Source organism: Lagenorhynchus albirostris, chromosome X (genome assembly GCF_949774975.1).
Source record: "Lagenorhynchus albirostris chromosome X, mLagAlb1.1, whole genome shotgun sequence".
NCBI classification, from domain to species: Eukaryota; Metazoa; Chordata; class Mammalia; order Artiodactyla; family Delphinidae; genus Lagenorhynchus; species Lagenorhynchus albirostris.
In genome coordinates this window covers 31,561,240-31,633,328 of record NC_083116.1, presented here as the reverse complement: position 1 = coordinate 31,633,328, position 72,089 = coordinate 31,561,240, and the positions used below count along the sequence as shown (strand labels likewise).

Sequence of the window (72,089 nt, the reverse complement as noted above, 5' to 3'; positions counted from 1 at the left end):
GTGCTTTTGGTGTCATATCCAAGGAATCGTTGTCAAATGCAATGTCATAAAGCATTTCCCTATGTTTTTATCCAAGAGTTCTATAGTTTTAGCTGTTACATTTAGGTCTTTGATCCATTGTGAGTTAATTTTTGTATATAGTATTGTTACCGAAAGTGGGTGTCCGGCTGCTCGCCACCCAAAAGCCAATAAAGAAGCAAGGTTGGTGGAAAGGAAAGTTTGCTTTTTTTTTGGATGCTGGCAACTGGTGTGTGTGGGGGGAGGGCAAACTCCTGTCCAGAGCCCGACTACCCCCGACTGACAATCAGTGGGCAAGGGCTTTTATAGATGGAGGGAGGGGGCTACATGTAGAATCAGCAGAGTCAGCTCTGACAGTCATCTTGAAATCGGTCATGTGGTGGTCTGACCAGCGTCATCTTGATTGTTTTAGTTACAGTTAATCTTCAGTTCCAGGGTCGGTTTGTTCCCATTTCTTTGAGGCCAATTCTTGGAATTGTGGCAGCTTATGTTATGGCTATAGCCTGGTCATCATGTAGTTATCTTCTTCCACCTGGTGTGGGCTTCAGTATCTATAAGACAGCTCACAGGATGCGGCTCAGAATATTATCTATAGCCCATGAAGAGGAACTAAAAGTCCTTGACTATGCTTAATGACTAAACTATTATTATTTAGTCTTGTTGAACTGTTTTCCTTTGTTTCTGCATTTTCTCACTTCAAAGATTAAACTTATTCTTTGGCTAAGATTTTTCACAGACAAAAGGCAGGTGGAGGACATGGCAGGTGGGTGGGGAAGTACCATAGGGTCCTGCTTCATTTCAGCATAAGGTAAGGGTCCAAATTAGTTCTTTTTCATGTGGATACCCAGTTTTCCCATCACCATTTGTTGAAAAGATTGTCCTTTCCCCATTGAATGGTATTGGAATTTTTGTCAAATGTCATTTTACCATATATGTGAGGCATTATTTCTGAGCTTTTTATTCTATTCCACTGGTCTGTATGTCCGTCTTTATACCATATCACACTGTTTTTATTATTGTAGCTATGTAGTACATTTTGAAACCAGGAAGTATGAGACTTCCAACTTTGTTCTTTTTTGATTGTTTTGGCTATTTGTGTTCCCTTGAGATGCCATATAAATTTTGAGATAGATTTTTTTCCATTTCTGCAGAAAAACATTGTTGTGATTTTAACAGGGATTACGTTGTAGAGTACTTTGGGTACTACTGACGTCTTAATAATACGTCTTCCAATCCATGAACACAGGATGTCTTTCCACCTGTTTATGTCTTCTTTAATTTCTTTCAACAACATTTGGTACATTTCAGTGTGCAATCTTTTACCTCCTTGGTTAAGTTTATTCCTAAGGATTTGATTTTTTGGACGCTATTGTAAATGGAATTGTTTTCTAAATTTCCTTTATGAATTACTCACTGTTAGTGCATAGATACACAACTGATTTTTGCATGTTGGTTTTGTATCCTCAGTTTTTCTGAAATTGTTTAGTAGGTCTAAATTATTTTTTATGTGGAATCTTAAAGGGTTTTCTACGTATAAGATCATGTTATATACAAACAAAGATAATTTTACTTCTTCATTGCCAATTTGGATATCTTTTATTTCTTTTTCTTTGTCTGGCTAGAAATTCCAATACAATGTTGAAAGGAAGTTGTGGAAGTAAGCATCCTTGCCTTGTTCCTGATCTTAGAGGAAAAGCTTTCAGTCTTTTGCCATTGAGTATGATGTTAGCTGCGGGTTTTTTTTTTTTTAAATATTTATTTATTTATTTGGCTGCACTGGGTCTTAGTTGCAGCATGTGGGATCTAGTTCCCCGACCAGGGATCGAACCTGGGCCTCCTGCATTGGGAGCGTGGAGTCTTAACCACAGGGAAGTCCCCAGGTTTTTGTTTTTGATTTTTGTTTGTTTTACATATGGCCCTTATTATGTTATGTTCCATCTATTCTTTGTTAAGTTGAAAATTTTTTTTATTATGAAAGGGTGTTGAAGTTTGTCAAATGCTTTTCTGCATTCATTGAGGTGATCATGTGGTTTTTTTCTTCATTTTGTTAACGTGGCATATCACACTGATTTATTTTTTTAGTTTTTTGCGGTACGTGGGCCTCTCACTGTTGTGGCCACTCCCGTTGCGGAGCACAGGCTCCAGATGCACAGGCTCAGCGGCCAGGGCTTACGGGCCTAGCTGCTCCGCAGCATGTGAGATCTTCCCGGACCGGGGCACGAACCCATGTCCTCTGCATCGGCAGGCGGACTCTCAACCGCTGTGCCACCAGGGAAGCCCACACTGACTGATTTTTGTATGTTGAACCATCCTTTCAGTCTAGGAATAAATACCACTTGGTCATGGTGTATAATCCTCTAAATGTGCTGTTGAATTTGGTTTGCTAGTATTTTGTTAAGGATTTTTGCATCAATATTCATAATGGATAGTGGTCTGTAGTTTTCTTGTAGTATCTTTTTCTGGTTTTGATATCATGATAATGCTAGCCTCATAGAATGAGTTAGGAAGTGTTTCCTCTGCTTCAAGTTTTTGAAATCTTTGGGGAAGGATTGGCATGAATTCTTCCTAAATATTTGGTAGAATTCACTTGTGAAGCCACTAGTACAGAGCTTTTCCTTTTGGGATGCTTTTGAACCTGATTCATCTCTTTACTATTATAGATCTATTCAGATTTTCTATTTCCTCATGGTTCAGTCTTGGTAGGTTGTGTGTTTCTAAAAATTTGTTCATTTCATCCAGGTTATCCAATTTGTTGGCATATATTTGTTTATAGTACTCTTTTATAATACTTTTTCTTTCTGTAAAAAATTATAGTACTAATGTTATTTTCATTTTTGATTTTAGTTGATTGAGTTTTTTCTCTTTTGTTCTATGTCATTTTTTGCTAAAAGTTTGTGAATTTTGTTGATTTTTTTCAAAGAACCTACCCTTAGTTTTATTTATTTTCACATTGTTTTTCTATTTTATTTATCTCTGCTCTAAATTTTATCATTTGCTTCCTTCTGCTAGATTTTGGTTTACTTTGTTCTCCTTTCTCTAGTTCCTTGAGGTATAAAATTAGGTTGCTGATTTGAGATTTTTCTTCTTTTAATGTTAATATATAATTTATAATTATAAATTTTCTTCTGAAAGCTTCTTTCACTACATCCCATGAGTTTGGGTATGTTGTATTTTCGTTTTTCTCAATATATTTTCTAATTTCCTTTGGGATTTTTTCTTGGAGCCATTGGTTGTTTAAGAGTTAAATTGATTATTTTTTTCAATGAAAACCAATCTAGAATTCCTGGAGTAAATTCCACTTGAGTATGATATATTATGCTTTTTTTTTTTTTAAAGTTTTATTTGTTTATTTATTTATTTATTTTTGGCTCTGTTGGGTCTTCATTGCTGCACGCGGGCTTTCTCTAGTTGCAGCGAGCAGGGGCTACTCTTCTTTGCGGTGTGCGGGCTTCTCATTGTGGTGGCTTCTCTTGTTGTGGAGGATGGGCTCTAGGCACGCAGGCTTCAGTAGTTGCAGCACTTGGGCTCAGTAGTTGTGGCTCTCAGGTAGAGCACAGGCTCAGTAGTTGTGATGCATGGGCTTAGTTGCTCTGTGGCATGTGGGATCTTCCTGGACCAGGGATCGAACCTGTGTCCACTGCATTGGCAGGCAGATTCTTAACCACTGTGCCACGAGGGAAGCCCCGATATATTATCCTTATATATAGCTAGTTGCTATTTGATAACATTTTGTAAGAATTTTTGCACTTATATTTATGAGGTATATTGTTCTAAGGTTTCATTTATTCTACTGTCTTTTTTTCCTTTGTTACTTTTGTGGCTTTTCAATTGAGGTGTAGTTGACATAAGTGACCATATTTAAATTATACAAATTGCTACATTTTGATGTAAATATATGTTTGCAAAACTGTCACCACAGTCATGACAGTGAATAGATCTACTACCTGCAAATGTTTCCTTGTTTGCTTCTGTGATCTCACCTTCTTGCTTTTCCCTGGTCCCTGTCATCTTACCACTGATCTGTTCTCCATTACTATAGTTTAGTTTTAATTTTCTATAAATGGAATTATACAAAATGTACTTCTTCATCTGGCTTCTTTTACTCAGCATACGTATTTATATATTCATCCATATTATTGCATATGTTGATAATGTATTCTTTTTTATGGCCAAATAATATTCGACTCTATTGATATACCACAAACTGTTTGTTCATTCCCTGTTCATGGACAATTGGGTTGTTTCCAGCTTCTGGCTATTAAAAATAACACTGCTATAAACATTAGTCTACACGTGTTTGTGTGGATATGTATATTTGTTTCTGTTGGATTGGAGTGGCTGGATCATATGGTAGGTTCATGATTAGCTTTTTAAGGAACTGTCAAACAGTTTTTGAAAGTGGTTGTACCATTTTACATTCCCACAAGCTGTATTTGAGAATTCCGGTTTCTCTGTATCTTCACCACTTGGTATGGTTGACCATGTTAATAGTTGTGCAGTGATAACTCATTCTGGTTTTAATTTGCATTTCATCAATGAATAATGATGTTGAGCATCTTTCCATGTACTTATCATCTGTGTATCTTCTCTAATGATGTGTCTATTCAAATGTTTGACTCTTTTTAAAATTGGATTGCTCAGTTTCTTATTATTACATTTGGAGGTTCTTTATATATCCTGAAAGTAATTATTCAGCCAAAGACTCTAGGAGATCACCAATGAAGATCTTGAGAGCTCATTCTCTATGTGGCTGTCTCTTCTCTAGTATGCTGCCTTGCAAATTATAGTCACATAGCATTCCCAAACTTCAATCTGTCTCTTGAAATCAGCAAGATGCCCTGTTGTGTTTGGGAGCCCTTCCACACATGGAGTGCAGAGAGTACCTCCAAGCAGAAAGTCAGGGAAATAGTAAGGCTCCCTTTGTTCAGTTTTCTTTTCTCAATGTTCACTGACCTGTACGGCATATTTCCCAATATATGAAAATGATTAATTCATATATTTCGTTTAGTTTTCTAATTGTTTATAGTGGAAGGATAAGTCTGGTACCAGAGTCTGTGTCATAGCCAGAAGTATAAATTTGTTCTACTTATTTTCTTTTATTCCTTTTTTCTATTACCACTTTATCTTCAAGGTAAAAATTTCAGCTACTGCTTTAAGCTTCTATAGTTCCTGAATTTCCATTAGTCCATGAGGTCTTTGTATGATACCTAAGAATTTTCACTCTTACCTCCTCATCTCCCCCTCCTTCACCCCATCCCCTTTAGAATTATTTTCCCACTTTTGTAGGTAAATACATTTTCCCAATGCATTCATATAGTATGCATTTTCTGCAATTGTACAGTTAGAGATTAGGTGTCTCTTTTCTTCCCCTTTGCCTCACTTTTGTCTTAAACAAGTGAGTGACTTAAATATTATAGCTTTTATTTTGGTTTCAACTAATAATTTACTATGCATTTCATTATAGTTTATAATTGTGAACTTTCAGTTATTCCTAATCTTCTCTTGAAATATTTGTTTATATATACATTATTTGTTTATATATAGGTTTATATATACTGTTATTTTTCAAGAATTCTTTTTTAAAGGTTGTTTTTCTCATAAGAAATTCCACATCGCTTGTTGATATCACTTATTTTGAGACCCTCATTTTAGAACCATTTACCAAGTACAGTAAGTATTTATGATTTCTAAACCCTGTCTTTCAGTGGGTAAGTACTTCACTTACCTTCTGCTTATAAAATCTCAATGGATTCCCTAATAAACAGTGGCATTGATAACAATATGCAGTCTGCTGTTGGAGACCGGAAATAACAAATAGAAAGGAAATAACTTTCTTCAGTCTCATTTCTTAGAACATGGCTTAGCTCATAGTAAGCACTCAATAAATGTTATCAAATAGTTTAGTATTATTACTAATAATATGCTAATCCATAATGTTTCACCTATTATTTATTTTTATTTCCAATTCACTTTTGTGTAATGCCATGGAAAATGTCAAACAGATCTGTATTTGAAACTACATTTGCTGCTTACTTTTTCTCACTGAACTTTAAAATGGGATTAAAACATTCATTGCAAGATTTTTGTGTGTCTGGTGCAAAGCTCAGCACATAGTGGGCATTCAAAAAATATTTGTCCATTTTTTTAAATGTCAGCTTTCCCTCCAAGAGTCAAATTTTCTTATTTCTTACCTTCCATCTTTCCTTCAAAATAAGTAAACATATACTCCACCAAGTTGTCCTCATTCTTTTTTGCCCCCAAATTTTGACTTCCTCAGTGCTTAATTTTTCTTTCTTTGTATCTTCAATCCCTAATATTAAGTAGGAGCATAGGGGATGGGTAAACTAAATTGATACCTATGATTTTATTTCTTTTCAAAATTGTTACTGTAGTATATGCAGTAATAATGAAGATAATGATAATCTTCAGTATGTAGAAATGGTAAAAGGTTTGATGTAGTTAGAGCGAGAATGGAGGAATGGAGTAATAAGTGGTTTAAAAATGTCTGTAACAATGCGTGGGGCTCAAACTTCATGTGGTCTCATATTCCAAGCTATTTTATATTTTAACCCATAGGTGAGCATTTCCCAAAATGTATTTCAGCTAACACTAACTTGAGAGGGTTTGGATAAAGTTTCTGTGAAAAAATTCTATGGCCAAATATATGTGGAAAATGCTGGATCGAAGGGCAGGAATTGTCAGAGCCTTGAATATAATAATATGTTATATGCATCTCTTAGAAGAAAACATAGCTTGTAGAATTTCTAGTTATTTAACCTCAGAAGGTGGATCATGCAGTACTGACTTTCTTCAGAACAACAGACCTTTTGTAAATCAACTATACGTTAATAAAAAGAATAAAAATTAAAATTAAAAAAAAATCTACAAAAAAAGAACAACAGACTTTTTATGTGATGAAATGACATAAATTAACTTTAAGAAGATAACTGGCTGTTATGGTGAGGCTGACCTGTAGGGGAGAGAGTTTGATTTCTAGGAGATCAGTGAGGGGGCTATTGCAACAGCCTGGACTGATGATGGCCTGAACTAAAGTAATGGCACAAGTATAGAGCAACTAATGATCCTTCAAATGTGGTACAAGTAGATAATAATTGAAGAGAAAGTGTTAAAATACTCCCATGTTTTTAGTTTGGGCCAATAGGTAGTGATACCATTAACAAGGACAGGAAAATATGAAGGATAAATGGCTAACTGGGAAAAGATAATTAGATAATGAGTGACTCACAAAACTATGTATCCAACCCCAACCTGTATTCCAAGTTTTGGATTCATATTTTCAACTGTCCTTCTGAGACTCTACAAGTATTGTACTATAATACTTTAATCTTAACATGTCATAAACCAACTTCATCCAAAAAGGGAGTATCTATTCCTTCAGGGATCCTACATATTAAAGCTTTTATCCTTATTCTACTTTCTTATGTATCTGTGGGATATTCTTTCCTGAAATAAGAGGTTACAGATTCTGTTTGTTCTAGGAAGTACTAGGCCCTATATACCTTTTGGAAGAAGCCCACCTCTCCTGGTGACTGTCCAACATGCATACAGGGAGTCTATTACCTTATAGTCACCACAGAAGTTCCTCTAAGGAATTTCTCAGTATATCAAAATTCTTGAATATGAGTTGAAATCTAGTTGGAACAATTTGTGGGTCCCTGCTTACCATCTTAGAAGACATACCTCACTAATCAAAGTTTATGTTTCTGAGCTTAAGGCTGCTTGGAAATCAGCAAGTTATATCCTCCTGTTAAGATTAAAAGAGCTCTCTGTCCATGCAAGAACTTCCAAGTGAACAGATTTCCCCAATTCCCAGAACTAATATCTGCACACCATGAGCTCTGGAATATCTTCTGATAAAGTAGATCTTCTCTTAAGAAGTTCAAATACTCTTATAAGTTCCATGGGTGGACTGAAAAACAGTCTTGAAATTCCTGAAATTACTATACAAATTAAAATATGTGTAGATAATGTACAATTTTCTTGGGAGAAAGTCCATAGTTTTTATCAAATTTTCATCAGGGACTATGATTCTTATAAGACTGATATTTATGAAAGTCAGGAAGCTAAGAGCTTTGCTCTGTCTTGAAATATCACAGCTTTGGATCAATTTGCTTTCAACATAAAGCTTGATGAACCTTAGCTAAGAGATTACAGATATTCGTTGTTCTTATGTGTGAGATGTAGGAGATGCACTACAAAGATCTCAAATTTTACTTTCAGTTTACATCTCTCCGATATTTTAAAATTGAAGTTTAGTTGATTTACAATATTGTGTTAGTTTCAGGTGATTAGTTTCAAAGTGATTCAGTCACACATTCGATTATATATATATTCTTTTTCAGATTCTTTTCCATTATAGGTTTTTACAAGATATTGACTGTAGCTCCCTGTGCTGTACAGCAAATCTTTGTCGTTTTTGTATTTTACATATGGTAGTGTGATTCTGTTAATCCCCATACTCCTAATTTATTCCTTCCCTCCATTCCCTTTGGTAACCATACGTTTGTTTTCTGTGTCTGTGTGTCTGTTTCTGTTTTGTAAATAAGTTCATTTGTATTACTTTTTAGCTTCAATATTTTCTTAAATAGAAACCAGGACCAACTTTCCAGATATACTTCAAGGCACTACTCTTCCTTTGTTTTTAGATCCTTTCAATCTAAAATTGGCATTGGGCAAGCTCCATATCACAATGTCCTCTGATTACTCTCCTGAAATTGAGTTTTTACCCCCTTATTTCTAGTGCAATGCTATGCCAAGTCAAGTACTCAATACATATTTGTTGAATGATTAACAGTTTATAAACTTCTTACTGTTTTCCTATTATTTTGGATCTTTTTCTTTTTTGCACTTGTGATTCTCATCATATTTCTACCCTAAAATACTCTCAAATATGACCTGCTTCTATAATTAACAACAGCTTATTATAGCAGGGGTCTAGATTCATGGATCAACACATATATCAATTATGGGAAGTTAGAATTTCAAAAAGTTTATGTGTAATCCTCAGTGGCTTTTTTATGCTGCCTAGAGGCTCATGTCTTCCCACAACACATCTTACTGAGAACATCCTCAGTTTTCTTTAATAAGATTCTTGTTCTTATAACAGATTATTCCAAAGGCTTGAGATTCAGTTTACCTTTTGAGATATTATAGGAATTAGAAACATGACCTACATTCTTATATTTTCATTTATGAGAAGCATGTAGTCTTTCCCTGTTGCTCACTAAGAAAAGTTGTGCTTTACCTTATGCCTCTTTCTAGGCCCTCTTAGACTCAAAACTAGATTAAAACCATTGTTTTGGAAGAGGTGCATCATTTCTTATAGCTGTTCAGGAGACTTACTCTCTTTTTCTATTGTTTCCCATTCAGCCAACTCTCTTGTCTCCTCTATAAAGGTAATTCCTGAATGCTCAGCTAAAATAGAGTAATGCCATCCTCTCAGCTATACTGAGGTGAATTTCCATTTGCTTCGTAGTGAAATATCATTATTATTATTACTAATACTACTGTTGTTAATCTCATCACATAATGCAACAGTCAAAATGTTTTAAGCTTCAAGAGACCTATTTGTGATGGAGAGAAGAGCAAGCCAGAAGAACAGCTACCCTACCAGAGGCCTAGGCTGGAAGTGCCAAGGTCTTTTAGCTGCAGTTTACAATGACCCTTTCAAATTCTCAAGTGTTCCACAAGTGACATATATTTCTTTTCCTCTCTGAGATAAACAGTGTGTTTCAAAGTGGGATCCTCTAGCCCCCACATTCATCTTTGAAGGATATAGTAATCAAATGTGGAGAAAAGAAAGAAAGAACTAGGGGAATTGCTTGTTACTGTATTAATTGCCTCTCTGAGCACAACTGGAAATTTTCATGGCTTTGTGTTGGCTTCTATATGTCTCCTACGGCAGAAGTGGGAAGAAAAGACAAAATTCTTGAGTGCAGTTATTGGTTGGCTGGATGCCATGCCAATAGCATATGCCCCAGTTATTGAAGATGAACAGATGGGGTATTCATGACCATCCAGGGTAGGCTCCACATCTTCGACATGGGAACATTAAAACCTACAGGAAGCAAAACATAAGCTGTCTTTGGAAGACCAAGATAGAATTTTACTCTGCTTCTAATTACTGCTTAAATCTAAGGGACTGAAACAAAATTAGACCCATGAAATAAGTATCTATTTAGACACCAGTCCTCTTTTCACAAATCATCTCTTTCAATGAGTATCATCTATGAAGTGTGACATTTAGTTATTGGGATTCAAATGAGATGTAACATTTGTCACTTACTGTTTATTCCTAATGAAATTAAACATATGCCAGGCATATGGTCATTTATTCACCACTTATATTTGCATTATGATGGCAATGCATTGTGTTGACCTCCACACCTAACCTAATACAATGTAGTCATGTATCCACAGGTAATACACTGTAACTTCACTCTAATGTAGTCTTGTAGGTTCTAACATAGCAGATCTACCTGGGATCACATTCAATAAAGTCTACTTAATATTGTCCTGAAATAGCCTCTTCTATGAAAGCTTGGATACCTAAACACCTTCATAGAAAGTACCAATGCAGCACAGTAAATAGCTGGATATTTGGGGAGGCAGAATGGTAGAGTTTGTAAGAGTTATGGTATCAGAGTGAAGGGTTTGGGCATGTTAACAAATCTCCCTGAACCTTAGTTACCTCATCCATTGAAAAATAATACCAATCTTGTAAGAATAAACTGAAATAATGTATGTAAAGCACCTAGCACCATATCTTGCCCACAGCAGAAGCAAAAGGGGGGTACCTGTAACAAGTTATAGGTACAAAAGTCTATTTTAAGTTGACAACAACTTAAGTTGGCCCCATTTTAAAGCTGAACATTTTTATTTCCCCCCTGATGTTTTATGGATTTGATGTCACATTTTACATTTTTTATCTTGTATATCCATTAACTAATTATTGTAACAATAGTTTTTTTTTTTACTACTCTTGTATTTTAACCTTAATACTAGCTTTATAACTGATTAATCCACTATCTCACTATATATCTACCTTTCCAGTGAGATTTATTCTTTCATATGTTTTCTTGTTATTATTTAGTGCTCTTTCTTTTCAGCTTAAAGAAGTCACTTTAGCATGTCTTCTAAGGCTAGTTTAGTGGTGATGAAATTCTTTAGGTTTTACTTGTCTGGAAAACTCTTTATCTGTTCTTCATTCTGAATGATAACTTTGCTGGGTAGGGAATTCTTGGTTGGAAGTATTTTTCTTTCAGAACTTTGAAAATATGATGCCACTTTCTTCTAGACTGAAAAGTTTCTGCTGAAAAATCTGCTGATAGTCTTATGGGGGGGTGTTCCCTTGTACATAAACTGTTTTTGTCTTCTGCTTTTAATATTTTCTCCTTGTCTTTAAATTTTGACATTTTAATTATAATGTGTCAGTGTGGGTCTCTTTGGGTTCATCTTTTTGGAATTCTCTAGGCTTCCTAGATCTGGATGTCCATTTCCTTGCCCAGTTAGGCAAGTTTTCAGCCATTATATCTTCAAACAAGATTTTTGCTCCTTCTTCTCTCTCTTCTCCTTCTGGGATCCCTATAATATGAATGTTAGTCTGTTTGATGTAGTCCCATAAGCCCCTGAAGCTATCTTTACTTTTTAAATTCTTTTTCTGTTTTGCTGCTCTGATTGGGTGAGTTCCACTGCCTTGTCTTTGAGTTGACTTATTCTTTCTTCTGCTTCATCTAGTCTTCTGTTGAACTTCTCCAGTGTATTTTTCAGTTAAGTTAAGGTATTCTTCAGCTCTGTGACTTCTACTTGGTACTTTCTATACTTTCCATCTCTTTGCTGAAGTTCTCACTATATTCATCCATTATTCTCCTCAGTTCAGTAAGCATCTTTATGACCACTGTTGTGAGCTCTTTATCCGGTAAATTACTTATCTCCATTTCATTAAGGTTTTCTTTTCTTTTTTTCTGAGGTTTTATCTTGTTCTTTCATTTGGAACATATTACTGTTTCTTCATTTTGCTTGACTCACTTTGTTGGTTTCTATATAGTAGAAAAAACACTTCTCCCAGTCTTGAGGGCGTGGTCTCATGTAGGAGGTGAACGTTGTTGTTCAGCCCAGCTCTTTGTTTTGTCTCAAGTCTCTGTGCTTGTCCAAGAAGCCTATTATATTTTTAACAGTACCTAATAGTTGAGGATGTGCCAAGACCTGTCAATATCTCTAAGGGGAGAATCTTAGCACCTAGATTTAGGTTGTTTGGAAGCCAGACCCTCAGGTAGCAGCTTTTAATAATATGCAAATCTATTCAGTCATGTGGGACCACGAGCATAAACCCTGCTGGCCAGGTGATCAGGCAGTATCTCCTGAGTGGCAGTCACAAAAATTGGGGCTCCAGATAAGTGTATAAGCTCTTTCCTGGGAGATTCTGGTGAGTTGGAGCAAGGCAGAGGGTGAATGCCATGGTGGTGTCCACAGCCTATGTTTCTTGAGAGCAGCTCCATAGTCCGCTAGATGTGTGCCAAACCTGAAACCTGTCCTTCAGGCTGATGTTCCTTGACAAGCAAAGGTGCATCTTTCACAGAAAGACTGGGAAGTGTGCCTCAGTCTAATGTCTGTGCACTATGCTGGGAGTGGCAGCCTACCAAGAACCATGTCTTGGACTGCCACAGTGCTGTGGCACCCAGGAATCCAAGCCCTCTGGCCACTAGAGCCAGGCGATCAAGGGGCATCTTCTGGGTGGCAGCTGCAAAAACTGAGGCACCAGATATAAAAACCAGGGCACTAGCCATATATAAATCTCCCCTTCAGGAGACACTAGTGCTCTGGAGCATGACAGAGAGAAATTGTGAAGATAGAGCCTGCCTTCCAAGGTTTCTGGAAAGGATTACAGTTAGCCCCTAGATGTGTGTGTAATTGGAAGCCTGCCCTTTGGTCTGCAGCCATGATGATTAACTAATAGGCCTCACCACAGAAACACTGAACTCCTGGGCCTGTTGCCCCTTGCTTGATCCTTGGGTGTGGTAGCTGTTTAAGAACTCTCTGTTAGTTACAGTTCTGTGGGACCCAGGAGTATAAGCCCACTGGCCACCAGAGTCAGGGGATGTAGAGGTGTTCCCTGGAAGCAATTGTAAAAATCAGGGCACCAGACAAGGATATGGGCTTCTTTCTGGGTGACAGTGATTATTAAAGTCCCATGGGATGAGGAATGCAAGCTCCCCTGTCCTCCACAGCCAGGCAGTCAAGTGGCATCCCTGGGCATCAGCCACAAAGATTGGGGCACCAGACACATGTAAAATAAAAATTTAAAAAAGGAAGGTGCAAGACAGCATATATCATATGCTACATTTGTGTAAGAAAGAAGGAGAAATAAGAAAATAAACATTTATATGTTGTGATACTGTGATTCATAATGAGAAATATTTACATTTGGTCTTTACTCCTAGTCCTGACACAGAGTTCCTAAAACCCCTGTAAATTCCTGAGTAATAAGAGCACTTAGAGCATCTTTTATTCTAATGAGGTGACTCTAGGAGGGCTTCTGGATGCCTTCAGGATGGGGGCTGGCCACAAGGAAGACCAAGCCATGATTAGAAGCTTGACATTTTCAGCCCTGCCCCCACTTCTCTAGATGGGGAGAGGGCTGGAAATGGAGTTAATAATTGATCATTAAAAAATATGTGTTGACTGAATACATTTATGGGTAATTGGCTCATGAAATCATGCATGTGGGTGAAAGAATGGGTTCAGAGGAGTCAGGAACACATCCTACATGTCTGAACTGGGGAGCACCAAAGAAATAATGGCTGGATTCCCATTTCTGACCTCTATTACTGTACTTTCTTGGCACTCTCAAAAATGATATTTAGGTTTGGTTCACCAGAGATTATTTGATAGTCTTCTCTTTTAAAAGTCATACCAAGTTTTTAGATCATTATTGTCCAGAGGTGATTCTGGCACATACCACATAAGTGCATCTTCTTCAGAGTATTTGGTAAAATTCTGAGCTACAAGTAATTTCCAATGGTAGCTTATTAAGTCAGAAAGCATTTGAAGACCAGCATGTTCTCTAAATCCTGGAATGTTAGAGGTAGAGGAAACCAGACTCTTGAAACCTCTTAAAATTTGATGCCAGTAAATAGTTTATCTCCCCTGATAAGCTGTTATTCTTCCTTTTTGCAACAATGAAAAACAGAGCTTATTTTTATTTTTTTTTTTGCAATTTACCACTCACCTATACAATACTGACATATTATTTTCTTCCTATTCTATTTCCACCAAATGGACTTTGATCTTTAATTTGTGTAGAGCCATGTGGTATGTGGAGAGCAGCATAGTAGTAAAGAGAGACAGACCTTGGAACAAGACACCTATGGATTCAAATTCTGACTCTACCATTCACTAGCTATGTGACTTGGGAAAATTTTGTAACCTCCCTGAGCCTCTTTTGTCATCAATAATACTTAAAATATCTCACAGTATTGTTATGAAGAATATAGTTTATAAAGAATGTGTTCAGTAAGGTGCCTGAAGCAGCATAAGTTTAATTTACCTCTTACAGCTTCTATTGTCTATCCTTAATGGCAAGTCACCTTAAATGTTTTGGAAACATTGGAAGGCATATACAAATAAATTTTTAAAATAAGAAATAGAAGCTTGTAAATATAAAATGTATAAAATATAAATGTAGAAAAATATTATACAAATCCTAACACCTTTGAAATGCCAAATGTTGTAAATAAAATTATAGATATCATTAATTTAAGAGATTTCAAGTTGAAAAACTGACAATTTGTATTAATTCATAGAATAATATGATAATAAATTTCATGTGGAAAAATAAATGTGCAAAAATACTGAGGAATATATTGGAAAAAAGTTTAATAATGAAGGAATAGATATAATTACTAAACAATGTTGTTTTGGCCCAGGAATTGATAAGCAGATTACTGGAACAAATTAGAGTGTATATAAAAAGTCAAATAAATACAGGAATGTAATACATTAAAATTTGTGATTCATAACATTGGAGAAAATTGGATTATTTTATAAATGGTTTTGGAACAAATGGATAACCTTCAGGAAGAAAATCACATTAGATTGCTTAGAATAGAATATATTCTCTAGAATAAAATACATTCTAGGGCTTCCCTGGTGGCACAGTGGTTGAGAGTCTGCCTGCTGATGCAGGGGACGCGGGTTCGTGCCCCGGTCCGGGAAGATCCCACATGCCACAGAGTGGCTGTGCCTGTGAGCCATGGACACTGAGCCTGCGCGTCCGGAGCCTGTGCTCTGCAGTGGGAGAGGCCACAACAGTGAGAGGCCCATGTACCGCAAAAAAAAAACATTCTAAAAGAATAAAAGATTTAAAAATAAAAATCTAAGAGTATTAGAAGATAACATCAAAATTTATTCTTATAATCTTCATGTGGGAATGACATTTTCTAAGCATGTCTTAACGTCCAGACCTATTTTTTTTAAGAAAGACAAATTTCACTATATAAATTTTACAGAAGTATGCATGGCCAGAAAAACCTACCAAAATAAAATAAAAGACAACTTACAATTTGAATAAAAATGTTAAAATATTAAACTATGGCAGTCAAAGGGCTAATTTTTGTGAATACATAAAATGTCTTTAAAAATAAATCTGTAAAAGATGGACAACACAATAGGAAAATTGGAAGACTTGGGCAGGTATTTGGGAAAAGGAAATACAAATGTCTTAAACATATTCAAAGATGTTCATTCTTCCCATATAGGTTGTTACAGAATATAGAGTAGAATTCCCTGTGCTATACAGTAGGTCCTTTTTGGTTATCTATTAACAGATGTTACTGGATCATTTGGATGTCCATACAAAAATAGTGTACTTTGAGTCCTATTCCTACCTCACATCATACATAAATATCAAATATCAATTATGGATAGGTTGCAGATCTATTAGTGAGAGGTTCTAAAATAATTTTCTGTAGAGGAAGACATAGGACATATTTTTGACCTTGGAGTTTTCAAAGATTTCTTAAACAAGGCACAAAAAGTGATAACTATAAAAGAAAAAAAAATGAGAATAACAAATTGGACCTTATTTTAATTGTGAAAATTTGTTCATCAAAAAAACACAATTGGAAGGGGAAAAACAAGCCAGTGTGAGAGACAATATTTTTAATACTTTGCAATTTATGTATATGTCTTAATATATAAATATCCAGAATATATAAAGAACTCCTAGAAATCAATAAGAATAAAGACACTGATCTCAAGTTAAAAATGTGCAAAGTACTTTAAACAGACACTTCACAATAGAAGATAGCCAAAAGGCGAATCAATATATGAAAAGGTTCTCAAGTTTATTAGCCAACAGAAAAACACAAATTAAATGGCATTGTGAAACAATTATATATCCACCAGAATGGGTAAAATAAAAAAGGACACAAAAAAAGTTTTGTCAAAGATTTGGAGCAACTGGAACTCTCATATTCTTCTGCTGGGAGTATACATTTGTACAACTGCTTTGGAAAAGTTTGGCAATAGCTGCATACAACAATATGAATGCACTTAATAAACATAATGTTATGTGAAAGAAGCCAGATACAAAAGAGTATAAATCGTATGATTCTATTAATATAAAGTGCAATAAACTATGGGGTTAGAAGTCAGACTGATCCTTACTGTTGGTAGAGGGACTCAGAGGGGCCATGAATGGTGCTTCTGGGCCACATGTAACCATAGCATGATTCTTGAGCTAGGGACTAGTTACATAGATGTGTTTAGTTTGTTAAAAATTACTGTGTTGTACACTTATGTGTTCTTTCTGGAAATATATTCACTTTAATATCCTGTTAAAAGTGATGGAGGAAGCTTTGATGTAGTGAGAATGGTGGTATACAGAGAGAATATATATTGTTTAAAAAAAATTGAATCCTCACTCCTATGAGAATACAAATTTAAAATACAGTATACAGTTTAACCCACCAAATTGGCCAAGATGAATATTTTGTTGGTAAAGTATGTATAAATAGAGATTGTTATACGTTGGAGTCTGGATGGTCAATTGGTGCAACTCTTAGGGAGGACAATTTGGCAATAATGTACATAACCTTTCTCATAGTAATTTCAGTTCTAGGAACTTATCCAAGTTTATGTTGGCATATGTGAGCAATGAAATTTATGAAAAGACAGCTATTTAAGTATTGTTTATAATAGCAAAAGACTGAAGATATGCCTATTTAAATGGAATTTTGTAGCAAATTATGTTATATTCATACAATATAAGACATTAGAGCTGTTAGAAAGAATAAGGCAGTTTTGTTAGCTTATATATGACAATCTTTGGGATAAACTGATAAAAAATAAACAAAATCCTCACTAACTTAAGCTGATTAATAGTATGTATAGTTTGTTACCATTTGTTTATAAATTGTGTATATATATATTTGAATGCATACATATATATAAGCATTCTATATATAGAGAATATCTCTGGAAATTGATGCAAGGAACTGGTCATAGTATTTGCCCTGTGATGAGTAACTGGATATCTCAGACAAATGAGTGATTGAGCACCTTAGTTTTTCAGTGTACCCTTTAATTTTTTAAATTTTGTATTTTTAACCTTATTTGTATACTATATATTCAAAATATTAAGTAGTTATTAAGCAAACTACTAAAAATAACTCCACAGTTGATAAACGGAATCACAGAATTGATACAGCTGAAAATTAATTACTGGATTGGAAGAACTAATATTTGGATTCTTTCAGAAGAGAGTGCAAAAAAATGGTCAAGGAGAAGAAAAAGTTTTACAAAAAGTTAAAATACATAGAGATTAGAATTGGAAGTTCCAACATCTATTTAAAAGTAATGCCAGAATGGAAGAAAATGATTAAAGAAATAATAGAAGACACTCCAAACTTAGTGGTGTAAACAACCATTTCATTATGCTGGTAGAAGTTAGAAATACTCCAGAATAAACTTTCACTGATGAAATCCATGCAGATCCTGATCTTTAAGAATCACATTCATGTGTTCCCCCAAAGTGATAGGACGTCATTATCAGAGGAAGACTACTGGGCTGGGAAGACCAGTGGTCTCACAAGCTTGAAATATATTTTTGGCTGTAGCTTGTATGTATGCATCTATATCGCTTTTATCCTTAGAAAACAGAATTTAATGATCAGCAAGAAAAACTGAAATCTGCATTGCTAGCAGGTAGAATGTGTTCCTACTACAACAATCCTGCTTTTTTACTATGGTTAATTTTCTGCTTAATCTCTTTAAATTATTTTATAGTTCAAAGTTACACACAGTTGTAATTAAAATCCAATAAAAACATCCATCATTCTTTAAAAAAAAAAGAAATAATAGAAGATAAATTTTATGAGATGAATGAAGCCTGAAAGATTTACCTTGAAAGGGTCCACAAAATGCAGAGTAACAATAACTAAAGAAGATCTATATCAAAACATACCTTAGTGAAATTTCTGAATGTCATCATTATAAAGATATTTCCAAAGAGAAACAAATAGGATACCTAGAAAGGAACAAAATAGAGTTGACCCCTGCAACATTAAATCTAGAAAACAGTGAAGCAGGGTCTTCAAAATTTCAAAGGAAATAACTTGAAACCTATAATTTGATATGTAGACAAATAATAAGAATATGAATTTTGCACACAGTTATTGTTATATGTTATAACTTTGGCATGGTGAAGTGCCTCCCAACAGGACAGAAGTCCTCCAAATCATAAAACTTCCCATATGGCAAGAAACACCAATAATAAACTGACAAAAATATGACAAAATATTTATAATGCATATAAAAGAAAATGATTAATATCTATAATATCTCAAGAACATCTACAAATCAAGAAACAGTCAATAATCCAATGGAAAAACAATCAGGCATTTCATAGAACAACTAGTACAAATGACCAATGAATACATTAAAAGTTAATGCTTAACTTAATTAGTAATCAGGAAAATACAAATTAAATCAATAATGAGTATTATTACTCATTCATTGGATTTAAAAATTTAAAAGATTGTGAACATAAAAATGGGTGTGGATGAATGTGTGGGGGAAAGAAGTCTTCATATATTTTTTGTGGGGAGCAGAGATGATACTTAATAAATTAATAATTGGTATGGCACTGGCTCTGACCAAAAATGGACACTAGTCAATGTACTCCACAAGTATACACCAGTGCAATATCAGCCCTCTGTGGCAGAGTAAATTAGTAAAACTCTTTGGAGAGCTTTTTGGGACACATCGACACAAAATTTCACTTAGAAATGAATCTATCCTATAGAAATACTCACATGTAATACACACACACAGAAGAATGTTCCTTGCAGAATCAAAAAAAAATTATTTTTGTTCAGTGATTGTTCTTTTTTTTGTTAACATCTTTATTGGAGTATAATTGCTTTACAATGGTGTGTTAGTTTCTGCTTTATAACAAAGTGAATCAGCTATACATATACATATATCCCCAAATCTCCTCCCTCTTGTGTCTCCCTCCCATCCTCCCTATCCCACCCCTCTAGGTGGTCACAAAGCACTGAGCTGATCTCCCTGTGCTATGCAGCTGCTTCCCACTAGCTATCTATTTTACATTTGGTAGTGTATATATGTCCATGTCACTCTCTTACTTCGTCCCAGCTTACCCTTCCCCCTCCCCATATCCTCAAGTCCATTCTCTACATCTGCATCTTTATTCCTGTCCTGCCCCTAGGTTCTTCAGAGCCATTTTTTTTTTAGATTCCATATATATGTGTTGGCATACGGTATTTGTTTTTCTCTTTCTGACTTACTTCACTCTGTATGACAGACTCTAGGTCCATCCACCTCACTACAAATAACTCAATTTTGTTTCTTTTTATGGTTGAGTAATATTCCATTGTATATATGTGCCACATCTTCTTTATCTATTCATCTGTTGATGGACACTTAGGTTGCTTCCATGTCCTGGCTATTGTAAATAGAGCCCTTGCAGAATTTTTAAATAACAAAACATTATGGGGGAAATTTATGTCAATAGGGAATGGTTAAGTGAATAATGATCCATGTCCACTATGGAGTACTATGCAGCTCTTAGAAGAATAATGTAGATCACAATTTAGTGAAAAGATGTTCAAGTTATAATGTTATGGAGAAAATATTAAATTGTAAAACAATTTGTTTAGTATGATGATTTAAAAGTGAGAGGAAAATGTATACATACACATAGCTATGTAAAGTAGGAAAAAAAGCAAACTGTAACTGTGCTTAAATATTTATTATTTCATTCATTTGTTAAAGTATTCAACAGATGTTGATGGAGCAGCTATTTAAATGCCAGACACTTTTCTAGGTACTTGGGATACATTAACAAAACAAAACAGAAAAAAATCCTGACCATAGAGCTTATTTTCTAGTGGGGAAAAAGTGAGTTTGGGAGGCTGGTGATTCATTTCTACTTTTTCCCTATATCCCTCCCTTTATGCTTGATTTTTATTTTTAAATAAGCTTATATTCATGTATTACTATTGAATTAAAAATTAAAACATTTAGATAGATGAAGATAAGTATCAGGTTAATCTTTTGAGGTGAGAAGAGAGCAGACAAAAATACTCTTAGTCAATTATAAATGTCCCCAAAATTTAGAGACAACTTGTATCTTTGGGGAGAAAAAATGACAGTGATGATCATCAGTCCAACAGTGTGGTAGTAATAACTTATCACTCTCTGTGAGGCTTTTTTTTTCCAGCCAGAAATAAAATATTTTGAATAATAATAAATTGTTTAAATTATAAAAAGCTACATGTAGACAAATGGGAAATAAAGAGTACCAGGATTGTGCAAATTTGTACCTGGAGACTTTATAAGAAATTATTTGGCATTCCAGAGTAATTTTAATTTATTGTTAAATCCTAGAAGCAAAAATTTTTAAACTGAAAAGAAGTATTTTTACATGTATAAGATAAATTTTTAAAATATATAGTTAGTACTAGTTTCAAGACAATTAGAAAAAGATTAATCTTCCAATACATCAAAATAGGCTCCTCTGAAAGGGAAAATGAATATAGCAAAAAGTTTTTTGAAAGATCAGGACCATTAATAAAGGAATGAAAAATAAAGAGATAATAAAATAATCACTTTTATTATCATATGGTAAAGAGTATAATAATGATACCATACAATGTTGATAAAGTTTGGGGGTATCAGGTAGTTTAACATGCTGTTGGTAGAATTATAAATTGCTACAAATTTTATGGAGTGACACTGAGTAATGTAAATAAAAGTGTTAAAATTATAATACATTCTAATCCAGAAATTTCAATCCTACTGTTACCGAGTCCAAACTCGCTCTGCTAGCTGCACGACAGGCCAATGAATCGGAGAGGAGATGTTAAGGCAGGGAATACGACTTTATTTGGAAAGTCAGCAGACCGAGAAGATGGAGACTAGTGTCTCCGAAAAACCATCTTATCAGGGTTTGGATGCCAGTTTCTTTTATAGCACAGAGAGGGGGAGGAGATGAGGAAGTAAAGTAAAAAGGCCATAAATTTTGCAAATATCCCCTGGAATGGTCAGCCTCAGTGAGGGGATATGTTAATTTCTTCTTTTCTGCAGCCATTCACAGGTGGACAGGGTCAGATTGTCTCCCTGTGAGCTAAACAGAGGCACTTTAACATTCAGGCAGAGGGGCAGGGTTCCCTGAGGCTGGCCATTATGTATGATTAGAATAACAAAAGCAACAAAAAGCAAAGATTAAAGTCAAAGAAACAGATTGAACATGGAGTTCCGATTTTGTTCTTTCTTGTTACACTACAAACTTATCAGAAGGAAATGATTTATCTAGGGTACAAATTTTGCATATAAGCTTTTCATTGCAATGTTAGTTTTAAAGGTAAAGACTGAAAACAAATTGAATAACAAAAGATAAGCAAAATGAATCATTATGTATCCATGTGCTGTTATAAAGAGAAGCTTTAAAAATGCAGATATAGATATTTATTGACACAAATGATCACATATATTAGTAGGTGAAAAAGAAGGTATGTGAAAAAAGAAGGTAACAAAATAACATATATATAATAATATTTCATGATTGTGGGTAAAATTATTATGTGTTCACATAGGACAAATAATTGAAAAATATTTGCCAATGATAACAAATGTGTAGTGTGCTTTCTTCCACTTCTCCTTTTACATTTATGGCAAACATAACTAATTAAGCAGTTCATACAAGCCTAGGTACAGTCTCAGAAACCTTGTCAATGCTATTTTCAATGTAGTTATTATAAATCAACCAAAATTGGCACTTGAGAGGAAATATTTTTGACATCTCATATACATCAAAATATTAATAATAGAAGGTAATACTTTGGTGATTTAAAATTTTTTCCACTTTATTTATTTATTTTTTTGTGGTACGTGGGCCTCTCATTGCTGTGGCCTCTCCCGTTGCGGAGCACAGGCTCCGGACGCGCAGGCTCAGCGGCCATGGCTCACGGGCCCAGCCGCTCCGCGGCATGTGGGATCTTCCCAGACCGGGGCACGAACCCGTGTCCCCTGCATCGGCAGGCGGACTCTCAACCACTGCGCCACCAGGGAAGCCCTCCACTTTATTTTTTAATAGTATTTCATGAATACTTCTGTATTTCTTTAAATAAAATTTAAGTTAAGGATTGTTCTCTCAAAAAGTAAATCAAGTAGAATGATGTCAGTGGGAATGGCAGATAAAGGACCTCTGAAAATCCTCTCCACCAAGATAAAATAAGAACACTGACAAAAATTGTCAGAAACAACTTTTTCAGGATGGTGGATATAAATCACATGTGGACCATTCTGTAGTGTGTTTATTCAAGAAAAATGGCTGAATCTTGGTAAGAACAGTAAGCCTTGTGGCATACTAACATGCCCTGTTCTTAAGTCCCTCTCCCAATTTCCATCCTTAGCCTTGAAATCCCAAAGCCCACAATCGTGAAAACCAACAGCTTAGCAGCCATTGAAACAGTTAGAATGGGGCTGGAACTTTTTCAAACCACCCCCCTTTCAGCAAATTGCTATTGTTTGACTTGTCTGTCAGTTCCATAGATAACCCCAGTTTTAAGACTTATCTTTACTTGACCTGACCCAGAGCTAACCCAGTGTGAAAAGCCTTTTCCTCAGGGATAATTGCTGAAACCAATTACAGGGAAGTAATTAACTTTGCAGCTGCCTGAGGTTGTGGATAACAGTTGAGGCAAACAACTGACTAACCATGAAGTTTAAAAAGAAAAGCTGGGGAATGAGGTCCACAAGGGCTTTGAAAAGCTCTGACACAATCCTGGAAATTTAGAAGGCTCTGTGCATGCCCAAGGCCGTGTGCAGCTGTGCACTTGCTCAGGAAAGACCTGAGAAGGCACTAAGCTTTCAACTCTGGCTGATCTTGAGGTTCTGCCTAAGCAGGAAATGAAAACTAAAGCTGCCTGGCTGAGTCTTGATATTGTTCCCTAACATGCACGCAGAGCCCCTGGCAAAGACTGGGAGACTTACTGGTCCAAATGCTTAATGAAATCTTTGTCCATTCATTAGCTGACCACTAAGCTAACGAAGCAGAGAGTTTAGTGGCTGCACATGAAAAAGAATACAGACTTTTCAGAACTAGCTCAGAAATATCAGTAAATAAGTAACATACCACCACCAAGAAACCCTGCCCTGTAGAGGGGTCCATAAAGCAAACCACAATCAATTTCAATTTTTGATATAATACAATGTTCTCCAATCATAATGGAGTGAAATTAGAAATCAATAACAGGAAGAAATTTGGGAAGTTCACAAATACAAGAAAATTAAACAACACACTACGAAGTAAACAGTGGATCAAAGAAGAAATCACAAGTGAAATTAGAAATTACTTTGAGGTGAATGAAAAATTAAGTGCAGTATACCAAAACTTAAGGGGTTTAGCTAAAGCAGTGCTTAGAGGGAAATTTACCTCAAATCATTAACCTAAGCTTTCACCTTTAGAAACTAGAAAAAGAAGAACAAACTAAATCCAAAATAAGCAAAAAAAAAAGAGTATGAATGGAAATAAAAGAGAATAAAAAAGAGAGAAAATCAAAGAAACCAAAACTTGATAGAAAGGTCAACAATATTGACAGAACTTTAGATAGACTGACCAAGAAAAATAAAAGTACTCAAATGACTTAAACCAGGAATCAAAGAGGGGAAATTCCTACTGACTTTTCAGAAATAAAAAAGATTATAAGGGAATACTAAACAATTGTATGCCAACAAATTAGATAACTTTGATGAAATGGACATTTTCTTAAATACAAACTATTGAAAGTAACTCAAGAAAAAATAGAAAATATATATGTGTATATCAAGTAAAGTAATTGAATTAGTAATCAAAACTTCCCACAAAGAAAAACTCAGGACCAGACGGATTCACTGGTGATTCCTACCAAATATTTAAGGAAGAATTAACAGCAATCCTTCACAAACTCGTTTAAAAGGAGAAAGATAGGAAATATGTGGCAATTCATTCCATAAGACCAGTATTACCCAGATAGCAAAATCACATGAAAAGAAAATTATAGACCAATATCCCTTATGAATATAGACACAAAAATCCTCAGTAATGTGCTAGCAAACTGAATCCAGAAACATATAAGGATTATATGTATTATATATACTATATAATTATATATTACATATAGTTATGTATTATGTGATTATATATATTATATGAGGCTTATATACCTGACCAGTGAGGATTTATCTAAGCCATGGTCGGTTGGTTGGATTGTTGGTTTAATATCCCAAATTAATAGAATATATCATATCAGCCGAATAAAAAATAAAAACCCCACAAGCATCCCAATAGACAGAAAAATCACTTGACAAAATCTTCCATCTTTTCATGATAAAAACTAGCAATACAAGGGAACTCCCTGAACCTGCTAAAGAGCATTTACAAAATTCCCACAGCTAACATCATACTTAATGATGAAAGTCTGAGAGTGTCCCCTCCCATCAATATCAGGAACAAGACAAGGATGTCCACTCTCACCACCTCTATTTTAGTGGTGGATTAGCAAGGAAAATTGGGCAAGAAAAAGAAACAAAAGGCACCCAGATTGTAAAGAAATGAGTAAAACTATTTCCACTTACAGGAATGCGGTCTTATAAAATCTTGAAGAATCCACTAAGTCCCTAATTATATTTTTCTATGGTAACAGTTAACAATCTGAAAATGAAATTAAGAAAATTCCATTTACCACATTAAAAACCTAAAGATAGAACTACCATATGACCCAGCAATCCCACTACTGGGCATATACTCTGAGAAAACCATAATTCAAAAAGACACATGTACCCCAATGTTCATTGCAGCACTATTTACAGTAGCCAGGACATGGAAACAATGTAAATGTCCATCGACAGAGGAATGGATAAAGATGTGGTACCTATATACAATGGATATTACTCAGCCATAAAAAGGAATGAAATTGGGTCATTTATAGAGATGTGGATGGACCTAGAATCTGTCATACAGAGTGAAATAAGTCAGAAAGAGAAAAACAAATATTGTATATTAACGCATATATGTGGAACGTAGAAAAATGGTACAGATGAACCTATTTGCAGGGCAAGAATAGAGATACAGAAGTAGAGAATGGACATGTGGACACAGGGGAGGAAGGGGAGGGTGGGACAAATTGGGAGATTAGGATTGACATATATACACTACCATGTGTAAAATAGATAACTAGTGGGAACCTGCTGTATAGCACAGGGAGCTCAACTCGGTGCTCTGTGATGACCTAGATGGGTGGGATGGGGGGTAGGAGCGGGAGGGAGGTCCAAGAGGGAGGGGATATATGTATACATATAGCTGATTAACTTCACTGTACAGCAGAAACCAACAAAACATTGTAAAGCAGGTATACTCCAATAAAAAATATAATAGCGTTAAAAAGAATAAAATACTTAGGAATAAATTAACCAAGGAGGTGCTAGACTTGTACATTCACAAATACAAAGCATCACTGAAAGAAATTAAAGAGGACCTAAATAAATGGAAAGGTATCCCATCCTCATGGATTGGAAGATTTAATATTGCTGAAATGGTAATACTCCTCAAATTGATTTAATAATTCAATACAACCTTCTCAAAATTACACTTTTTATTTTTGCAGAAATCTACAAACTCACCCTAAAATTCATATGGAAATGCTAGGGACCCAGAATAGTCAAAATAATGTTGAAAAGAAGAAAAATGTGGGAGGGCTCACAGTTCCTCATTTTGAAATTTAATACACAGTTATCATAATCAAGACAGTGTGGTACTAGTGTAAGAATATACACAGAGAACATTGGAATAGAATTGAGAGTACAAAAATAAGCTCTCATATTCATACTGATTTTGGCCAAGGGTGCCAAGACAATTTAATGGGCAAAGGATAGTTGTCTCAACAAATGATGCTGAAACAACTGTATATCCACATGAAAGGAGTGAAATCGGACCCCTACTTCATACTGTATACAAACATTGACTCAAAATGGATCAAACACTTAAATGTAAAGGCCAAAACTATAAAGCTGTTAGAAGAAACTTTAGACATAAAACTTCACAACCTTACATATGGCAATGGATTCTCAGATATGACATCATAAACATAAGCAACAAAAGAAAAATTAATAAATTGGACTTCATAAAAATTTTAAAAAGAACATGTTTGTGATTCAAAGTACAATATCAAGAAAGTGAAAAGACAGCCCACAGAGTGTGAGAAAATATTTCCAAATTATATATGTGATAAGGAGCTTGTATACAGAATGTATAAAGAACATTTAAAACTGAACAAAAAGACAAACAACCCAATTAAAAAATGGGCAAAGGACATAGATCAATATTTCTCTAAAGATGATATACTAATGCTCCCTAAGCACATGAAAAGATGCTCAGTATCATTCATTATTAGGGAAATACAAATTAAAAACAAAAAGAGACACCAATTCACACCCACTAAGATGGCTGTAATGAAAAAGACAGTAACAGGTGTTGACAAAGATGTGACAAAATTGGAATGCTCATACATTGCTGAATTGCTCATGAATTCATGAATATTCACAGGTGTAAAATGGTGTAGCTGCTGTAGAAAATAATTTGATACCTCTCAAAAATTTAAATGTATAGTTAACATATGACCCAGAAATTTCATTCCTCAGTATATACCCAAAAGAACTGAAAACATATAGTCACACAAAAACTTGTATGTGAATGCTGATAGAAGCATTATGCATAATCACTCAAAATTGGAAACAACCCATGAAAGAATGAATAAAACAAAATTTGGTAAAACCATATTGTGGAATATTACTCAGCAATAAAAAAGCATACAGTACTAATACATTTCTACAACATTGGTGAACCTTGTAAATATGTTAAGTGAAAGAAGTTGGAAACAAAAGGCCTCATATTGTATAATTCCATTTGTATGAAATGTCCAGAATAGGAAAATCCATAGAGATAGAAGGTGGATTAATGATTACCAGGGTTGGGGTGAGGGGGTAATTGGAAGAGACTGCCAGTGTGCATGGAATTTCTTATGAGGGCAATGAAAATGGCATTAGATAGTGTTATCATTGCACGGTTATGTGAATATGCTAAAAACAACTGAATTTTCCACTTAAAGTGTGAATTTTATTGTGTGTATATTATATATCAATAAAAACTTATTGTCTGAGAAAAATATATACTGTATTGCTGTCATTAGTTAATAGACTAGTGCAATTATGATGAATATGTGTTGGTAAGGGAATAGTGAAAGATAAGGTCGGATTATTTTGCTGCAATGATTCAGAAGGTAAAATACTGAAGTCATTAATGTCAGAAACAATATAAGAATGCCTCCTATCTCTGCTGCTACTGCTATTATTATCATTTATTTTTATTATTGTTATTATTATAACCATGTTATGGAAGCTCTAAGTAAGAATAATATATCATGAAACAGAAATGACAACCAAAGCTATTGAAAATAAGCAGAGAGTATTTTCATTATTTGTAGATTATATCATTGTTCTCTGGAAAAAATCCCATGAAGTTCAACTTAAAAATTGTTAGAATAAGAATGAATAAGGATAAGGTGGACATACATACATATAAAATAAACAGCTTGCATTTAAATTCCAAAACCTCACTAGAAAATATGACCAAGAAAGTTCATTTTCCAGGATTAGAAAAAAAACCCCTAAAAACATAGAAGTAAACTTACCCCACGAGGCTTGGGATTTATGTGAAAAAAAAAAGTTGTGAAAGAAGACAGATAAATGCAGAAGCAGACTATAATTCTGGACAGCAACACCAAACAGTTTTAAATTGTTAAATTATTTTCAAAATAATTTATGAGTCCAATGTAATTTTTATTCCAGCCTCCTGAAGAATTTATATTGGAATAGTATGAAAAGTTTCTAAGGATCATCTGGACGAATAAACAGTGAGACTAGCCAAGGAAATTTTGAAAAGGAAGAGTAATTAGAGAGGCCTTGTCACATCACATATTCTAACTTCATCCCCCTCCCACTCCTGCCTCACTTCAAACCACAATAGCCAAGAAGATATGGAACTGGTACAAGAATCAATATCTGCATCAATGGAAAGAAATAGTCCAACAGAAAAACAACCCCTACCATTATCACTACCACTACCAACAGCAACAAAACCTGTGACATTATAAAGAATTTAGAATATGACCAATATGACCTTACCAATTAGTAGGGGGAATAGAAGGATTATTCAGTTAGTGGTGCTGGTACAATTGTTTAAATATTTGAAAAATAAATTTATATCCCGATTATATTCCTTATATCAGATTAATTAAATTCTTGAATAAGAAGAACAAAAATTTTTTTAAAACCAGGGAAAAAAGTGAGTATTTATTTAACTATAGCTGAGAGGGAATTTTCTGAGCACAAATTAATGGAAGAAACCACAAAGAAAATAACTGATAAATAAGACTACTTAAAAATTAAAAACCTTGTGTGTATAAAAAGTACCCCATAGATGGCTTCTGCCATGGGTTTAGAGTGGAAGATTGATAGGGCTTGACTTATGTTTTGAAAAAAATCATTGTGACTGTTTTGTGGAGAATGGATTCTAGAAAGGCAAGAATTGGAAGCAGGTAGACTATTTAGCAGGGTATGCCAGTAATTTAGGAGAGAGATGATTCTGGCTTGGACTAGGGGAATAACGGAGGTGGTTAAAAGAGGTCAGATTTGGGGTACATGTTGAAGATAGAGAATTATTTCTAGAGCCTTGGCTGTGCAGACAATTAAAGAAATAGGATAGTCAGAGGGATATTCAGGGTCAACAGAGGGTTTTAAAGATGTGGTAAAGATTTGAATATACTCATAACCTGGAGGGAAAGAGCCAAGAAAGAGGAAGATGTTGAAGATCAGGAAAGAGTAAATACTTTTGATAGAGGAAAATATGGGAGGAAAAGACAACTGGATGGAATACAAAGCACATCTAAATGAATTAGCTTTGACAAGAAGGAAGCATACATCACTTGATGAAATGGTGAAGAAAAGAAAAGGATGGGTGTAGGATATTGCTATCTTTTTAGATGGTAGACTGAGAAAGTGAAGAAATCCATGCCTAAATACCTCTGTTTTCTTTGTAGTGGGGTAAGGGTGTGTTAGGGCCAAAGCCAGTTTCATTGCAGAGTGACCTATGCAGTCACACAGGGCCCCTCACTCAGAAGGGGGCTCTGCACTTGGGGTTTAATACTCTGCGATTGCTGTCTTGAAATTCTTGATCATTTTACCTTTAAATTTGTTTCCTAAGTGAAGTCCCATTGGAAAGTGGAGCATGTGCTCTGGTCTTGGAGCATTGGATCAGGAGTGACTCAGCCCACGCGTGGTTTTGCCTTCTGTTGCCTCCCCAGGTCTGATTGTTTGCTGCCCACTCCCCTGCCTCTGCCCAGTTACTGCTGCCACCCTCTGTCATTGGCAGAGGCATGGGTATGAGCACGTTGAGGGGCGGGGTCAAGTGTGCACATCCCATTCCTTAAGTGGTGGGCCAGGGGACTTGGTAACTACGAGTGTCTACATTTGTCCCAGGAGTATCCCTGCACCTAAGGAGTGCAGCATTCTATAGTAATTAAAAGAACATCTTGAGAAGGTTGAGATGGAAACTGCAGAAGGAAGAAAAATGATTTTATCTTCCTTTTTGAGCGAGTGGCCCTGCATTTTCATCTTGCACTGGGCCCTGCAAATCATGGAGCCGGCGCTGATTACGGGCCCTCAGTGGAATGGGAGATGGAGTATGTAACAGGATCTGCAAGCAATGTTCATGAATTTGGATTGGCTCTAATTTACACTGTTTATGTGTCATCTCTAGAAGCATTCAGCATCAATTTATTCGTTACTGGTGATTTCAGAATGAGTACGATGGATAACACAATACTGAAATCAAGAAAGCAGCCTTTATGTGATTAAATAAGGCTTTTTAATGGAAGACTTATTTAATGGAAGAGCCACTAAGCAATGATTCTTTGAAAGTGTTGACCCTAGCACAAAAAGTGAGAGTCCTTAAGCTTCTGTTGTATTCACATAGTCAACATTTTCCATTTACTTTTTCAAGGCTATGTGTTTTAGATTACTTCACCATCTCTGTGTGACTGTCTCCAATTGTAGGATAATGGAGGATATAGAATCTGTTCTGACTTTTGTGATATTTGTTTGGACACTTCAGTGATTTTGCATTAGGCACAGGTGAAAATAACAGCATTTCACAGCAAATTTCGGTCCCTTTCTCAAAGACCCAGGAAAGAAGTCCAACCCTTGTAAGATCAGAGGGATTTGCTCTGGTCCAGAAAGTCAATGACTCATTTGAAACATACATTTTTCTTTTAATCTTAAACTGGAAAGCTCCACTAAGATCATAAAGTTTCCTTGCTTGACTGAAGCAGCAGCATTTTGAGAGGAGGTAACTATAAACGTTAATTTGAGACTTGCAAGCTAATATTAGACTTTGCTTTTTGTTTGAGGCCATGTAGTGGTTTCACTTTGCCTAGAGTCCCTTTAGATTGAGGAAGATAGGGGTATAAAAATGCAATTTCTCAGTGATGTTACTCTGAACTATTATGCAAGTAGCTGTGTGGCCAACAATGTGTTCGGTGACCTGCCTGATTCCCTGTGCACACATGCCTTCTTTCTTGCTTTTCTATAAAGGCATTAGTTTCCCTGACTCGAGACGAAAAACATTATCAAATGGGAAGTGTTTAGCGCCTCTGAGAAGCTATTTTTTGGTCTCACTTGAGTTGTTAGAAAATAGGCCTGCATCTCAAAAATTTGACCTTTTCCAAGGAGAACAGTAGTTGAAGCTACGAATAGATTGAGTACTCACTGCTTGAAGCTACTCTCTCCATTGATATGCAATTCATAAATCAAGGCAATATAGTACATTTGTGCTACATTTGGGGTCTTTGATCTCAGCCCCCTACCAACTGTAGATACATCCATATCTCCTGCTTTAGGACACATACATAGAGCTGTTACACAAGACATGAGGAATTCAATATTAAGGCAAATTTGATTGTAGTTCTTTTCCAACTTTTTATCCTAGTTCAAGTAACTGGGTCTCTATCTGGTCCCTGAGACTTTTCTGTACTGATAAGCTACCAAATCTTGAGGGATGGAAAACCTCCTTTGTTCTTGTCCGTTATGACCCCAAGCTATATTCCTGTGACTGAAGCCCTATTACCAGCTACCAGACTTTCCTTGGTGCTATCTGCCAGCTTAGATCTTTGAATACCTTAACAGTTTATGGTTACGCTCTGTACACTTGGGAAATTCTTTTATCCATTAATATCACTATGTCAGGGAATTCCCTGGTGATCCAGTGGTTAAGACTCCACGCTCCCAATGCAGGGGGCACGGGTTCGATCCCTGGTCAGGGAACTAAGATCCCTCATGTCTCATGGCACTTCCAAAAAAAGAAAAAAAAAATCATTATGTCAATAGCTCGTCCATGCCATATGACTGTTACTGTATTTCCTTGGAGACCATGTTTCTTCTGTGTGGCAGGGTCTATTCCCATTACTTGACATTTTCAGTTTCCCACAGTCTGCAGCACCCCAGTGTGCCCTGTATTTGTTAATCCTTTGGTTCCTAGTTATATCACAGAAAAAGACAGAATACACAGGAGTGTCATCAAAAGACTGTAGCTTCTGGGAATTCCCTGGTGGTCCAGTGGTTAGGACTTGGTTCTTTCACTGCTGTGGCCTGGGTGGGTTCGATCCCTGGTTGGGGAACTAAGATCCTGCAAGCCAGTACGGCAGGGCCAAAAAGAAAAAAAAAAAGAAAAAGTAAAAGAAAAAAAAGACTGTAGATTCAGATGCTTTGAACTTGTAGGACATTGCAAGACTGTATTTTTTTTTTTTTTGCAGTGAAGATGTTTATAAGGGAAATAAAGGTGAAATCAGTATTTTGAGAAAGGTGGAGAGAATGAATTTTGCAAGTTTAGAGGTGGTAGAGTGAAGTAATTAGAAGTATTTTGGTTGGTTGGAAATCAACAGAAAACATTCAGAAAAATATTATGCAAAAAAGGGAGAATTTGTTATAAAGAGGTTTCTCATGGAACTCATGGGTGTAAATGCAATTCATCTTGAGGAAGGGACTCTCTTGTCATCTCTGTCATTTTTATTTGTTTTTATTTGTATATCTGCTTTATTCTCTGAAGATAAGTCTTGTCAGATTTTAAAGTAATGGAACAGAAAATATGATCTTTTAAAAAGCAAATATACATCTGATCATGTAACTCCCTGCTTTAAAACCTCTGATGGATTTCCACTGCACTTGGAATAAAATCTAAAGTCCTTAACATGCTCTACAAAGCCCAATGTTATCTGGTCCCTACCTCCTTCTCTAATCTCATTTCCTGTGACTTCTTTTTTATTCCTCTGACTTTGTAGATAATTTAGATTACTGCTTGGGGGTCTTTATATTTTCTGTTTCCCTTACTCTTTATTACATCGCCCTGTCCTACTTTTTCTAGTACATGTTATTCCTGAAATTATGCTGTTCATGAATTTATCTGTTTATCATCCAATACCATCTCAGTTGTGAGCTGCATGAGAGCTAAGACATTGCCTGTTCCTTTCACTCTTGTCGCTCCAGTACTTAGTATTATGCATGACACACATTAGGGACTCAAACACTTGCTAAACCAATTAAAAGAGCAAGATGATTGAACATTGAGAGTCAGACATCAGCAGAATGACCTGGCATTAGAGAGAAAAAAAGGCATAAACAATACTAATGTTATTTAAAAATATACAATGTATAACAATAAGCAATAAATAGTCATAATAACTCATATGTTTTTGAATTCTTACTCTCTGTTTGGCACCGTTCAAAGAACTTTATCTGTGTTAACTCATTTAATCTTCTCAACAGCCCTATGAGGTAGGTGTCGTTATGATCCCCATTTTAAATTTGTGGAAGCTAAAGCATGAAAATGTTAAGCCAGGATTCAGGATATAGACCTAGATAGTCTGAGTATACACAAAGTACACTTAAACACGAATGGTTATTGCCTTCCTTGGTTGCACAGCCACACAGCAAAAGAAACTGGATTCTGGAGCAAATTCTCCTTCCAACATTCTCTAGCCAGTTATATCTAAGGCCTGAATATAAGTCCTAACTTAAAGGTTGGAATAAGTAAGAAGACCCAAGGGCAAATCAAAGCTTGTGAGAGGTGGGAGCCAAGTTGTTCTCAACACAAATAAAAAAAGTTCAAAAATTGAATTGACCAGCTTTACAAATAGTGAAAATAAAATCACTGGAAATAAAATGTGAAGGTAGATTTCATTTTACTGTCTCTAATTAGTGGTCTTTCAGAATGAAGTACACAGCGCTGTTTAGAAAACACTGTGTGTGTGTGTGTGTGTGTGTGTGTGTGTGTGTGTGTGTGTGTGTCTAGGGGTGGTGGTCTCACATTCAAGTACTTCATAGTTTGTCTCAAAAAAGGGCAATATTAAATTTTTGTGCATTTATAAGCATTCATCCAACCAGTGGAAGATATTTTTTTTCAAGTAGAGCAAAATCAGTGTCATAAAAGAACTACTGAAGTATAAATGTTGAGGTTACTCTGACATCCAACAAACCTCAGACCGGAAAAAACAGAAAAAGTGTTTACCTTAAGGGCAGGTGAAGGGGATACAGAACCATCCATTAAGAGGGCATTAAAATGGAAATCTTGATTCTTACTGTGAAATGTTGAATACATTTTTTTTTAACAGTGTGTGTTGTTTGCCACAAGATGGCAGCTAAGCAATTGTCATTTGAATATGGCAAAGGTAGGTAGGCAGTGTTGTGCAGAAATCCTTTTTATCTCTAACGAAATACAAGTTGAGTTTCAAATTTTGCTTCTAACAATATACACATTTGTAAAAGCCATGGTACCTAGGACCTTGCCATCAAATATATAGACAGCCAACATTTGGGGGGTGGTTATAGACTTTTAAAGTTATTGGGAGGATGGTATTGATTATTAGCCAAAAAAAAAAGTCCTGGATAAGGCTTATTAAAGTACAATCAAACATAGAAAGCACAAGCTATATAAAAAGATGTGCCATGATCTTGGAGAAGAATGAAAATGTATAGGTTGGATGAGGCAACCAAGCTTCATTCCAGCTAATTAATAATTCCAGCAATGATGCTTATCTTGGTTGTTGAATCAATGGTTCAGTAAACTGCATCAATTATTAAGAGACCCAAACCATGAGAGGAAAACCATTTTAGAAAGGTGCATCAGGCACAAAACATTGTTCTTTAAGCTCAGCCTTCTCCATGAAGTCCTTTCTCATTTCCTCTGAATTTGTATCACACCTGCTGCCCAAACCACTCCCTTTAGGGAGTGCCTGGAGCTATGGTGTAGTCTGTCTTTTGAATTTTTTTTTTTTTAGATTATAAAGTCCTTATGGCTAAGAAGTCTATTCTACTTTTCCATGCTAAGCATGTGGCTCACCTGGCAGAGTGCTCAGTTACAGAATGGTCATAGTAGCATGGGTAGTACAGTACAGAAGTTAAAAGTGTGGAGCCTGGGGGCTTCCCTGGTGGCGCAGTGGTTGAGAGTCCGCCTGCCGATGCAGGGGACACGGGTTCGTGCCCCGGTCCGGGAAGATCCCACATGTCGCGGAGCGGCTGGGCCCGTGAGCCATGGCCGCTGAGCCTGCGCGTCCGGAGCCTGTGCTCCGCAACGGGAGAGGCCGCCAACAGTGAGAGGCCCGCGTACCGCAAAAAAAAAAAAAAAAAAGTGTGGAGCCTGGAGCCATACTGCCAGAATTTATATCCCATCTCTGTGTAACCTTACTTAAGTTATTTAACGTCTCTAAGCCCTTAATTTTTCTCAAATGTAAAATGATTAGCAGTTAATATAAGTAAAACATTTTAAATGGTGCCCAGTGTGAAGTAAGTTCTTTATTAGTCTTTGCTATCAATGATTCATGTCTTGGAGAGGCCCCTAATATGAAAGGCCCGGGTTGCCTCTTGAGTTGCCTCCGGTAGAGTGATTAAACCTGGTACTGGGAAACCAACTGCTCTCTACTGGTAAGCCCTCTGGTCACAATGACGCCAAGTAATGTTTCCTTAAGAGAAAGAGTTTCGTCATAAGTACCTGGAAATCCCATAACCCGTTCTATAAGGAGTAGTTTGTCCTGTCATACTTCCATGAAGCAAGTTTGCTCCATATTGGAATTTACAAAGTTCTGTTAATATGGAGAGCTCTGCTCTCTAATGGTGAGGTCTTTTGTTTCGTAATGTGGACAGCTTTGTGGAAGTGTTGGTCCAGTGTTGTCTGTTGGACTGTGTCTTATCCCAGCCATATGATGGGATGGGTGGGGGGATCGGTGGTAATGGAAGGTATTCAATATTTGTTGACTCTTACTTTTAAGCCTTGTGGTAGGACCTTTCACATACAGTATCACATGTAATTGTCACAATTACTAGTCACATTTTACAGCCAAGGAATCTGAGATTCAGAGAGGTGTGTAACTTTCTCAAGATCGTATGACTAAGGTTTTACCATGCAATACCATACAATCGTGGATATTGTATGATAGTGGAACCAGGATTTTAATCAAGACCTTTAGCTAAGGCACATGTAATTCTTCTTAAACTCCTTATATATTACCATGGGAAAGGTCAGGTCTCTCATCCTGTTCTAGTCAGTGATGCCAGCTCCTTTATTGCTTAAAAACAGTGTACCAGTTCAGGCAATGACTCTTTGATGTAATCTTATCGGTTTGCTCTGCAGTGAATTCATACCCATGCCCCATGATATATATATATATATATATAGAGAGAGAGAGAGAGAGAGAGAAAGAGAGAGAGAGAGACAGAGAGAGAGAGAGAAAGAGAGAATATACCACATCTTCTTTATCCATTCATCTAGTGATGGACATTTAGATTGCTTCCATATATATCATGGCTATTATAAATAATGCTGCAATGAACGTAGGGGTGCGTATATCTTTTCAAATTACTGTTTTTATATTTTTGGGAAATATCCAGAAGTGGAACTGCTGGATCATATGGTAGTTCTATTTTTAATTTTTTGAGAAACTTCCATTATGTTTTCCATAGCGGCTACACCAATTTACATTCCCACCAACAGTGCACAAGGGATTGCTTTTCTCCACATCCTTGTCAACACTTGTTTTTTGATGTCTTTTTGATAATAGCCATTCTGACACTTGTGAGGCAACATCTCACTGTGGTTTTGATTTGCATTTCCCTGATGATTAGTGATGTTGATCATTGTTTCACGTGTCTGTTGGCCATCAGCATATCCTCTTTGGAGAAATGTCTGCTCAGGTCTTCTGCTCATTTTTTACTTGGATTGTTTGTTTTTTGGATATTGAGTTGTGTGATTTCTTTATATAACTTGGATATTAGCCCCTTATCAGATATATCATTAGCAAATATTTTCTCTCATTCAGTAGGTTACCTTTTGGTTTATTGATGGTTTTCTTCACTGGGCAAAATATTTCTAGTTGTTGTAGTTCCATTTGTTTATTTTTGCTTTTGTTGCCCTTGCCTCAGGTGACAAATCAAAAACAAATTGTTAACATTAATGTCAAAGATCATACTGCCTGTGTTTTTTCCTAGGAGTTTTAGGGTTTTGGATCTTACACGTAATTCTTTAATCCATTTTGAGTTTATTTTTATAAGGTGTAAGAAAATAGTCCAGTCTGATTCTCTTGCATGTAGCTGTCCAGTTTTCCCAGCACCATTTACTAAAGATGCTGTCTTTTCCCTATTGTATATTCTTGCCTCCTTTGTCAAAGATTAAGTGACCATGTAAGCATGGGTTTATTTAAAGATTAATTGACCATATAAGCATGGGTTTATTTCTGAACTTTCTATTTTGTTCCATTGATCTATACATCAGTTTTTGTGCCAGTACCATACTTTTTTTGATTATTATGGTTTTGTAGTATAGTCTGAAATCAAGAAGTGTGATACCTCCAGCCTTGTTTTTCTTTCTCAAGATTGCTTTGGCTATTTAGGATGTTTTGTGGTTCCATACAAATTTTAGGATTACTTGTTTTAGTTATGTGAAAAATGCCATTGGTATTTTGGTAGGAATTGCTTTGAATTATAGATTGCTTTGGGTAGGATGGACATTTTAACAATATTAATTCTTCCAATTCATGAACATGATATATCTTTCCATTATGTCATCTCCAATTCTTTCATTGATGTCTTATAGTTTTCAGACTATAGAACTCTCACCTCTTTGGTTAAATTTACTCCTAGGTATTGTATTCTTTTTGATGCAATTGTAAATGGCATTGTTCTCTTAATTCCTCATTCTGATAGATTGTTATTAGTGTATAGAAACACTACATATTTCTGCATATTAATTTTGTATCCTGAAACTTTACTGAATTCATTTATTAGTTCTAATAATTTTTTGGTTGAGTTCATAGGGTTTCTATATATAGTATCATGTCATCTGCAGATAGTGTCAGTTTTACTTCTTTCTTTCCAATTTGGATTCCTTTTATTTCTTTTTCTTCTCTTGCTGCTGTGGCTAGGACTTCCAATACTATGTTGAATAAAAGTGATGAGAGTGGGCATCCTTGTCTTGTTCCTGATCTTAGAGGAAATGCTTTCAGCTTTCCACCATTGAGTATGATGTTGGCTGTAGGTATATCATATATGGCCTTCATTATGTTGAGGTATGTACCCACTTTGTTGAGAGTTTTTATTGCTAATGGATGTTGAATTTTGTCAAATGCTTTTCTGGATCTATTGAGATGATCATATGATTTTTATCCATTTTGTTAATGTGGTGTATCACATTGACTGATTTGTGGATATTGAACCATCCTCTCATCCTTGGGGAAAATTCTACTTGATCAAGATGTCTGATCATTTTAGTGTATTCTTGAATTTGGTTTGTCAATATTCTGTTGAGATTTTTGCATATATCTTCAGGAATCTTGGCCTGTAATTTTCTTTTTTTGTGTATTTGTGTCTGGTTTTAGTATCAGGGTAATGCTGGCTTCATAGAATGAGTTTGGAAGCCTTCCTTCCTCTTCAGTTTTTTGGAATAGTTTGAGAAGGATAAGTATTAAGTCTTCTTTAAACATTTGGTAAAATTCAACCAAGAGGCTTTCTGGTCCTGCACTTTTGTTTGTTGGGAGTTTTTGATTACTGATTAAATTTCATATTAATAATTGGTCTTGGATTTATTGTAATATGTTCCTTCTTCTGCCGTTTTTTCTCTCACTTCCTCCCAATGTAGTTTCACTGTCACTTATATGGAGGGAGAGGGTATCCACAGTGCTTCCCATAGTGCCTATATAGAGTAGGTTTTCAAACATTGAAAGGAAATAAATAGTTTCTAGGGGATGTCGAATTAGTTTAATGCCAATGAGGTATTGGTGTCTGTTTTCTAAAAACTGGTGGTTGAAAAACAGATAATCTCCATTAACCCCTGTGAGTTACACTTGAAATAATGAAACAATCATTATCTAGCAATTAATTGGTCAATACCAGATAAATTATTCTCCCACAGTGGCTTTGAGGAACATAAATCAAGTTGAGTTGCTTTGTTTCCATTTTCACCTCTGAAGAGCTAGGTCTCATAGAAGTGTGTTTATCCAAGCCCCTCCCCCAGACTCTCAAAAGAGGTAATACAGGGCTTCCCTGGTGGTGCAGTGGTTGAGAGTCCGCCTGCCGATGCAGGGGACACGGGTTCGTGCCCCGGTCCAGGAAGATCCCACATGCCGCGGAGCGGCTGGGCCTGTGAGCCATGGCCGCTGAGCCTGCGCGTCCGGAGCCTGTGCTCCACAACAGGAGAGGCCACAACAGTGAGAGGCCCGCGTACAGCAAAAAAAAAAAAAAAAAAAAAAAAAAGAAGAAGTAATACATATGTAACAGTTTAACCTCAGTTATCAGCTCATATTGGTGTCTGTTTTGATTGGAAGTCTCCTGTTAATGACACCAATCTACACTCTTAACCATCTCCTCTTTCCATGCCTGCCCTTAGTATCTCAAGATGGATACAGAATAACTGAAATGTGAAAGAAAATTTCCAAGAGAGTTTCTTTGATTGTTTTTGCCCATGACTCTCCAGCTGTGGTAAACAGTTTGTGTTAAATTAATGAAAAATATTTACATTGTTACACATATGCAAATGCTTCTAAAATAGCATTTCTTTCTGAAACATGATGGCTAGTATTAGAATTATTTCTAAAATGGAAAAGGAAAGCATTTTTAGAAATAGACTTTTTTTTTTTTTTTTTTTGCGGTACACGGGCCTCTCACTGTTGTGGCCTCTCCCGTTGCGAAGCACAGGCTCCGGACGCGCAGGCTCAGCGGCCATGGCTCACGGGCCCAGCCGCTCTGCAGCACGTGGGATCTTCCCAGACCGGGGCACGAACCCGCGTCCCCTGCATCGGCAGGCGGACTCCCAACCACTGCGCCACCAGGGAAGCCCGAAATAGACTCTTTTTTAACCTTCAGAGTTATAACTACCCCCCAAGAGGAACTTAAACTAATCATTATGAAATCAATTTATACTTTCATTGATGGAAAATATCTTAAATAGACATTATCTTAAATAGACATCCTGCTGAGGACCTAGAGATAAGCTCATCTGTAGAGCTGCACTGTTTTTTTATTATTATTTAAATTAGCTAATTTTGTGCAGCATTTACAGTATTATTACTCTTAAGAAAATTCAAAACTCCATTTTAAACCTACTAATGTAATAGCTACTCTTCAGGGTAGAATAATAAAAGTCACCTACACAACTTGGAGGCTACAATCATAATGTGTTGTAGCTCCAACTTATATAGAAGAATGTTCCCCAGACTACCAAGTGGTGAAAACTTTACAGAAAAAGCATTTATTTCAAAGAAAATGATTTTATTTCTGATACATTTACAATTGCTTTCCACTTGTCCGTATTCTCTGGTCTGCCTTAGAGGATGGTCACCAGGATGTAAGCAATCAAACTTTCACAGTGTAAGGTCTTCAGACACAGTTTCCATTAGTTTCTATTGCCCAACCTACTCAGCTGTAGAAGAGGGATGAAATAAATACTGATTGGCTACCTACTTTGTATACAACACTATGCTAGACACTTAAGACAATACAAAGATGGATAATGTGAATATTGACCTCAAGTAGCTCACATACATATTGGGGACATGAAGTGTATATTATCATGTTAAAATATGTGATACAGACAGGATGCCCACAAACTGGTCACCATGTTCAAAGACTGTATCCTAATATACTGCATTGTGAAATGTATTACAAGCCATTTGTTACCAATAATTTTTAAGTTGCTGAAGTTTCTAAATTATTTACTTAAAGCATAAGTTTGTTAATACTACTACCTCTATCACTTGCAATCATTTATATTTTTTGCAAGAAAAAGGAGCGTCAGTTGTGTAAGAATTTGGCCCAGTGACTCTTCAGCAAGTGTGCAGGTAGGCTTTCTTGACCCTCTGTCCAGCTCTTGCACAGATATGAGGAGTATACATGACATTAGGAAAAGAGAAATGGGGTGCAGAGCAGGGAAGCAAGGGTCCAGCTGGAATCTTGCTTATATCATTGTGAAAATATTTCTTTCTCCAGGAATTACGTTTCCATCTTTTAATTTTTCTCTCTTGGGTCTCTGTTGTAGCCATGCTTTCCAAGTAAATGACCCAAACACCTCCAATTACTTCCCAGTAGCCTCTAGACTGCTCTCAGTCATGATACAAACATAGCACAAAAAGTAAAAGATAGCACATAAATAGAAGGTGCAGAACCATACTTGAGCGCTGTATGCCTCTGCAAAGTTTGTGGTTTGTGTATCCAGTAAGTACTTCCACCCCAGGCATAGTTCTGTGTGTGTGTCTGTGTATGTGTAGAGGGTGTGGGGAGGAGGGAAGATCTACATCAGAATGATCTGCTTCCTTCCCTTCTATTTACAGAAATAGTTGGGAGTATGACTTCATGGATTCCAGAAAGAACAAACATACTTTACCTTTGCAGGGGAGTGTTTTCACAGAGAACGGTAAATGATCATTCTAAAAGTACTATTTGGGTCGGTTGAGAGAATCTCTCCTTATTTCATGAGAAACTGAGGCTCAGAGGAGTTAAAGCCTTGCCCAAAGCCATATGTCTTGTAGAATATGGCTGCTCGGTATCTTTCTTTCTTGTCCAAGTCAGTAGTGGAACAAATGGTCATTCTTCTGTAACTGTTGTTTTTCTCTTCCTCCTTGTCCTTTCTGTCTTCTCCCAACTTAACAGCCAGGCCTGGTGTAACGTCTAACAACAAAGTTCCTTTGTACTCACAGGTTTTTTGCTTATGGTATCAGTGAGGCACCTTGTCCTGCAGATAAAGAGTATCTTTTTGAAACAAAGAGTTTTTCCACCTTTCTCCTTGCCTATCCTTTTTTTTTTTTTTGCGGTACGGGGGCCTCTCACTGTTGTGGCCTCTCCTGTTGCAGAGCACAGGCTCCGGACGCACAGGCTCAGCGGCCATGGCTCACGGGCCCAGCCGCTCTGCAGCACGTGGGATCTTCCCAGACCGGGACACGAACCCGTGCCCCCTGCATCGGCAGGCAGACTCTCAACCACTGCGCCACCAGGGAAGCCCTTGCCTATCCTATTATATCAAGGAACAGTAGTAGACAGTTCACTTTCTCAAGGCCACCATACATTGCTAACTTCCCGACGACTGACGTTGGGATTTTCCTCACCTCAGTCTTGTCTTACAGTGCATGTCCTATAAAAGCAGAATTGTGGCAGGTGCTCACAGCTGAGCCAGCACTTGAATACATATGGCACCTTTCCCTAAACCTTGAGTGGCAGGCTCCCTGGGACTCCCTGGGTGGTGTTCCATTAACCATTAACCTTTATGCAATTTTCATTACTTCTCCCTGATCAGCTCACAAATGTGGTCAAGAAAGGCTTGCTTTGTTTGTAAGAGGGAAGTTGTTGTTTTCTTCTCATGTTTGGAGCATCTGTGTATGTCTGATATGCTGAAGCCACCTGCCTCCCCTTCAGTTTTATCTTGTGGAAATATGATTATTTAATATTTTACACAGATTCAAAGTCTTTATCCAAATATCATCTCTGACATCTATCTTATTCCATCCATTCTATTGTAGCACATTACATATGTATACCTAGTGGAATTTCAATTCCACTAGGACCTGGATTCCTCCAGATGGATATAGCAATTTTGAAGTGCACAGGGGAGAGTGTCTATCACTGGAAAGTATCAGGGTGGGAGTGGGGAGAAACTAAGGGGATGATGAATCAGTAGAAAGCCTAGTGGATAGAGTGCCTCTGTCAGCCTTCCATCTATGCTCTTGAGTCTACAAATTCTGTCCTTCTTAGGAAATTGATCTGCACGCTTTTGCTCCTAATTGTTAATGGACTACATAGCAAGCATGGTATAAGTATCTCCCTTTCTCTATTTGTACTAAGAAGTCCTTTCTGTCTTAAATACCTGTAGAAATCTTGGTGGCGGAGGGGCCTGTAAGATAAGGCTGTCTTTAACCCCCTTACTAAGACTCAGGCTGTTTGGTTTTAATCCTAGGATTCTGGGACTGCTTCTCTTCACGTTGGAATAGAGCAGTCCCGATATAGCCTGAGCAAATGGCATGGACAGGTGAATATGTGCTCAGGTGATCTTCAGCCAGAATAACAACTCCGCCAAGAATTAGTCAGAGTCCTATTGCTTATGGATAAAGAAGGATCAAAATGGAATCATCCAGAAGCTCTGAATAGCCTCGCAACAGGATGACTCAATAAGAGCATATTGGGTTTTGGAGCCAACATTTTGGAAGTTGGGCATTAAAACTGAGTGAAGGTTTGGCATTTGTGAGCTGAGGCAGTCACTTACTGCAGTGCATTGTGCTGATTGCAGGGAAAAGTTGATGGTGACAGCATGCTACCTTTCCCTTCTAATTGGCAGACAAAAGCATCAAAGAATAAATAAATATCACTGAGCCAGCTTGGAACTTACTGAACAGGAATTGCCCAAAAGAATGGAGGAGAAAACAGGCAAGGTTTCACCCAATTCATTCTCTGCTATGTTACTGTAAGTCCAAGTGGACAGTATTAGTGTAGCGGGTATGGAAATGGATTGTTCATGTTGACATGTGGTACTGTGAGATACCATGAGAATTCTCCAACTTAGAATCAAGCCAGCATTCATTAAAGACAACTGGAGAATCTTTTTCAGCAGGCCGAAAAAAACAATCTGTGCTCCTGCCAAAGAGTTGTTAAATACACCTGCCCTGCTGGTGAATGAAGCAAATCTCGATGGACTGCCAGGCTTCTGACTAATTTATCACATGATAGAGCTGATAGAGGAGGAATCATAGCTGAATGGGAATACAGAGATGTTGGGCTGTGTCCACATTGACAGCTCAACTAACTAAAGCATTTGCTTTGCAAGTAGCAAGGTTAGTTGGTACTATCTTAATAGTCCAAATGTTTGCTTTAAAAATTGAAGTGGGCCGGCGACGGCGGAAGTCGGGAGGTGACGCCAGAAGTTGGGCCGCGGATTCTGAACCCCCGTCGGAAGCATCTCGCCAGCGCTGCCGTTCTTGGCAGACGGAGCGACTTGGGGGTTCGGGCTGCGCGGCGGCCATGGGGTGTTCCCAGGCGCTCGGGAACGCGTCTGCGGGCCACAATGTCACACCTGTCCCCCCAAGCTAAGCCCTCCAACCCCAGTAACCCCCGAGTCTTCTTCGACGTGGACATAGGAGGGGAGCAAGTTGGTCGAAATGCCTTGGAATTGTTTGCAGATATTGTACCCAAAACTGCAGAAAAATTTCGTATGTTGTGTACAGGAGAAGAAGGCATTGGACCCACCACTGGGAAACCTCTCCATTTCAAAGGATGCCCTTTCCATCGAATTATTAAGAAATTTATGATTCAGGGTGGAAACTTCTCAAATCAGAATGGGACAGGTGGAGAAAGTATTTATGGTGAAGAATTTGAAGATGAAAATTTCCATTATAAGAGCAACAAAACCATTGCTAATGTCCAGGATGTCAGGGGATTTGCCAACTAGCAGACCTGGTTAATGTCCAGGCTCCTAAAGGACATTAGTGGTGCCTGTGCCTTCTTATCTTCATTGTTCCAAGATGTCCCCATCGGGGTATGTTGCACCATTCAAGTTATAAGAATGGACATCATGATAAAGAGGGATTACTGAGCATGGCAAATGCAGGCAGCAACACAAACGGCTCTCAGTTCTTCATCACCACGGTTCCAACTCCTCACTTGGATGGGAAACACGTGGTGTTTGGCCAAGTGATTAAAGGAATGGGTGTGGCAAGGATTCTGGAAAATGTGGAGGTGAAAGGTGAGAAACCTGCCAAATTGTACGTTATTGCAGAATGCGGAGAACTGAAGGAAGGGGATGATTGGGGAATATTCCCAAAGGATGGATCTGGTGACAGTCATCCAGACTTCCCAGAGGATGCAGACATAGATTTAAAAGATGTAGATAAAAATAAATAAATAAATAAATAAATAAAAAGATGTAGATAAAATTTTACTAATAACGGAAGACTTAAAAGACATTGGAAATACTTTTTTCAAATCCCAGAACTGGGAGATGGCCATTAAAAAATACACAGAAGTTTTAAGGTATGTGGAAGGCTCGAAGGCTGCTACTGAGAACGCAAGTGGAGCAAAGCTGCAGCCTGTCACTTTGAGCTGCGGGCTGAATATCGGCGCTTGGAAACTGAAGATGTCTGATTGGCAGGGAGCAGTCGACAGTTGTTTGGAGGCCCTTGAAGTAGATCCAGCAAATACCAAAGCACTGTACCGTAGAGCCCAAGGATGGCAAGGACTAAAAGAATACGATTGAGCATTGGCTGATCTTAAGAAAGCTCAGGAGATTGCACCAGAGGATAAAGCTATCCAGGCAGAATTGCTGAGAGTCAAGCAAAAGATAAAGGCACAGAAAGATAAAGAGAAGGCAGCTTATGCAAAAATGTTTGCTTAATAAGGAATTCAGTTTTGCTTAAGTATGCATTGATTGTATAAAGCGAATAAGACAATTTAAGAATTTTGTCTATTATGTATGATCCCTAATGTGATCCCTCTGAGACTTCAGTTCCCATTGTTTACAGTCTAGGAATACGTAGGGATTCACTCTTAATAGACCAGTGTCACAAAATATGGTGAAATTGATTTCATTTTAAATGGCTTTCTGCATTACTCACAAAGCATAATGGTGTCCAGCGTATTTTAAACTCCTAGACACATCTTGTTTGAATAAACAGATGAAAACTTAAAAAAAATAAAAATTGAAGTGCACTTCACTGAATCATGTTTAAGAAATGCGATAACTAATCCATTTATTGTAATTAAAACAGACCATTTTTTTTCCAGAGGAGCTATTAAAATAGATATTTTCAGAACATTTCTGCTTCACTTTCACTAGGAAAATATTCCTGTTGAGGCAAACAGAATTTTGCCCATTTCAAATATGAATAAAAGTGGAATTGCAGTTGGATTATGGCAAAGGGGAGTTTAACTCTTTGTTTTAAATACATCTTTTACTTTTTAATTTCTACAATGACAATGTGCTATATTTGAAACTTATCTAAATATATGCGTGTGGATATAGTTATAGATGCAGTGAAAGTGGCGCTGAGTCAATGAGTGTAGAGGTTAGCAGCATAGGATTTTAAATATGACAGATCTTGGTTCATATTTCACCTGTACTATTTCTTAATTATATGGCCTTGGGCAGGTTACATAACCTCATTTGTAAAATGAAGGTAATACTACCTACCTTGAAGAATTGCTGAGAGATTGTGATAATGTATGTAAAATGCTTTGCATACAGCCTAGCACAGAAAGGTGTCCAATTAATGGTTAGCTATTATTTGGATTAGTTTTACTTGTATAGTGCTTTATACTTTTTAAAGTTCTTTCAAGCTTTATTTTATTCAAATGTCTTAATAATCCTGAAAAAAAAGTCAAAACCAAAGGGAGAGGTTTCAAGGATTTTGGCACTTTTTCCTACTGGAATGGTCACTGATGTAGATATGCACCCCCATTCAGGATGCGTGTCATTTCTATTTCCAGTTTTGTTTAATGAGATCTTGGCTTTTACAGTCAGTACTTATCAAGTTGCAATGTATCATTTTGAAAATGGTGACCACTGAACTCACACGTCATTATCCAGAATACTGGGATATATCCGTGAAGTATTTTTAATGTTTCTGAAGAAAAAAAATCATTTAAAGTCAAGAAGTTTTATACATCTACGAAGAGAAGGCACAAATGTAGCCTCAACGGTAAACACTTAGGTTCATTCTAAGGAGGCAGGTATAAGTGTCCTTTTAAATGGCATCTACAGAAAGCTATAGTTGACCCAGATCTAATAGGGCATGCAAAAAAAAAAAAAAAAAAAAAAAAAAAGCTCTGCTAACATTAAATAAAACAAACTCTAGAAAAGGCAGCAGCTATCTTTCTATTCTTGCCTTTTCTGGACTTAGATTTTATATATTTATCCTTTTTCATTTTTTACCTTTAAGAAAACTTCTTTCTAGCATACCCTTAGAGATTTCCCTTGTGCAAAAGGACTTGGATTAGACTGATATAGTTCCCTAAGCATTACCTGGAGGACTTGCTAAAATACAGATCGCTGAGCACCAGTCCCAGAATTTCTGATTCATTTGGGAACTACTAACAAGTTCCCGATGCTGCAGATGTTGTTGGTTCAGGAACTATACTTGGAGAACACCTGAATTCAAATAAGTAAAGGTCATAGAGATTTTGTATTTTTAGCTAATTAGAGGACAGAACCTAATGTTTATTTACCTACAGTATGGAGACTGAGTTTCTACCTACTGCATAATGACTTGGCAAACGGAACTTTATCAGTTCGGTGAATAATATCTACTATGTGTCAGGCACTATGCTAGGTGTTAGAGATCTAGCATAAACAAATTAGACAAGTCTAATGGACCTCATAGAGTTTTCATTCTAGTAAGGGGTGAAAGACAACAAAAAATATTGAAATGTACCAGATAATGATAGATTCTATGAAGAAAAATAAAATCAAGTAAGGGGATAAAAAGTGACAGAGATAGGGTACTATTTTATAAAAGGTGGTCTGGGGAACCTCTTTGAGGAAAGGACATTGAGTAAAGACCTGAACGAAGTAATGGGGTAAGCCATGAGAATGCCTTGGGGTAAAGCTTTCCAGGTAGACAAAGGGACAGGCCCCGAGGTTTATCTAGAGTGTTTAAGAAACAGCATAAATGTCACTGTGGCTAGAGAAGGCTGAACAGTGAATGAAGAAATGAATGATAGGAAATGAGGTCAGTGGGTTAACAGGAACCTGGTCACATAGAGCCTTGCAGGCCATCATAAGGACTTTGGATTTTATTGTGAACAAGATGGGACTTGAGCAATACAAAAAAAAAATTAGACAACATTTGGAAGATGGCTTGAATTTGTCATTTTAATTTAGATGATTTGATGTTGTGTACAGATTGTCATTTATGGCATTAAATTCTGAACATTTCAACATCACAAATTTCCCATTGTTATTCTTTTCCCCCAGGACAACTCTAGACAAGTCGGAAGTTTAACTTTTAGTTAATCCAAAAATTTGTTGAGAGTGAATGAAACAGATACCATTTTCCCCCAGAATGGTTGCTGTCATGTTTCTGGTATTTCTTTAATTTGCTTACTGTCTCTTCTGACACTTGTTTATTTTTTCCCACTGTATAGCACACACTAAAGAGCTTACAGACCTTAACTGGAATTTTTTCTCCTAGCCTATGCCAACTGCTATCTTGTCTTTTCTCCAAGGGATCTGGAAACTTGTACAATAAGAGAATGCACATTAGCTCTTTTCAAATACAGGAAATAGAGAATTCTGATAAGCTTAGAGATGTCCTGATAGGACAAACCCCTCTGTGAGTGAACAAATAATTAAAATGCGAATACTTCCACTTTAAAGTTTTACTCTTCTGATGCCCATTGGTAATGTAACATTTTTGGAGTTTAAAAATCAACTGGTGGAATCACAAAAAGACAAATGTTGTATGGTTCCACTTATATGAGGTATCTAAAGTAGTCAAATTCATAGAAACAGAAAAGAGAATGGTGGTGGCCAGGGGCTGAGGGAGGGGGGAATGGGGAGTTGTTTTTTAATGGGCATAAAATTTCAGTTTCGCAAGATAAAAATTTCTGGACATTGGTTGCATGACAACGTGAATATACCTAACACTACTGAGCTGTGCACTTAAAAATGGTTAAGATGGTAAATTTTATATTACATATTTTACCACATTTAAAAATAATAAAATAACCTGGTTGAATCTGATAACACCAGTGGTGAAAATCAACTAGTAATACAATCCTTTGCAGAATGATAAATCAAAATCAGAGTATAGATCAGACTATATCCCCTATATGGACTTCCATTTAGATCAATTAAGTAGACAGTTACTATCTATTATGTATATGGCAGAAGGCTAGTTGCCATAGATACAGACAGGAGTAAGATGATGACTTATGCCCACTAATAACTTAGAGCTTAGTTGAGAGAGACAGACTCATGAGCAACAACAAAAAAAATGGAATGTTATTAATGTTATACTAGACGCCTAATCGGAGAACTTTGGAAACCTGGTAAGTTAAGGAAGGTGTAAAGAAAGGTGACTCCTAAATTTGGTTTTGAAGGGTGAGTTTTCATGTTGGACTAGGGAATGAAGATTTGTGGAAATAGCAAGAGAACTAAAATTAGAAGTGGAGCTTCTGAATTCTGACTGAATTGCTGCAATCTTGTGATAAAACTTTAATGGATGAGGAGTTGCTTCTTATGGATGAGCAAAGAAAGTGGTTCTGGAGATGGAGTCTACTCCTGGTGAAGATGCTGTGAAGGCGGTTGACATGACAGGCAAAGGATTTAGAATATTACATAACTTAGTTGATAAAGCAGCAGCAGGGTTTGAGAGGATTGACTCCAATTTTGAAAGAAGTCCTACTGTGGGTAAAATGCTATCAAACAGCACCATGTGCTACATATAAAACGTTCATGAAAGGAAGAGTCAGTTGATATGGCAAACTTCATTGTTGTCTTATTTTAAGAAACTGCCACGGCCATCCCAGCCTTCAGCAACCACCATCCTGATCAGTCAGCAGCCGTCAACAGAGAGGCAAGACCTGCCACCGGCAAAAAGATTGTGACTTGCTGAAGGCTCAGATGATGGTTGACATTTTTTTAGCAATAAAGTATTTTAAAATTAAAATTGTTTAAAGTTAAACAACATTTTTTTTTTTAGACATAATGCTGTTGCACACTTAATAGATTACAGTGCAGTTTGTGACTTGCTTTATTGGATTTTTGCTTTATTGTGGTGGTCTGGAACTGAACCCTCAGTATCTCCCAGGTTTGCCTGTACTCAGGTTAGGTAGGTTTCAGTGGGGGAGGTAATAGAGCATTGTAGCTCTGAGGTGAGACACATCAGGTTTAAGTTCTGGCTCTACCGTACACTATCCATGTAACTTATTCAGGTAAGTTATTTAACTTCCATCTATTTCCGTTCTTTCAACTATAAATTGGAGGTGATCATAGTGTTCAACTCATCGTATTGTTGAAGGCTAATATGAGATAATTAATGTAAAGAACAAAAAGATGTTTGCATTTGTTCATATTACCAATGCATGTGTAGGCTTTGTCTTGATCACTAGGATCCCTGGGCTTTTCACTGATTCTTGTTTTTGTGTTTGGCCTAAACAGACCCATTTCTCTATACAATGCAAAACAATTACAATCTGTTTTATCCTTATTTTATGAATTCACTCATTAAATGAATACGAGCAAAAAAAAAGTAAAAAGGGAAGATTTTTTTTTTTATTAAGTTAAGTCTGAACTTGGATCAACCCATGAACTTCCATGATGGCTGTTAGAATTTTTAACAGTATATAACTGTGACATTTTGGATGCTAGGGCTATGCCTAGGTTCCTTTTAGGATCAGGCAGTTGTTTCACTCAATTTCTGGTTGAGGACTGAAATGCCTTTTGAGTGGTGGGGTAGGCAAGAGGTGAAGGAACTCTCCTCACAAAGGGCACTAAGGGCACTAATTCATCCATGTCCAAGGGGCCTAGTGGATATTTGTTGAACTGTACTTATGACTAAAAAGCAATGAGACATACATCCAAATGATTGCTATCTCGTTGGAAAACTTATACCTAATTCAGTGTCTGTGGCATCCTCCCAATTATTTTTAGAACTTGTCCTTCCGTATTGTCTTCAGGGACAGTCGCTCCTTCTCCCTTTTTCTCTTGCACATACACCACACCTGGATGTCATTTCATGATCTTGAATAGTTTTAAATTCCAAATGGTAATACATGGCAAGATTAGTTACTTTATTAATACTCTTCATCAAATTTATTACTGTTTGACACAGTCATGCACCTTTAAGTGTTCTTCTCAGTGCCAAGAAGGAAGCCAAAATATATAAACAAGTTACACATGAAAGATTAGTTCCTGCCAAGGCAATTTCTCAGTCTGCTACTTATAATGAGAACTTAATTCCACCCTTATCTGTGTGCTGAGCTCACAATCCTTATATCTCCTTGATTAGACTTGGGGAGGAGGTTGTATCGTCATCATCATCATCTCAGCTTTGAAGATTAAAATGTTTTTTCTAGGGATCAAATTCCCCTCCAAATATAAGAATATTTTCCTATTAGGAAATTCAAAAAACTATGCTATAGGAACTGTTCATCAAACGATACCATTAAGTGAGTGAAAAGGCAAGCTACAGTGTGGGAGAAAATATTTGTAATCTATCAATCTGGCAAAAAACTTTTATTTGGAATGTATAAAGAACTCCTACAAATCAAAAAGAAAAAAGGAAGACAAACCAACAGAAATACGTGGGCAAAAGAGCTGAACAGACACTTGAAAAAAGAAGGTATCCAAATAAGCAATAAACTTATTAGAGGATGCTCAACATCATTAGTCATTAGGGAAATGCAAAATAGAACCACAACAAAATATTGGTATACACTACTATGGTTAAAAATTAAATGGATGAATAATACCAACTCAGAATGTGGAACAATTGGAATTCTCACACATTGCTAGTGGAAGCATAAACTACTATAATCATTTTTGAAAAATCTTTGGTAGTAGTTAAAATTTTTTAAAATTATAGTAAAATATACATAACAAAATTTACCATCTTAACCATTTTTAAATGTACAGTTCAGTGGTATTAAGTACACATTCACATTGTTGTGCAACCATTTCCACCGTCCATCTCCAGGACTCTTTTCATCTTGCAAAACTGAAACTCTGCATTCATTAGGCAACAACTCCCCATCCCTCCCTGCCCCCAGCATCTGGCAACTAACATTCTACTTTCTGTCTCTATGAAGTTGACTACTCTAGCGACCTCACATAAGTGGAATTATACACTATTTGTCTTTTTGTGACTGGCTCATTTCATTTAGCATAATATTCTTTATCCTTAAGTTTCATCCATGTTGTAGCATGTCAGAATTTATTTTTAAGGCTGACTAATATTCCATTATATGTATGTACCACATTTTGTTTATCCATTCATCTGTCCATGGACACTTGAGTTACTTCCACTCTTTGACTCTTGTGAATAATGTTGCTATGAACATGGGTGTACAAATATCTGTTCAAGACTCTACTTTTAGCTCTTTTGGATTGGTAGTAATTTTTAAAAAGCTAAATACCTTTCTATAACCTAACAATTCCTCTTTTGTATAAGGAATGCTTATGTCCATAAGAAAATGTGTGCAATAACATGCATAGTGGTATTATTCATAATAGCACCACTTTAGACATAATCCAAATATCCTTCAGTAGTAGAATACATACATAAACTGTGGTATATTCACACAATAGTACAATGTTACATATCAATAAATAGAACAAGAACATGAATTACTTTTTTTTGGTTCGTTTTATTTTGGCCACGCATGCAGGACCTTAGTTCCCCAACCAGGGATTGAACCCGCCCCCTCTGCATTGGGAGCGCAGAGTCTTAACCACTGGACCGCCAGGGAAGTCCCGAGCATGGATTACTTTAAAAACATAATGCTAGGGCTTCCCTGGTGGCGCAGTGGTTGAGAGTCCGCCTGCCGATGCAGGGAACACGGGTTCGTGCCCCGGTCCGGGAGGATCCCACGTGCCGCGGAGCGACTGGGCCCTTGGGCCATGGCCGCTGCGCCTGCGCGTCTGGAGCCTGTGCTCCACAACGGGAGAGGCCACAACAGTGAGAGGCCCGCGTAGCGCAAAAAAATAAATAAATAAAAATAAAAAATAAAAACATAATGCTGAGCAAAACACAGGTACTCAAGAGTATATAATGTATGCTTTTATTTTATATAAAGTTCAAAAAGTGTCAAAACTAATCTATGTTGATACTGTTTAGAAAAATGGGTTTTTGGGGGGGAAGAGTAATGACTGGTAGTTAGCATAAAGGAGACTTCTGGGCTTCTTGAAATGTTCTACATCTTGATTTGAGTGGTGCTTACATATATACATTTAATTGATCTGTATATTTAAGATTTGTGCAGTCCGTTGTGGTTATTCATCAATTTAAAAGAGGAATCTGAGCACACTTTGTTGAATGGCAGCATCACTGAGATAAATACACAAAGTGCTACTTTAAAGGGACAATATTAATATGATCATATTTGTTCTGACATGTTTATTAGAGACAAGCATATTACTTTATAGTCACTCCTATTGGGTCCTATCCATAGTCTGCAATCCAAGAAATAGAAACAAGTAATATCTCTGGTGGCAATATCAGAACACAGTGATTTAGGAACTTATCTTGGACTTTGTCCTTTGTAAAATACCAAGTAGTCACTGTTAACTAGTTTAATGCCCAATAATAAAGAGCTCACGAAACATTTTTAAACACTTCCATCCCATTGGTTGTCTTTATTTTACCAGTAATTAAAAAAAGTAAACCACTGCCTTTCATTCCCTTTAAGGTTGAGAGGTGACCATCTGAGTTCTATTTAATGCTGCATTTGTGTCTGGTTATGGTTCAAAAATGTTCCTTTAATCATGAAGTGGAGAATTGATTTTGGATGCCAGATATCATATGCTATTCCAGACTCTTTCCAAATTGTGAACATTAATTTTTCTTGTACACCAATCTTTCCTCAGCTGTTTCATTGATTTGGCTTTTTTCCCATAATTCTCTAAGTGAAGAGTTGGCATTAGTCATTGTTTGTGAAGAACATTCAAGTTTCAAATCCCAATTTCCTACCAATAAATGTGGAGAAAATTAGTAGATATAATGTTGCAACGCATGTTAAAAGAGCAAATGTTAAAAATGTTAACATGCTACTTCAGATCTATATGACATTCAGTTAGTGTTTTTTAAATTAATATTTAGAAAAAACAATTTTCTTACATGATGTGCTCTCCAGGGAAAGGGAGAAAAGGCGTCCAATAAATACCAACTCTCTTCTGCCCCAGGTTATAAGTATTTTGAGAAACAAAACAAAGACGGCAATATGGATATGCAGATATCACCTTTATTATTGGGAAGGTCCGGTTTGAGGATTTGTCTTTAGGCCTAGTATCCTACAGGGCCTGCTCACTGATTCCCATAATTAGGCAAATATAACCACCCCGTCTTAGACAGAACTGGATAGGGACTGGCCTCCCCCTGCAGGTGTAACCACATGTATAACCTGTGGTCTGGAAGACCAGAGGAGAACTTATGTTATCTACAGGAAGCTTGCTCCCAAGAGGAAAAAGGGCACATTCAAGCCAATCATGCCCAGTTATTCTTCCCAAATTTACCACTCAACTGTGTCCTTCCATCTCCCCACAGGCAGCGTAAGTAAAGGATTCAGAAAGGGGTCCCTAGTAGACTAAGTGAGCTCACTTTGTGAAAAGGGAACATTAGGAATGGTGAAGTGCTCCTAACTAACATAGCTTTTTCCATCGAATCTCTCATTTCCTTCTCTCTTCCTAATTACCAAAGAAAAAAGTGTAAATTAAATATAAGGCATAATGAAAATCTAAATGGATTAATGTTCTTTTATTACTATCCATGGCACTACCCTCAAATTAAAAAGAAAATATTTCTAGAATCATAAACCACCAAATCAAGGAGAGCAGAAAAAAAGTTAAAGTCTATGTTGAAAATCTCTCAGATTGTGATAGTATTTGTTTTCAACCAGTTTCAGAATTTGAAATGTGAACTATTAAAATTACATTAAAAACCGACACCCAGATATCTTCAGAAGATTTTACTGCTCAATGCAGAGTATAATGCTTAGAAAAATTTAAGGAAAATACCAAATCTTCATTTTATAAAGCATAAACTAATCTCTCACAAACCTAAATTTGTATTCAAACCTCTGTTCTTTCCTGAAAGACCTCAGCATCACAAGGAGTTCCTTCTTATCATATAACTCTCTGGGCCATGTTACTAGTCTGCTCCTCAAGTACTTTTCTGTGCTATTCTCTGGTAATACGCTGACAGAGCAACACAAGTAGTCCTTATTCCTATACTTCCTGAATCTTGGTCTTGTCTATGTTGCTTCTATTCTAAAGGACAGAAGTCCTCATTTTATGATTTTCTAGAATGCAAAGTCATATGCATTAGATGCCACCACATGAAATATGAATACACTTCTGCAAAGATAGTTCATTTCATAGTGAAAGAATAAAAGAAATTGCCCCTAAAATATAATTAATTTCTACATGAAAGTAAATGGAAACTAAAGCTTTAAATTACATTCTCATTTTTCAAAAGAAGGAAAGAACAGTAATATATGAAGAGTATATTCTATGAGCTAGATATTGTGTTCCAGGGACTTTTCATAGGTTATTTTACTTAAACCTTACAAAAATCTCATGAGGAAAGTGGTGTGACTCCCATTTGGATTAAAGAGATTAAGTGGCTTACCTGAAGGTGACTATAAGTGGTGAAGTAGAATTTGAACCTAAACGTGTCTCACTTCAGAGCCTATGCTTTTTCTTTATTAGGTTAAAAAAAAAAGTAATGTAAGATGGGGAATTTTTTTACATAACTTTGATGAAATTAAAAATTCCTGGCTTTTTCAGCTATAATTTATCAACTATAATCAGGTATAAAGTTATACACCACTTTCTGGCAATTTTGGTGTCAATACTGCCCCCTAGACACCATTGACCTAGTCTTCCAAGCAGCAGACCAGATCATATCAGACTAAATGGCTCTGTGACATCCACCAGATCTGACTCAAAGACTCTAAGGAAATTGTTGGCAATGACAAAGTTCTGTCAGGATTTTGCCAAAGACAGGAGGTGCTAAATACCATGTTTCACTTAGGCCTTCCAGCCAGATGTTGCAGGTTCCCAATTTCTAGCCCAGTGCTTCCCCAAATACCCTAAAATATTTCTCAGAAGCATAGTAACGCCTTTTCTGGATCCCAGGGTTTTGGATAGACCTTTCAAGATTCCTCGCAGCTTCTTCTATGCTGCTTTCCCTAATTGCCTCAAAGTGTCCTAGAATTTGTGCCCTTATGGGTAATTATAACTCATTTGAACTGAAAAGAAAAACACATAAATGTATAGCTGCTCTTGCATTTTTGGGTCTAGTGGTATCTTTATTTTAGAGAAAAGAGAAAAGAAAAGAAATAGCCAAATCGGTCCTGACACCAGCATAATCTTAAACCACTGTAACTATGCCAACCAGCCAGCTGTTTTAAGTACGCTGAGCAGTTCAATTACCTGAATATCCAGCAAAATCTAATCTGCTATTGAATAAGCAAAAGCAAAAAAGTCAATTTTTGAAATCAAATTTTAAAATTTCTATCAAATGTGTTTCAAAACTGCATTTGATAAAAGAAAAAACAACTACAGAGAAAACCAGTTTTGAAATGATTCTGAGTCAAATGGCTCGATGTTTAAGGAAAATTATCACGTGTATTAGGATTCTCAGTTGAAAGCAACTGAGCCTGACTCTAACTTGATTTAAACAGAAGAGGAATGTACAGGAAGACTGAAGAGCTAAGCTAATAAACTGTAAACCAAAGAGAGTACTACGATATCAGTATGAGAAAAGTGCAATGAAAGTCAAGAGGAAGGAGAGATTGATTCTGGGTAGGATGAGTGTTCCACTTGATAGAAGGAGTGTTATTTGCACCAAGTGCTATCTCTGTCTTATAACCATTTGGATATATGGCTTATCGTCTCTGCTAGACTGAAGTTCCCTTATAGGAACTGCCCCTTGTAGGAAGCAAAAATAGAGATTTTCTATTTTGTCAACACCTAGTGCAATTAAGTGTATACATTTAAGATGATTCAACATGTGTTTATTAGATACCTATTCTATACTAGGCACTATGTACTACCTACTGGAGATAATGAAGTGAGCCAGAGGAGGCTTGACTTCTTTCCTCACAGAGCTTACCATCTGGTAGATGAAATAAATATTCAAATGATCACATTCATTAATGAATGCACAATTACAAACTGTCAAAAGTGCTATGAGGGAGGAGAAAACAGTGCCTTGATGGCATGCAATAGGGAGACCTAACCTTGTCTCTGGGGAGTAGAAGAAGACTTCCTTGAAGAAATGACAGTTGAGATGAAGTCTGAATGATGAGCAGAGATCTGGCCTAGTGACAGGGGGAAAAGAGAATCTCAAGCAGACAGAACAGTATATGCAAAGGCCCTTGTACACGGTAGGTGCTGTACAAACAATTATTTTGTACTCAGCTTCACCTTCTTCTGTCCAACTTCAGGTGAAGTTGTATCCCTTCCCTTGTCAAAAATGGATCTTGCTTCCTGCGTTCTTACTTATACCTTTGCCTCCTTTGAACCTCAATCTATCAGTTGTCTTTTATTTCTCCTATATCCTCAACTACTCTCGCCATGGGATATTTCCCTTCAAGATATAATGCTCAAATCTCTGTGACCTAAAAAAATAAAACAATAAAGAAACAAACAAACACGTCCCTGAATCCTACATCCTCCTCCATTACTTCCTATCTTTACCTATTTTTATTAGCAAAATTTCTAGAATAACAGTATTCTCCACCTGTAATCTCTACTTCCTCAATTCCCATTCACTTCCTAAGCCTAGTAAATATGGATCTTGCCAAGGTCACCAATGACCCCCTTGTCACAAAATTCAGTGGGTATATTTTTGTGTGTGTATGTGCATTAGTTTCTGCTTTATAACAAAGTGAATCACTTACACATATACATATGTTTCCATATCTCTTCCCTCTAGCCTCTCCCTCCCTCCCACCCTCCCTTTCCCACCCCTTTAGATGGTCACAAAGCACCGAGCTTATCTCCCTGTGCTATGCGGCTGCTTCCCACTAGCTATCTATTTTACGTTTGGTAGTGTATATATGTCCATGCCACTCTCTCACTTTGTCACAGCTTACCCTTCCCCCTCCCCATATCCTCAAGTCCGTGCTCTAGTAGGTCTGTGTCTTTATTCCCATCTTACCCCTTAGGTTCTTCATGACCTTTTTTTTTTTTTCTTAGATTCCATATATATGTGTTAGCATACGGTATTTGTTTTTCTCTTTCTGACTTACTTCACTCTGTATGACAGACTCTAGGTCCATCCACCTCACTACAAATAACTCAATTTCGTTTCTTTTTATGGCTGAGTAATATTCCATTGTATATATGTGCCACATCTTCTTTATCCATTCATCTGTTGATGGACACTTAGGTTGATTCCATGTCCTGGCTACTGTAAATAGAACTGCAATGAACATTGGGGTACATGACTCTTTTTGAATTGTGGTTTTCTCAAGGTATATGCCCAGTAGTGGGATTGTTGGGTCATATGGTAGTTCTATGTTTAGGTTTTTAAGGAACCTCCATACTGTTCTCCATGGTGGCTGTATCAATTTACATTCCCACCAACAGTGCAAGAGTGTTCCCTTTTCTCCACACCCTCTCCAGCATTTATTGTTTCTAGATTTTTTTATGATGGCCATTCTGGCTGGTGTGAGGTGATATCTCATTGTAGTTTTGATTTGCATTTCTCTAATGATTAATGATGTTGAGCATTCTTTCATGTGTTTGTTGGCAATCTGTATATCTTCTTTGGAGAAATGTCTATTTAGGTCTTCTGCCCATTTTTGGATTGGGTTGTTTGTTTTTTTGAAATTGAGCTGCATGAGCTGCTTGTAAATTTTGGAGATTAATCCTTTGTCAGTTGCTTCATTTGCAAATATTTTCTCCCGTTCTGAGGGTTGTCTTTTCATCTTGTTTATGGTTTCCTTTGCTGTGCAAAAGCTTTGAAGTTTCATTAGGTCCCATTTGCTCATTTTCAGTGGATATTTTTTAAGTCTCATCTTGATTCTTGATAGCCTTGGGCACTCTTGACCACTCCCTCCTTTTTTGGGTGTCATGATACTGCTCTTTCTTTGTGTTCTAACTTTTCTCAGTCTACTTTGTAGTCTCTTTTATTTCAGTCTACTTCTTAAATATTGGAATTTCAACTTTGACCCGGGCTCTTCTTATCCTAAACACTATAGCTGACTGAGCTCTCCCACTCTGCTTTTTGGCCCCTAGGCAAACCCTTTCTCCTCTGTCAAGCCTTGGTTACAACTTACACTTTGTGACTCTGACTCCTTTACTCATTGTTAGGGCTGACTTTTCTAAGCTCCACTGCATTCTCTGCATGTATATCCCCATAAAAGCAAGTCTTATTTTATATTTATCTGTTTCCTAGCTTGTATATTCAACTAGATTGGCAGTTCCTTGAAAAGGGGCCCAATCTTTTTATACCTATCTTTCAGCACAGTGCCTGACAGAGAGTAGATAATTAATAAGCATTTACTGATGAGTGGATGGATGGGTTTTGGTAAGTTCATCTTTACAGCCCTGCGGAGAATGTCAGAGGAAAGCTGTGGCTATCTGAAGTTTGCACAGGTAGTAAGTGGCAGAATCAAGCATACGTTCAGTTGCCAGAACTACACAATAGGATACATGTTTGTGCAATGTTCACACTCTGCAAACTACTCTCATATCAATTATCTCATGCAATTTTCATAATAATCTTGTTGATTGAGTAGGGTAGATAGTTTTGTTGCCTTCTATATACATAAGGAAATTGAGGTTCAGAAAAGCTGTGATTAATGTCTACACAGGTTCTAAGTGGCAGAGCTAACTCTTGAACTAAGCTCTTTTGAGTGCAAGTCCAATGTGTACACAGCTAGAGAACCACTTAACTCTGGGAGGGGGCAAAGTGAGACAAGATATAGAAATAGAGGCACTCAGTAAATGCTAATTCTCTCTTCCTTCCTGACTTCTTTTTTTAAAAAATAATTAATTAATTAATTAATTTTTGGCTGCTTGGGTCTCGTTGCTGTGCACGGGCTTTCTCTAGTTGCGGTGAGCGGGGGCTACTCTTCGTTGTGGTGCGCGGGCTTCTCGTTGCGGTGGCTTCTCTTGTTGCGGAGCATGGGCTGTAGGCGCATGTGCTCCAGTAGTTGTGGCACATGGGCTCAGTAGTTGTGGCTCGTGGGCTCTAGAGCGCAGGCTCAGTAGTCGTGGCGCATGGGCTTAGTTGCTCTGCGTCATGTGGGATCTTCCTGGACCAGGGTTCGAACCTGTGTCTCCTGCATTGGCAGATGGATTCTTAACCACTGCACCACCAGGGAAGCCCCCTTCCCGACTTCTTATTCCCTTCAAGTCTGTCTCTATATTGTACCAACAGCAATGCGAGAAGAGCGTCATCACAGAATCCATTTTGGAAAAATTTCACAAGATATTTTTTCCTCCTCTTCTCTCCCACCCTTGCCCTGTCCCTCTTAAAGCTACAATACAGATGCCAGAAAGAACTTTTCCTGCTCTAAGGTGTTACTGAAGGAAATAAACTCTATTGTTATTCTGTCACTATTACCCCCCCCATGTATCCTCTCCCTCCCCACCCTTGCCTGGTAGAACCTCCCTTTCATTTCCGATTCAGATCTCACTCACCCTCGAAACTCATGCACACCCTCTCTCCTCCAGGAAGTCTTCTTTGAATTGGTCAGCCCACACTGAGCTTAACCTTCCCTAGGCTACTAAGACACTTCCAGTTTAGGTCACAGTGTGAGCTTCTTGAGGGCAAGGGGTCTATCTTATGGTTCTCTACCCTCCACCCACACCCTCATCCACCCCCTAACTTCTGCCAGTACCAATGTAGGGCTGGGTACCTAGGAGGTGTTCAGGAAATGCTGGTGGATTGATTCACTTTGCATCCTTCACTCTTGACATCAATAGTAGGAATGGAAGGGGCTTCCCAAGGGAAGAATGCGGAAGTCTCTGAAACTTTAGCTCTGCTGGGTAAGCCATACGGGTGAGGCGCTGAACACAGTGGCTTGCATTGTGTCAAACGTTCAGTGAGAACCAATGCCACATTAATCCTGTCTTGTTTTTCTTTTGAGTTGTGTAACCTGAAGTGTGTGTCCTTTAGGGAAGAAATTCACTATTAATCATGTTTGATAAACCAGAGGTTGAGGCCCCAGCAATCTACTTGTTCTGTTTACTCAGGGAAGGTTAGACTAAACGGATGTTATTTGCATTCACACCTATGGCTTTGAGACTTTACTGGTGTGCTTCCTTGAGACTACTTTCCTATTGCCTTTTGCCTTTTGGCATTTCTGATAAGATTAGAAGCCTTTGCACCTGGGGAGTTCTTTATGCTTTTCTACAAGTCCAGTGCTAGCACCTTAGTCCGGATCATCATCATCTCACATCTACATTATTTCAACTTCCTCCTAATTGGTTTCCATGGCTCAGTGTTCTGCTGTTTACAATCTATTTTCTACACTGCAACCAGAGTGATCTAAAACACAGATTTGATTATGTTCCACCACTATTTAGAACTCTTCAGTGTCTGGAGGATAATGTCAAACCCCTTGGGCATCAAGAACTCTTCATGATTTGCCTCCTTCCTAGCTCTTCAAGCTTCATCTTCTACCCTTCCCTACTCCCATCTTCTACTCTCGTGTACTCTAAGCTCCAACCTTCCAGACATAATTGTAGATCCACGAGTGCGCTGTTTTTTGTTTTTTATATCACAGTGCCTTTGCACATGCTCCTTCTGCCTGGATTGTCTTCCTACCTTCTTCTGAGCTCTAATTGGTGAACTTTTCTCCATCTTGTCAGACAACTCAAACTTCACCTTCTGAGTGAATCCTTCCCTAACTTACCATCCACTATTATTTGTTCTCTCTTTTGCACATACCTGCATTATAGTACTTTTCTCATTGCATTATAAATATCTGTTTATACATCTATCTCTGCAACCTGTGAGTTTCTTGAATGTTGGAACTATGGTCGACCCCTCCTCCCTTCACACACCTAGTACCCTCAGCACTACACACATAGTAGGTATTCAGGAATGTTGTTTAAATGAATAATTATTGTATTTCCTAACTTAAAGGGCTCTTTCTGAACTAGGCTGACCTCGGAGTTGCAGCAAAATATCCAGTTGTTCAACTATCCCCAGGCTTCTGGGCTGGGTTAGGTGTGGCCCTTTCTTCAGAAAAGATGAATGTAAATGTGCTGTCAAGTTTCTTCTTAATTCAAGTTTCTATAAATAAACAGATTGGAATAACACCGTCAGCAATGTGGAATCAAAGAAAGCTCCTTTTCTTTGCTTTATACCTTCAATTTTTTTCCTAAATATATTATTTCCTCTAGACCTTCTCCTATACTAATCACTTATAACAGGAGATGCCTGGGTGATTGTTGGCTCTGTCTCTATTTAAGCTCAACCATGACCACTTTATTTCATCATATATATAATAACACACACATATACATACACATATTATCTTATTTAATACTCACAAATACCCTATAAAGTAGTTACGATTATTATCCATATTCTGTAGATGAACAAACTATAGTTCAGAGAATGTAAGTAACTTGTTCAAGGCTGTACAACTTGGAAGTGCTGGAGACTGGACTTAAACTTGGATCTGATTGTAGAGCCTGTATTTTAATCATTATATCACACTCCCTCATCTGTATGAATTTTATTGCCCCCTTCCGTCCCTTCAGGGGCTCCACTGGGACCAAGCAGGAGGGTGGTGTTCTGCAGATCTGGGAGCTGAAAGAAAGAGATAGGAGGTTCCGAATGTCCCCTTGTGCATTTCTTTTCCTAGTTTATAACTCATTGACATACACTATAAGGACTCTTAAAATGGAGTAGTCAATAAAGATCTTCTGGAGACTTGTGCTTGCTGCCACTCATTTATCTTTCTCTTAGGCAACTTGATCTTTTTAAGCCAAATTCTATCCACCACTAAGTAATGAGATAGATAAATATACAACTCTTGGAAAGTGTTTGCTTCAAAAATTTGAAAAGCCTAAAAAAGTGGAGTATTTCACTAAAGAAAAGAAAACCTTACATTGAGCAAAAGAGAACTGTGCCCTGAAGGAAGGGAATTGAAATAAGAATAAAGCCACTTTTTTCACTGTGTCACCCCTCAAAACTCCTGGAACAAATTGTCGTTGCAGGTGTCTTGTAGAATAAAACAAAGAACAGTGGACTTGGAGTCAGAGACCTGGGCTTGGTTCCCACATTTATACCTTACTAGCCACTCAACCTTGCACAGGTGACTGAACCTATCTGAGCTTCCATTTCCTCAGTGTTAAATTGGGGATAAAAACAGGACCTACCTCAAAGCGTTGTTCCTAAGATTAAATGAATTAAATTATGTTTTAACAATGCTTTATGTGCTTCTATTCACATCAGATATTACAACTCACCTAGGTAAAGTAAAAAGTCATCAATCTAGTTACCCTTATTTTAATACTGGTCATTCTATCTTTAATCACAACCAGACTCTACTGCACCTGGCTCCCCCTCCCCAAACCCCAGGCTCACTAAAAAGGCAGCACTATGTTTCTAAGGAAACAGTCCCTTCAGCCAATGTAAGCAGGTAACAGTCACAGTGAACAGCAGCAGTTGATAGAGAGTATTTGGGTGCCAGGACACCCACACCTAAGCATCCTGTCTATTTCTAGACAGGTGGAATGATACCAGACAGAACTGTTGGACCCATCTGCTCTAGTGGGTAAGGGAAAAAATGGTCTGTTTTGGGACAATTGGACCATACCAATTCACGGGACTTGAGACTTAAGATTAAAGATCTTTATTTGAACATGGGAATAACTGAGGAGCCAGTGAAAAATATGAAAGTATAGCTTTGACAATAGTTGTTTCACACAGAAGGAAGAGGCCACCATATTTCCTGTGGTCACAACTTCCCTAAGTTGGTTAACTTGGTGCTGACTGCAGATTCCACACAGGAAAGCGTCATGGAAAGATGGAAACTGAAGAGATGCAGGAGCAAATTAGAATGCTGAGTGTCTCTTTAGGGATCAGGTTGAAGGGCAGGGTGGAATGGTATAGCTGAAGCTCAACATCTAAGTTAAGTATTATGGCAAAAACAAAGCAAAGTAAATATTGTCTTTGTGGTCCCATTACTGGTCTGAATCTCTACTTTGATCAACCTTTCCCTTTTTGTTACCTTCTTAAATCAGTACCCTTCATATTATCTACAGCGGAAATAATGAACTATGTACTTCAATGCATGAGGCAATTCTTAGTGGTGAAGGAAATAAAAATTTTAAAATTGGAGCATGTCAGAGGAAAGTCAGTAAAAATGCTAGTTCTGTGTGGAAGAGTTCTCTTGGATCAAAGTGATTACATAAGGTTTAAAAATCAAATGGTATGCTTGTTTACTAATATATTATGAGATTTGTTTTCCTTGCAGATGTAAGAAATGAAAAAAAAAAACAAGGCTATGCTAGCATATGGATGCAATTTGTTCAGATGTACAACTGGGCTGAAGCCATCAGTAACCCAGTTATAAATTCTGAACCCCCTGCATTTTCTTATTTCAAAGTATGTTCTCCTCCATTTAAAGACAGAAATCAAAACAGAGTTGCTCTGAAAGATATCACACTGAGGGTTCTGAGTAGAAAAAACATCACTGGCAACAGTTTGGACATCAGATTATACCAAGTCTGTCTGAATTTAAACTCATGAACTCTCATATTTAAGTTCAACATAAATCGTTTAGTTTTCAAGTTCCCTTAAGCTAGGAAAATTAAGACTTCCTGTTCTTCAGGGAGAAAAAGGGCCTAAAAACTTAAGGGGTTAGAAAATGTCTTGAAGCTCTTCATAATTGAGCATAAATGAGTCCAAACCATATGGATTGCATTTCCTTTTTTTACTTTGAACACTGAGGGGAAAAACATGTTTGGCAAAATGCTTCTTTTTTTTTTTTCAAGCCCAAATATGTTACTTTCACCCTTGAGCCTTCTTCCCAAGCTGTACCATATGCCTGGAATGTTCCCAGGGCTCTTCAGTCTTTAAGTCTGCAGCTCCTGAGAGGCCTACTTTCTTCAAGAATCCATTCCTGGGTGACTGGAAGAGACATTCCAAATGCCTCCTTACTGGGTAACATACAACTTTGAATACTGCCCTTCCTTCAACGTTTTGCTTAGTGTACACTGTTAGTTGTATTTGCTAAAGGCTTATTTTGTTTATATGCAATAGCTCATGTCATTTATTCTACATCTAACAACCATTAATTTAGCATCTAATGTGTCCAAAGTTTTATGGATAAATGCCTAGGGTAGCCCAGTCTTACATTATACTTAATGATGCAACCCCATATGGAAGACTAGACATAGCCCTGGCTAATAATCCTCAAGTAAGACACAACTTCGAAGAGGGGATTGGAATCGTCCTACCAGAGGAGGAAGTCCCTTGATAATGGGATTGGAAAGGCTCCAATAAATCTTCTTCAGAAGTATCGGATTCATTTGTCTGAATTAATAAGGCTATTTAAAAAGACAAATAGCTCCTAAAATATAGTAGTAAAATTTTAAAACCTGCAATTTGCTTTCTTCTGACTAGCTCACTGAGCTTTCCACAGTAAGGGGGGATATGTGCTTCAATAGGAGTGATAAGGGAATGAGAAAAATTTGGAGGAATGTGCACCATAGATTTTTATTTTAAGATATATCAGAGCTACCTGTTATTTGGGTGAGTTGAGGTTAGGAGAAGGATGAGAGAGAGAGAGAGTGACAGCAAAAGTGTGAGTGTGAGTGAGAACAAGAGCGAGGGGGAGAGAGAGAGAGAAGGAGAGAGAGAGAATGAAAGAGAGAGAGGTAGAGAGCACAAAGGACCTAGATGGAAGTATACTCGTTTTCATTAGAATTTGACTTATGTTTAGGATATGAGGAGAAAATCCACAGAAAGATAACTCAATTTGGAAAGGAAACTGCCTGTAATATGTATATTGTTTATTTTTCGTATTTATCTTATTTCTTTCCCTAATGAGGTTGTCAGCGTTTTGGAGGGACTTTCTTACACTTTACCATTTGTCACCCTTGCCACTCCCACCCCACCCTCACCTCAACACCTAACTAAGCCTTAGCTCAGAGGGGACATTCAGTATTTGGTTGATTAATTATCGGAGCTATTAAAAGTTTTCCCCAACATGGGGGATGCCCTCAGCACTGTGTTAGGCATTGTCCTTCTGATAACTTTCCTAGGACTCTATGGCGAGGAAGTGAGAGGTAAACTGATAAATTGGTATAATAAGTGGACTTGAAAGTGTGATTTTATGCTGACAAAATAAGAGGAAGTTAATTATTTGGAATATAGCCCTCATCTCTTTTTTTTTTTTTTTTTTGCGGTACGCCGGCCTCTCACTGTTGTGGCCTCTCCCGTTGCGGAGCACAGGCTCCGGACGCGCAGCCTCAGCGGCCATGGCTCACGGGCCCAGCCGCTCCGCGGCATGTGGGATCCTCCCGGACCGGGGCACGAACCCATGTCCCCTGCATCAGCAGGCGGACTCTCAACCACTACACCACCAGGGAAGCCCAAAACAGTTTTAATTTAATCACATATCCTCTTCTTTCTCTTTTGCAAAACCTTTAAAATACTGTTTCAATTATACACCATGTCTATCACCAGCAGGATATAGTAGATATATTGGAGTGAAAACAAAGCTGATTAAATTGAACTGTGGAATCTGGGAGCAGCATTCCTGCTGCCAGGGTCTGCTCCATTCCCCCCACCCCTTTTTTTATTTATTGCGGTACGCGGACCTCTCACTGTTACGTGGCCTCTCCCGTTGTGGAGCGCAGGCTCCGGACGCACAGGCTCAGCGGCCACGGCTCACGGGCCCAGCCGCTCCGCGGCATGTGGGATCCTCCCAGACCGGGGCACGAACCCGTGTCCCCTGCATCGGCAGGCGGACTCTCAGCTACTGCGCCACCAGGGAAGCCCCTAGCCCTCATCTCTTAAGGCTGATAACCACTGGGAGAACATTTCCACATAAACCTTAGAAATCATTTTCAGTCTTAGTGGTTTGGTTTTTTAAAATCCTGTAGGGATTCAAGAGAGAGTGAGCCTCCGAGGAGGAGGTGGGTCTTTTCCATGCCCTGCAATGAGAAGGGTGAGACTTGGTGGGGAACACATTTAAACTGTGCATCCAGAAAGAGGAAGTGAACCATGGTGAAATGCAGAGTAGAAGGAGGTGTCCAAGGCCCAGATGAAATAAGGAGGATGGTAATGCTTATCTTATTTTGATCAGCATTAGCAAGCATGTACCAGACACTGTGCTAAACACTTTATATGCATTACCTCATTTAATCAACACAAATTTATGGAATAAGTACTATTATTTCACTCATTTTACAGAGGAGAACACTGAGTTTCAGAGATCAAATGATTTTCCCAAAGTCACCCAGCTAATATGCAGAAGAAATAGCATAGAAACACACACCTGGGGCTTCCCTGGTGGCGCAGTGGTTGAGAGTCCGCCTGCCGATGCAGGGGACGCGGGTTCGTGCCCCAGTCTGGGAGGATCCCACATGCCGCAGAGCGGCTGGGCCCGTGAGCTGTGGCCGCTGGGCCTGCGCGTCCGGAGCCTGTGCTCCGCAACGGGAGAGGCCGCAGCGGTGAGAGGCCCGCGTACCGCAAAAAAAAGAAAAAAAAAGAAACACAGACCTGTGTAGCCCCGTTGAAGCACTTTAGTATACTGTCTTGAGTAGATCTACCTCTTCTGGGTTCCAGGGTGTTCATAAGTGGGGAGAGTAAATGACCATATTTGGTTACATCTCAGTCCCTGGACTCATGTTATTATAACTTGGGGAACAGGAAGTACTGAGACTATTGAGACAGACTGCAAGTTCTGTCTTTAACCCTTCCCTTTCTGGATGTTTGCTCAGGTGCAACCACCATGCTTCAAGAGGAAGACGTGAAGAAGGTGGATCCTGTGGAGGATGTTGTCGAAGCTGGTCAGAATGATGAAGGGACCCAATGGCATGTCTTTTGAGGGACAGATGAAGAAATGGGAGGTGATTAGCTCAAGAAGAAAAGTCTATTGACGCATGATAACTGTCTTCAAATAGTTGATAGACTGTCACATGGAAGTAGCATTAGGCTTATTCTATGTGGCCGTAGGGGGAAATGTGGGAACAATGTGAAGATGTTAGGGGAAGAAAAATTCTGGATCAATAGAAAACAGCTTCATAAACGTAACACAGAGTTTTATTACATTATCTTGTGCCTTGGACCCCCTTACAAATCTGGAAAAGCCTGAGAACTCTTCTCAAAGGAATGTCTTTACGTGCATAAAATAAAATGCATAAGATTACACGGGAAACAAATTATATTGAAATATGAATATTAAAATCTTTAAAAAGTTGAAGCTGTCTGCAATGATTTTAAAGTGGATTGAAAATATTTGTGTTTTTTCGTTATTGATAAATTTGCTAGGGTTTGTTGCCTACATTCATAATAGAAGAAATGGTAAATTTCAGTTAGAGATTAGGAAAAATATATATTTTCTCCCATCAAAGTTCATGGTACCTCTAAGGGATGTGTGGATTCCACTTTAAGGTCTCCTGAATTAGAGGTATCCAATAGTGGAATGTAAAGTCATGTAAAGTTGTGTTTTTCTTGTCACAGGACAATTTTTTTCCCCCACCATTCTGGCTAAATATACTTTGTTTATTTTTACTGGCGCGTGATTGCTTTACAATGTTGGGTTAGTTTCTATTGTAGAACAAACTGAATCAGCTATATGTATACATATATCCCCTCCCTCCTGAGCCTTCCTACCCTGCCCATCCCACCCCTCTAGGTCACCAGAGAGCACCGAGCTGATCTCCCTGTGCTATACAGCAGCTTCCCATTAGCTATCTATTTTACACATGGTAGTGTATATATGTCAATGGTACTCTCTCAATTCATCCCATCCTCCCCTTCCCCCTCTGTATCCACAAGTCCATTCTGTACATCTGCGTCTCTTTTTCACCGGACAATTTTTAAAGAGACTGTCAGAGATGTTTAAGTAGGATTCCTGCTTTGATTACATACTGGATGAGAGAAACTCTGCAGGGTACTAATTTTAATATTCTATGTTGAAAACTCTTTAATGGCTTTTACTATCTACAGCAGGGATTTTTAATTTTTTAAGTAGCAGAAGACTTTCTTCAAATTAAAATCTTACATGGTCTCTCATTATATCAAACAGAACAAATGGGATCAGTTTTACACGGAAATGAAGGGCCTAGATCTCTGCCTGCTTAGCTTCCCCACTCACCTCTTTCCCTCTTCCCGACCTGCATCAAATTGAAGTCTCTGTTTTGATTGTGCGATCTCTTCTGAGGAGCCCTGGGGCTCTGTTAAACACAGGATCAAATGTAAGTTCCTTATCTCTGCATTCAAGGCCACGTAAAATCTTACCTCTCAGCTGTTGCTCAACAGAGCACTCATTGTCTCCAAACAACCCACAACATTCCTGACACCTCACCTTTGTTCACGCTGCTCCCCAGTCTGGAATGCCCTACACGCCCTCCTCTCTTTGCCAGTTCCCTAAACTATACCCTCCTTCAAGCTCAAATCAGGTTCCACTTCCTCCAAGAAGTATTGTCTGATCAATCACCCTTGGTGATAGTTCTTACACTCTGATTCATTTTAATACTTTTCTGCATTTGACACTATGTAAGTGATGTTGCTTTGCTTTTGTTGCTGTGTCCATTCTGTCTCACCAGGACAGCAGGAAACCAGGGCTCCTCGATTACCCTTATCTCGGGGGCCCAGTAAAGTATCCTGTACACAGAGGATGCTGAATCAGTTCTTGTCTGTGAAATTCATTTTTCATATTTGTCCTATTTCCCTAAAGAAACCATAAGCTTTTTGTGGACAAGAACATTCTTAGACATTTCATCTGCTGCAATCTCTCTGGAACCTAGCATGATCCAGAATCTACAAGAGTCTTGAACTGGGTAGAGTAGGATTTAGACAGGAAAGGGTTAGATAAGGGCAATTTAGAAGGGATGAAAAATAACGTCTAATGTAGAGACAGTTGTATCTGTTGCTGGGGAAGACGACAGATGTTAAGAATAAGCTGTGGAGGGCTACCCTGGAGAGTGAGGGAGCAGGTCAAAACATGATTAGGTAAGCAAAGAATAAGACGTCAGCAAAGAGATAATATGAGTCACAAGAAAGATCAACAGGGATTAACTGGAAACTTGCTCTGAGATAAAAAGCAGGGATAGAACCCTTCTCTTCGTGACCATTCACCAAAGCTCAAACAGCTATGCAGTCCAAGCACAGAAAAAAAATACACTTTTGGGCAAAGACCCTGGTCTTCAAAGAAATATTTGAGATTTCCAAACTCTCATTTGAAAAAACATGGTCAGATGAGGTGTCTCCAAGCCACTGACATCCTAATGTCAGTTTTGTACTACATGTTCAGAAATCCAATTTAATAATAATACTTAGTTATAAGTGCCATTTATTGAAGGCTTATTTATGTGCAAGGCACTGTGATAAATGATTTAGACGAGAGAGGGGACTCTGGAATTTCAGGAAGAGAGTGGATAGGATAAGATAAAATAGGATAATAGGATCAAACGCTTCCAAGAAGTCAACAAGGGTAAGGACTCACAATAAATAACAGGAGCTCACAATGCCAAGTGCTTACCTTGTGACAGACACTGTTTCATGCATTTCACGTTATTTCATTTAACCATCATAAGAACCCTTTGAGCTAAGTATTATTATCCCCATATTAGAGGTGACAAAACTGAGATTCAGAGACATTAATTGACTTATTTTAGGTCACACAGCTTGTATGAATGGCAGAGTGACAGAGTCAGATTTTGAACCCAAGACAGCTTATTTTCATCTGATGTCTTTCCCATGGCTTACACTGCCCCTATTGCTACGTTGTCAAATATCAACCTTAGTTATTTGGGAAAACAAAAAACTCATTCAGTGAAATTGCCAATTGTATGTAGAAATAGGGGCCAGGGAGTTTGAGTGTAATAGAAAGCCAGAAAAATCCCCAAACCTCGCTTGAATCAGACATTTCAGTCTCTTTCCCCATCATATTTCAATACCCCTTCCAAGATCACTGGAGACACTATAAAGAAATAGCTAATAAATGGCCAATAGGATTTCGATGTCTTGCTTTTCATCTCATGCAGGTGTTGAGAATAAGGAATGTACCAGAGAGCGCAGCAGAGATCTGGGAAGGAAGAGAAAGTGTCCTTTGCAAGATAGGATAAATCAGCTGGAATAATCAGAGGGTGACTGGCCTTTTATTTGTTTAGGTTGGAGGAGGTTTATAATTTACATTGGGTCAAAGAAGGAGCCAGTGGTCAAGAGGGGAAAGGATTCTGCTGTTTTTTGTTTCTGAACAAAAAATATTTATGTTCAGACAGCAGCCCTCTCTCCTCACTAGATCAGAGATATCAGTGGCGTTCACCTCAAGCCCTGAGTATTAGTAAAGTCATCATGGTTTACCTCAAGGAGAGATACACAGGTATTTACTAAGGGATTCTTGTACTTCAGGTACCTATTTAAAGGGTTTATGCAAATTCAACTGGCTTCAGGGCCAGTTACTGAGCACACATCTGGGCAGATGGCTCCGGACTGCATATTCAAGGCATTCTGTAGCAAGGTCTCTGCATCTTTGCAAGCCACTTCTTCCTGATCTTCTCCTACCTAGTCACACCCTCAGAGAATCTGAATGAATCATGTGATGGCATAACCTTTTCCAGGTCCGTGATCTTGTCTGGAATGCATAAATTCCCTCTTCAAATCTTTACTACCCTGTCCTGCTCTTCTTTTTTTCCTCCCTCTGCTTCCTTAGTATCCTTTGCTCCTTTTCTTACTGACACGTATTCACCCCATTCATCAAGTACCTCGAGGGCATACTACTTCATCTTTGGCATCAAGGTAAAAACTGACGTTTGTTTACAAATAAAGCTATCACTTTTCAGCCTGAAAATGTGCTCATGCAGTTCCAGGGAAGAGAGAGGAGAGTACATATTTCTCAAACCTAGAATGCTCTTTCTTTTTTAAATCAACTTTATTGAGGTAGAATTTACATCAAATAAAATGTACCGATTTAAAATGTACAGTTCAATTACTTTTGACAAATGTGTACACCTGAGTGACATCACTCCTCTCGAGATGTAAAATGGAACATCC

The 72,089-nt window shown here is 37.5% G+C and overlaps 1 protein-coding gene across 1 annotated transcript; it reads left to right on the top strand.

Annotated features, from left to right (window-relative positions):
- Nucleotides 1-44,236: 44,236 nt before the first annotated feature.
- LOC132512969 (peptidyl-prolyl cis-trans isomerase D-like) lies at nucleotides 44,237-45,589 on the top strand. Its single transcript, XM_060137095.1, is given in 3 exon segments — nucleotides 44,237-44,569; nucleotides 44,743-45,047; nucleotides 45,088-45,589. Coding segments are annotated over 3 exon segments (1,113 nt in total). The 3' UTR covers nucleotides 45,563-45,589.
- The last annotated feature ends 26,500 nt before the right edge of the window (nucleotides 45,590-72,089 follow it).